At 45.7% G+C, this 72,089-nt stretch overlaps 1 protein-coding gene across 1 annotated transcript; it reads right to left on the bottom strand.

Moving 5' to 3' along the window:
• Nucleotides 1-20,298: 20,298 nt before the first annotated feature.
• Nucleotides 20,299-69,329, bottom strand: METTL16 (methyltransferase 16, RNA N6-adenosine; the record flags this gene model as incomplete). Its single annotated transcript, XM_080712912.1, has 9 exons — nt 20,299-20,922; nt 21,052-21,225; nt 37,419-37,508; nt 40,237-40,306; nt 47,845-47,987; nt 49,397-49,512; nt 52,174-52,314; nt 59,510-59,709; nt 69,202-69,329. 9 exons carry the CDS (start codon nt 69,327-69,329, stop codon nt 20,299-20,301), a joined length of 1,686 nt encoding a protein of 561 aa, XP_080569038.1.
• Between the last annotated feature and the right edge of the window lie 2,760 nt (nt 69,330-72,089).

The raw sequence follows: 72,089 nt of genomic DNA, 5'->3' as shown, positions 1-72,089 counted from the left end.
GCCTCGGAGGCCCCAACACTGGTAATGCCTCACGGCAGGCTCCGATGCCGGCCTCACTGGCCCCAGCACCGGCCTAACCCCTTGACAGGCTCTTATCCTGGCCTCAGAGGTCCCAGTACCGGCCTTGCCTCACGGCAGACTCCGATGCCGGCCTCGCTGGCCCCAGCAGCGGCCTAACCCCTCGGCAGGCTCCGATCCCGGCCTCGGAGGCCCCAGCACTGGTCATGCCTCAAGGCAGGCTCCGATGCCGGCCTCGCTGGCCCCAGCACCGGCCTAGCCCCTTGGCAGGCTCTTATCCTGGCCTCAGTGGCCCCAGTACCGGCCTTGCCTCACAGCAGGCTCCGATGCCGGCCTCGCTGGCCCCAGCACCGGCCTAACCCCTCGGCATGCTCCGATTCCGGCCTCGGAGGCCCCAGCACTGGTCATGCCTCACGGCAGGCTCCGCTGCCGGCCTCGTTGGCCCCAGCACCGGCCTAACCTCTCGGCAAGCTCTTATCCTGGCCTCGGAGGCCCCAGTACCGGCCTTGCCTCACGGCAGGCTCCGATGCCGGCCTCACTGGCCCCAGCAGCGGCCTAACCCCTCGGCAGGCTCCGATCCCAGCCTCAGAGGCCCCAGTACCGGCCTTGCCTCAAGGCAGGCTCCGATGCCGGCCTCGCTGGCCCCAGCAGCGGCCTAACCCCTTGGCAGGCTCTTATCCTGGCCTCGGAGGCCCCAGTACTGGCCTTGCCTCACGGCAGGCTCCGATGCCGGCCTCGCTGGCCCCAGCACCGGCCTAACCCCTCGGCATGCTCCGATCCCGGCCTCGGAGGCCCCAGCACTGGTCATGCCTCACGGCAGGCTCCGCTGCCGGCCTCGTTGGCCCCAGCACCGGCCTAACCCCTCGGCAAGCTCTTATCCTGGCCTCGGAGGCCCCAGTACCGGCCTTGCCTCACGGCAGGCTCCGATGCCGGCCTCGCTGGCCCCAGCACCGGCCTAACCCCTCGGCAGGCTCTTGTCCTGGCCTCGGAGGACCCAGTACCGGCCTTGCCTCACGGCAGGCACCGATGCTGGCCTCGCTGGCCCCAGCACCGGCCTAACCCCTCGGCAGGCTCCGATCCCGGCCTCGGAGGCCCCAGCACTGGTCATGCCTCAAGGCAGGCTCCGATGCCGGCCTCGCTGGCCCCAGCACCGGCCTAACCCCTTGGCAGGCTCTTATCCTGGCCTCGGAGGCCCCAGCACTGGTCATGCCTCGTGGCAGGCTCCGCTGCCGGCCTCGTTGGCCCCAGCACCGGCCTAACCCCTCGGCAAGCTCTTATCCTGGCCTCGGAGGCCCCAGTACAGGCCTTGCCTCACGGCAGGCTCCGATGGTGGCCTCGCTGGCCCCAGCACCGGCCTAACCCCTCGGCAGGCTCTTATCCTGGCCTAGAGGCCCCAGTACCGGCCTTGCCTCAAGGCAGGCTCCGATGCCGGCCTCACTGGCCCCAGCACTGGCCTAACCCCTCGGCAGGCTCTTATCCTGGCCTCGGAGGCCCCAGTACCGGCCTTGCCTCACGGCAGGCTCCGATGCCGGCCTCACTGGCCCCAGCACTGGCCTAACCCCTCGGCAGGCTCTTATCCTGGCCTCGGAGGCCCCAGTACCGGCCTTGCCTCACGGCAGGCTCCGATGCCGGCCTCACTGGCCCCAGCAGCGGCCTAACCCCTCGGCAGGCTCCGATCCCGGCCTCAGAGGCCCCAGTACCGGCCTTGCCTCACGGCAGGCTCCGATGCCGGCCTCGCTGGCCCCAGCAGCGGCCTAACCCCTCGGCAGGCTCCGATCCCAGCATCGGAGGCCCCAGCACTGGTCATGCCTCAAGGCAGGCTCCGATGCCGGCCTCGCTGGCCCCAGCACCGGCCTAGCCCCTTGGCAGGCTCTTATCCTGGCCTCGGAGGCCCCAGTACCGGCCTTGCCTCACGGCAGGCTCCGATGCCGGCCTCGCTGGCCCCAGCACCGGCCTAACCCCTCGGCATGCTCCGATCCCGGCCTCGGAGGCCCCAGCACTGGTCATGCCTCACGGCAGGCTCCGCTGCCGGCCTCGTTGGCCCCAGCACCGGCCTAACCCCTCGGCAAGCTCTTATCCTGGCCTCGGAGGCCCCAGTACCGGCCTTGCCTCACGGCAGGCTCTGATGCCGGCCTCACTGGCCCCAGCAGCGGCCTAACCCCTCGGCAGGCTCCGATCCCGGCCTCAGAGGCCCCAGTACCAGCCTTGCCTCACGGCAGGCTCCGATGCCGGCCTCGCTGGCCCCAGCACCGGCCTAACCCCTCGGCAGGCTCCGATCCCGGCCTCGGAGGCCCCAGCACTGGTCATGCCTCAAGGCAGGCTCCGATGGCGGCCTCGCTGGCCCCAGCACCGGCCTAACCCCTTGGCAGGCTCTTATCCTGGCCTCGGAGGCCCCAGTACTGGCCTTGCCTCACGGCAGGCTCCGCTGCCGGCCTCGCTGTCCCCAGCACCGGCCTAACCCCTCGGCAGGCTCTTATCCTGGCCTAGAGGCCCCAGTACCGGCCTTGCCTCAAGGCAGGCTCCGATGCCGGCCTCACTGGCCCCAGCACTGGCCTAACCCCTCGGCAGGCTCTTATCCTGGCCTCGGAGGCCCCAGTACCGGCCTTGCCTCACGGCAGGCTCCGATGCCGGCCTCGCTGGCCCCAGCAGCGGCCTAACCCCTCGGCAGGCTCCGATCCCAGCCTCGGAGGCCCCAGCACTGGTCATGCCTCAAGGCAGGCTCCGATGCCGGCCTCGCTGGCCCCAGCACCGGCCTAGCCCCTTGGCAGGCTCTTATCCTGGCCTCGGAGGCCCCAGTACCGGCCTTGCCTCACGGCAGGCTCCGATGCCGGCCTCGCTGGCCCCAGCACTGGCCTAACCCCTCGGCATGCTCCGATCCCGGCCTCGGAGGCCCCAGCACTGGTCATGCCTCACGGCAGGCTCCGCTGCCGGCCTCGTTGGCCCCAGCACCGGCCTAACCCCTCGGCAAGCTCTTATCCTGGCCTCGGAGGCCCCAGTACCGGCCTTGCCTCACGGCAGGCTCCGATGCCGGCCTCGCTGGCCCCAGCACCGGCCTAACCCCTCGGCAGGCTCCGATCCCGGCCTCGGAGGCCCCAGCACTGGTCATGCCTCAAGGCAGGCTCCGATGGTGGCCTCGCTGGCCCCAGCACCGGCCTAACCCCTTGGCAGGCTCTTATCCTGGCCTCGGAGGCCCCAGTACTGGCCTTGCCTCACGGCAGGCTCCGCTGCCGGCCTCGCTGTCCCCAGCACCGGCCTAACCCCTCGGCAGGCTCTTATCCTGGCCTAGAGGCCCCAGTACCGGCCTTGCCTCACGGCAGGCTCCGATGCCGGCCTCACTGGCCCCAGCACTGGCCTAACCCCTCGGCAGGCTCTTATCCTGGCCTCGGAGGCCCCAGTACCGGCCTTGCCTCACGGCAGGCTCCGATGCCGGCCTCGCTGGCCCCAGCAGCGGCCTAACCCCTCGGCAGGCTCCGATCCCAGCCTCGTAGGCCCCAGCACTGGTCATGCCTCAAGGCAGGCTCCGATGCCGGCCTCGCTGGCCCCAGCACCGGCCTAGCCCCTTGGCAGGCTCTTATCCTGGCCTCGGAGGCCCCAGTACCGGCCTTGCCTCACGGCAGGCTCCGATGCCGGCCTCGCTGGCCCCAGCACCGGCCTAACCCCTCGGCATGCTCCGATCCCGGCCTCGGAGGCCCCAGCACTGGTCATGCCTCACGGCAGGCTCCGCTGCCGGCCTCGTTGACCCCAGCACCGGCCTAACCCCTCGGCAAGCTCTTATCCTGGCCTCGGAGGCCCCAGTACCGGCCTTGCCTCACGGCAGGCTCCGATGCCGGCCTCACTGGCCCCAGCAGCGGCCTAACCCCTCGGCAGGCTCCGATCCCGGCCTCAGAGGCCCCAGTACCGGCCTTGCCTCACGGCAGGCTCCAATGCCGGCCTCGCTGGCCCCAGCACCGGCCTAACCCCTCGGCAGGCTCCGATCCCGGCCTCGGAGGCCCCAGCACTGGTCATGCCTCAAGGCAGGCTCCGATGCCGGCCTCGCTGGCCCCAGCACCGGCCTAGCCCCTTGGCAGGCTCTTATCCTGGCCTCGGAGGCCCCAGTACCGGCCTTGCCTCACGGCAGGCTCCGATGCCGGCCTCGCTGGCCCCAGCAGCGGCCTAACCCCTTGGCATGCTCCGATCCCGGCCTCGGAGGCCCCAGCACTGGTCATGCCTCACGGCAGGCTCCGCTGCCGGCCTCGTTGGCCCCAGCACCGGCCTATCCCCTCGGCAAGCTCTTATCCTGGCCTCGGAGGCCCCAGTACAGGCCTTGCCTCACGGCAGGCTCCGATGCCGGCCTCGCTGGCCCCAGCACTGGCCTAACCCCTCGGCAGGCTCTTATCCTGGCCTCGAGGCCCCAGTACCGGCCTTGCCTCAAGGCAGGCTCCGATGCCGGCCTCGCTGGCCCCAGCACCGGCCTAACCCCTCAGCAGGCTCTTATCCTGGCCTCGGAGGCCCCAGTACCGGCCTTGCCTCACGGCAGGCTCCGATGCCGGCCTCACTGGCCCCAGCAGCGGCCTAACCCCTCGGCAGGCTCCGATCCAGGCCTCAGAGGCCCCAGTACCGGCCTTGCCTCAAGGCAGGCTCCGATGCCGGCCTCGCTGGCCCCAGCAGCGGCCTAACCCCTCGGCAGGCTCCGATCCCGGCCTCGGAGGCCCCAGCACTGGTCATGCCTCAAGGCAGGCTCCGATGGCGGCCTCGCTGGCCCCAGCACCGGCCTAACCCCTCGGCAGGCTCTTGTCCTGGCCTCGGAGGCCCCAGTACCGGCCTTGCCTCAAGGCAGGCTCCGATGCCGGCCTCGCTGGCCCCAGCACCGGCCTAACCCCTCAGCAGGCTCTTATTCTGCCCTGGAGGCCCCAGCACTGGCCTAACCCCTCGGCAGGCTCTTATCCTGGCCTCGGAGGCCCAAGTACCGGCCTTGCCTCATGGCAGGCTCTGATGCCAGCCTCGCTGGCCCCAGCACCGGCCTAACCCCTCAGCAGGCTCCGGTCCCATCCTCGGGGGCCCCAACACTGGCCTTGCCTCACGGCAGGCTCCGATGCCGGCCTCGCTGACCCCAGCACCGGCCTAACCCCTCAGCAAGTTCCGGATCCGACCTCGGAGGCCCTAGCACAAGCCTTGCATCATGGCAGGCTCCAATGCCGGCCTCGCTGGCCCCAGCATCGGTCTAACCCCTCTGCAGGTTCCAATCCCGGCCACGGAGGCCTCAGTAGTGGCCCTGCCTCACAGCAAGCTCCGATGTCGGCCACTGGCCCCGGCGCCCGCCTAACCCCTCAGCAGGTTCCGATCACAGTCTCTGTGGTTAGTATTTCAAAGGTTCCAGTTGTAATGTATCAGATCTCTGCCTCCCCCGAATATTGGCCACTGGCATTGCCACTGCCTCCACCATTTCAAATCCTTCCCAGGCTCTTTTTCCACTCTGGATGTTGTCCAGTGTTCCTAAGCATGCGTGATGGTAGCATTCGACATTTGGTGTAATTTCTCCAAAAAAATAAAGTTGGTAAGATCCGGTTTCTGCTTCTCCTGAATACAAGTCTCTACCACCATCGCGAAGAACTCTTTCAGCACCGCATTTCTCCTTGGTCTCCGCTAAACTCTCTCCTTATATGTGATGTCTGAGATTCTTAACAATATAGAGAAATAGCAGTCCTCTTTCACGGCGAATTTTTCCATAAGTTCCAGTGCATTTAGATAAGTTTTGTCTGCATCTCCAGTGTCCTGGCGTCCATAACGGCTTTCTTACCACCTCTCCGATATTTTTCTTTATCTTTTTCTGTTCTGGGCCCGGTTTCTCCAGGGGTCTGGCGTGCTACTCGCAGTTCTGCCTGGGGCCCAGAGTCCCGCAACCCGGGCCCCATCTGGCGTGCCCAGCCCGCGACCCCTGCCCAGAACCCAGCGTCTTACTGGGTCTGGTTTCTCCAGGGGTCTGGCGTGCTACGCGCAGTTCGGCAGGGGCCCAGAGTCCCGCGACCCGGGCCCCATCTGGCGTGCCCAGCCTGCGACCCCCGCCCAGAACCCAGCGTCTTACTGGGTCTGGTTTCTCCAGGGGTCTGGCATGCTACGCGCAGTTCGGCAGGGGCTCAGAGTCCCGCGACCCGGGCCCCATTAGGCGTGCCCCGCCCACGACCCCCGCCCAGAACCCAGCGTCTTACTGGGCCTGGTTTCTCCAGGGGTCTGGCGTGCTACGCGCAGTTCGGCCCGGGGCCCAGGGTCCCGCGACCCAGGCCCCGGCTTTTGTGCGCCGCGCGCGACCCCTGCCCAGAACCCAGCGTCTTACTGGGCCTGGTTTCTCCAGGGATCTGGCGTGCTACTCGCAGTTCTGCCTGGGGCCCAGAGTCCCGCGACCCGGGCCCCATCTGGCGTGCCCAGCCCGCGACCCCTGCCCAGAACCCAGCGTCTTACTTGGCCTGGTTTCTCCAGGGGTCTGGCGTGCTATGCGCAGTTCGGTCTGGGGCCCAGAGTCCCGCGACCCGGGCCCCATCTGGCGTGCCCAGCCCGCGACCCCCGCCCAGAACCCAGCGTCTTACTGGGTCTGTGAGATCCTATTTCAAAAATAAAATATTAGGAGCTGGGAGTGGAGGTGCATACTTGTAATCCCAGCATTTGGAAGGCTGAGACAGGAGGATTGTGGTTCTTATCTCCTGTACCACAATAAATAAATAAATAAATAAATAAATAAATATAAATAAATATAGGTCTGAGGGTGTAGCTCCGAGGTAGAATGCCTTTGGGTTTAACCTCCAATAATTTTCCCAAAGAAAGTAAAAAGATTTTTTTTGGTGGTACTGGGGGTGAAACCTAGGGACTTTTCTACCTCTGGGCTATACTCCCAGACCTATTTTATACTTTATTTGGAAACAGTTGCTGAGAGCCTCACTAAGAGCTGAGGCTGGCTTCGAACCTGTGCGATCCTCCTGTCTCAGCCTCCCAAGCGCTGGGATTACAAGCGTGCACCACCATGCCCGGCTAGAAAGTAAATTAAAAAAAAAATGAAGTTGTTGATAGAGGTTGGCCTGTACTTTGTTGGGAAAGGCAAACCATTCTTTGAGAGCTCATGGTGCTTAATTTCAACTCCACCTGTGTCTGAGGCTCTATTTCCTTTCATACTATTCCTTCTGAAAACTTTCCCACCCTAAGATATTTTTCTGTGTGTGTGCATGTGTGTGTGTTACTGGGGATTGAACCCTGGGACATCATTCTGTACCCCCAGTTCTCCCTTTTTGTGGTACTGGGGATGGAGCCCAGGGGCATTCTACCTCCAAGCAATACCCCAGTCTGATTTTATTTGGAAAAAGGGTCTAAGTTGCAGAGGAGCTCATCAAGTTGCTGAGGCTGGCTGTGAACCTGTAATCCTCCTGTATCAAGACTCTCAAGTACTAGGATTACAAGTGTGCACCACCACACCCCCTCCCCCTTTTTAATGTTCAAACAGGGTCTTGCTAAGTTACTTTGTGCTGGCCTTGAACCTGTGATCCTCCTGTCTCAGCCTCTCAAGTACTAGGATGACAGGTCTGGCACTGCCCTTGATTCCCCAAGATATCTATGTCTGCGCTTTCTGCTGCCTTACTCCGAAGCTCTTCAGAAACCAAGGATTTGCTTATGCTGAATTCTTTGTACTAAGTGTAAAGGAGAGAGAAGAGCAGTGATTTTTTTATTTTTTATTTTTGCGGGTCTGGGGATGAAACCCAGGGGCATTTGGCCTCCAAACTACACCCCCTGCCCTGTTGTTTTTTCCTTCCTTCCTTCCTTCCTTCCTTCCTTCCTTCCTTCCTTCCTTCCTTCTTTCGTGGTACTGGGTTTCCTGGAAACACTTCTACCTCCGGGCTCCACTCCCAGACCTATTTTTATACTTATTAATTTGGAAACCGGGTCTCTTAAGCCAGTGCGGCTGGCTTCAAACCTGCGAGATCCTCCCGTCTCTGTCTCCCAAGCGGGGTGTGTGTGGGGGTGATGATTATTCTTTATTTTGAAACAGTCTCACTGAGTTGCAGAGGGCTTCTCTAAGTAGCTGAGGCTGTCTGCGAACTGCGATTCTCTGGTCTCAGCCTCCCAAGTGCTGGGATTACAAGTGTGCGCCACCACGCCCAGCTCCAAGAGCAGTGATTTCTAATCTGGACAGCTGGGTGAATGGTGGTGTGAGTATAGTAGAGGTGCAGACAATAAATTGTTAGACACACCCATGGTCCTAGGGAAGTGTACAAAAGACAGTTGGGTATGTAAGTGTTGGTAACTTAAGACAGGTTTGAACTTGTACAGATGGTGAATAGTAGACAGAAGTGGGAGAAAAATGCAAACAAGTTTCATGGATAGAATCTTTGGGATTTTCTCATTAGGGGGGTAGATAAAGCCAGGCCTGGTCGTGCATACCTGTACTTCCAGTACTTGGGAAACTGAGACAAAAGGATTGCAGCAGGTTCATGGGCAGCCTCAGCAACTTAGGGAGGCCCTAAACAATTTAGTGAGACCCTGTTTCAAAAGAAAAAAAAATCCAGGCAGGTGGCGCACACTTGTAATCCCGGTACTTGGGAGGCTGAGACAGGAGGGTCACAAGTTCACAGCCAGCTTCAGCTACTTATCAAGGCCCTCTGCAACTTAGTGAGACTCTGTTTCAAAAATAAAGAATGAAAATGCTGGGCATGGTGGTGCACATTTGTAATCCCAACATTTGGGAGGCTGAGATGGGAGGATGGCAGTTTGCAGACCGCCTCAGCTACTCAGTGAGACCCTGTTTCAAAATAAACAACAACAACAACAACAAAATAGGGCTGGGATATAGCTCAGAGGTAGAAATGCCACCGGGTTCCATCGCTAGTACCACACACACACACACACACACACACACACACACACACACACACACACAAAGCTCCTCTCTCTTTTGGTTAGGACATATGTGGTTCACTTTGTGTGTGTCTGTTACCAGGGACTGAACCCAGGAGCATTCTGCCTCTGAGGCACACCTCTAGCCCTATTTTATTTGTGGTACTGGGGGTGGAACCCAGGGGCATTTCTACCTCCAGGCTATACTCCCAGAACTATTTTATACTTTATTTGCAAACAGGGTCTCACTAAATTGCTGAGAGCCTAAGTAGATGAGGCTGGCTTCGAACCTGTGCGATCATCCTGTCGCAGCCTCTCAAGTGCTGGGATTACAAGCCTGTGCCACCACGCCCAGCTAGCCCTATTTTATTTTGAAGCAGGGTCTATTTGCTGAGGCTGTCCTCAAACCTGTGGTCCTCCTGTCTCAGCCTCCCAAGTACTGAGATTACAGGCATGCACCACCATGCCCCGCTGCTCTTTACCTTCTTGCCAGGTTCCTGGTGTAGATACAGCCGTCTCCCTTCATGAATGAAAAAGTCTGTATTTGTGAGGATCTAGAGTTTACAGAAATCCTGGCCAATGTCTGTCCCATAAAGCCCTATGACTATACCCACATTTGGCCCTGAAGGCATAAATTCTTGGACAACTGTTTGAAATGGGAATTCTATGTGTGTGTGTGTGTGTGTGTGTGTGTGTGTGTGCGCTGAGGATGTTCATTAACTGCAATGCCAGTCTCAACCTCCCAAATGCTGGGATTAAGAGCGCACCACCACGCCCAGCTTGACCCTCACTGTTCTAAAAAAGAAAAAGAATAAAAAAAAAATAGGAGCCGGGCGTGGTGGCGCACGCTTGTAATCCCTGCGCTTGGGAGGCTGAGACAGGAGGATCACACAGGTTCAAAGCCAGCCTCAGCTACTTAGTGAGGCTCTCAGCAACTTAGTGAGACCCTGTTTCCAAATAAAATACAAAAAAGGTCTGGGAGTACAGCCTGGAGGTAGAAAGCCTCTGGGTTCCACCCCCAGTACCACAAAAAAAAAAAAAAAAACAACAAAAAACCAGAAAAAAATAGGGCTGGGGGTATAGCTCACAGGTAGAATGAACCAGGCATGGTGGTGCACGCTAGATCCAGCCAATTCCCCCAGCTGGGAATCTCCTGGCCCTTCTTCTAGACTCCTGGCCACTCGCCCCAAGAGGTCCGCCAGATGGCAGGCGGTGGCCTTTGCTTCTCCCAGCCAACAGTCATGGTGGCTTTCTCACAGAGCTGACTCCTTCTGCAGGCTCAAGGGGCCTCTGCTTTGCGTCATTTTGCAAGTGAACTATTTGGAGCTGCCTTCTTGAAAAATTAATTAGACCTCTCTTCCATTGTCATACAACTATGTATTGTCAGAGTCATTACATAATTTTCAGTTATTCCACATTGATTCTGGTGCTTTCCCTAGACATTTTGTTTTGTGGTTTCATTAACCACGTTATCATCTACACTGCAGCCAAATACAAGATTCTGTGATGATCTGGTGGCATAAGTTAAGAATTATAAGTAAGCTGGGTGTGGTGGTGGACACTGTAATCCCAGCACTTGGGAGGCTGAGACAGGAGGATCCAGGTTTGTGGCCAGCCTCAGCTACTTAGTGAGGTCCTTTGCAACTCAGTGAGACCCTGTTTCAAAATAAAGAATAAAAAATAGGGCTGGGAGTGTAGCTTGGAGATAGACTGCCCCTGGGTTCCATCCCCAGGACCACACACACACACACACAAACGAATAAGTAATTTCACTTACTAAATCTCATTCATGGGTCAAAAGCTGCAACAGAGTCTGCTTTGAAGTGCTAAGCTGTGAAGGGCATGCTCCTTCTCTCTTCCCCATGTCATCTAATCGCAGCCTCCTTCCTCAGAGGTAGGTCACATGCAACCGGAAGCATATTTTCATCTTATATGCGACATGTCACCAAATTTTGAGATTTGGCCCAGGATCCTATATTGGACCTTCTCGTTTCCATTTGTCCTGGAATCATGACTTGTGAGGCAAGTCACGTAAGCCATCTGAGCTTCCAGTCCCAGAGACACCACAGTGGTTACAGGGTTACTGACACCTGTGTTGGAGAGGGCCGATTGTTAGCTCTCAGTTTCTCCCTCCATAGCATGAAGTCTTGGCCAGCAGGTAGTACTCAACACCTGCAGTTATAACTTGAGGTCTCAGCCTTCCCACTTTACTATTGGTAGATATTCTGACCAGATATTGAAAACTTCAACCAGAATAAGGAGAAACAGACAAGAGACGCTCATCCTGTATTTACGCACTTGCGCTCCCCCAGGTTTTTCTTTTCTTGTGGTACTGGGGATGGAACCCGGGGCCATTTTTACCTCTGAGCTACACCCCGAGCCCTATTTTGTATTCTTTATTTTGAAACAGGGTCTCACTGAGTTGCAAAGGGCCTAAGTAGTAGCCGAGGCTGTTCTTGAATCCTGCTCCTCCTGTCTTAGCCCCCAAAATGCTGGGATTACAATTGTGTGCCACCCCAGCCAGCTAGGTCGTCCTCTTACTCAAGCCATGCTATCAGGCTGAGGTGCAAGTAGTTTTAGAAATCAAGGCTAATCAGGTGACATGCCCCGCTGAGGGGAGCTGCAGCACTGGCCCAGGTCTGAGGGCCTCCCAAGTCGTGCTCTCCGGTTTTGTTCCCTTCGGGTAGCTGGAAAGCACCATGGACGTGCACGGCCTTTGCCCTCTTCAGAACACCTCATCCAATTTCTGGCCAAGACATATGCAACTGTGTATTTGTCCTCGTGCTCAGTCCCCTCATTCCTAATGAGCACTGTGGCCCCCACTTTCCAGAGGGGTCTAGAAGCTCTGATGTTTCTGCTTAGATGGAGACAGGCCACAGAGCTGCAGCATCTCCTCTCAGGCACAGCACACTTCCTGGAGTAGAAGCACAACCCTGAATGGCAGCATTAGCTTTCCAACTGCGATTACAAAACAAACTGCTGTTTTAGTCATTTGGGTGAGTCACAGCAGAGGAGCTGGATGTCTTCGTAGAGCAGAGCAGGAACTCTGGGTGTGTGAGGCCTGTTGCTGAAGGGAGAGCCCAAGGGGGGCTCTCTAATACTGCACAGGTGCTTGCACCGAGAGGCACATACTGGGGATTACTCTAAAAGCCAAAACCCATCAAAGTCCTGCTCCTAGTGGCAAAGCCAATTCATTCTATTCTGTGTGTATGTGGTACTGGGGGTTGAACTTCAGGGCATTCTACCTCCAAGCTATAAGCCAATCTTTTTTTTTTTGTTTTGAAAGGTCTCACTAGCTTGCTAAGTCTTACTATGTTGCTGAGGCTAGTCTCAAACCTTTGATCCTCCTGTCTCAGCCTCCCAAGTACTGGGATTACAGGTGTGCACTGCTATGCACAGCAGGTGATAAAATTTATTGTAACGATTGTGTGCATAAAGCGACCACTGGGGATTTAGCCCAGGGGCATTCTACCTCCAAGCTGCACACCCCTAGCCCTTACATTTTTTATTTGTAAACAGGGTTTCGCTAAGTTGCAGAGGCTGGTGTTGAACTTCAATCCTGTCTCAGCCTCCCAAGTACTGGGATTACAAGCATGGGCCACCACACCTGGCTTCCTTATAAAGATTTTAATGTATTTGTTTACATAAAAATACTTAGCTGGTAGCAAATGGATATTTCAGAAGATACCAGGGGCACAATTTATTCCATTCCCAGGGAGGGTAACGTGCTTGATAACAAAACCAACAGTGCCACCCTGTGGCTACAGTGGGAACTGCTAAAGGATAAGTTAGGGAAGGCACTAGCAGCCAATCAAGAATTCATGAACACTCTTCCTTTTTTTTTTTTGGTACTGGGGATCGAATCCAGGAGCATCCTACCTCTGACCTACACCTCCAGCCCTTTTAATTTTTATTTTGAAACAGGGTCTTGCTAAGTTGAACTTCCCTCTTTGAAAGCCCTTGGATGTTCCCAGGCCTTGGCAGTTTTTTTTTTTTTTTTTTTTTGGGCGGGTCTGGGGATGGAACCCAGAGACATTTGCCTTCTGAGCTACACCTCCTGCCCAATTTTTTATTCTTTAATTTTGAAACAGGGTCTCACTGAGTTGCAGAGGGCCTCACTAAGTAGCTGAGGCTGTCCGTGAACTGTGATCCTTTGGTCTCAGCCTCCCAAGTACTGGGATTCCAAGCTTGTGGCACCATACCAGCTCCTTGGCAGCTTCAACACACCTTTCGGTTTTATTTCTACCAGAGCTTAGAAGGTGGTAGTTAGATTTCCATACAGGAAAGAGGAATTCTGTGTATTTTGAAATGTCCTAAAATAATCAACCTGGACACTTCAGACTGGCTAATAACCCATCATGGAGCCACCAGTCCTGCGAGGACATGCGGCAGATCTCTGGTTTGGAAACAATCTGCAAGATGGGGGTTGAAGAAACCAAACTGATGGAACCAAAGTGCAGAACCATGAACAAAAGCATTTCATGGTTTTAGTTCACCTCAGAAAACAAGCTCAAGCTTCTGTTCCCATTTTAGCTATTGAGAGATCAGAAGCCAATTCCAGAGACCAGAATAGAATTTAAGATAACATCAGAAAGATTTAATTTCATACCAACCTACCAACTCCAACATGAATCTGATCTCCTAACTTAGGAAGAGTGTCATTTAACACTTGACATGTGGTCAGCAACATGTTTTTTTTTTTTTTTTAAGAAAATTACTTTTTCCTCCAGTTTGAGGTGTATGCTATCACTTATCACATGATTATAAAGCATATGCACAGCAAAAACAATTCTTAGATGCCCTTTTGTTTTCAGTGTCTTCTCAATAGTTAAGAAATAAGCTTTCAGGTATGGTGGTACACGCTTGTAATTCAAGTACTTGGAAGACTGACACAGGAGGACACAGCTTTCCAGCCAGCTTGAGGTTTTTTTTTTGTTTGTTTGTTTTTGTACCAGGGATGTTTCCAGGGGCATTCTGCCTCCAAGCTATGCCTCCAGCCCTTTTTTTTTTTTTTTTTGGTGGTACTGGGGGTGGAACCCAGAGGCTTTCTACCTCCGGGCTATACTTCCAGACATATTTTATACTTTATTTGGAAACAGGGTTTCACTATGCTGCTGAGAGCCTTGCTCAGTAGCTGAGGCTGGCTTTGAATCTGCGTGATCCTCCTGTCTCAGCCTCCCAAGCGCTGGGATTACAAGCGTGCGCCACCACGCCCGGCCTTTTATTCTTTATTTTAAACAGGGTCTCACTCAGTTGCAAAGGGCCTCACTAAGGAGCTGGGGCTGTCTGTGAACCTTTATCCCCTCGCAGCCTCAGCCTCCCGAATGCTGGGATTACAGCATGCGCCACCACTCAGCCAGCTTCGGCTCTTATAATGAAACAAACGATAAACACTCGAGTCCTTATTGAATGAAGAATTGACAATTAACTCAAATATCCTAAAGTTCCATCAAAAAACTAGGTTTGGACACTGGTCGTGGTGGCACACACTTGTAATCCCCCCAGCCTTGATGGTTTAAGAGATCCTATTTCAAATAAAAATATAAAAATGGGTCTGGGAGTGTAGCTCGGAGGTAGAAGGGTTTCTAGGAAACGCAGTACCACCAAAAATTAAAATAAATAAATAAATAAATAAAAGCCTGGCATGGTGGCGCATACTAGTAATCCCAGTGCTTGGGAGGCTGACAGGAGGATTGTGCAGGAAAACCTTTATTATTAGATGAGGGTCGGGGGACCCAAAGCTCTGGACTGAATCCTGGCTCTGTGTGAACCTGAGCACTGGTTCCTTCATCCCATCAAATGAGTGGTGTGACTGCAATGGTAATTATTTATCCTTAGTGGGCTGGATTACTGACTCCTCTTCCTGTAACACAGTCTCTCAAAAAAATCCAAACAAAAAACACCAAACCAAACCAAAAAAAACCACATATGCTCAGAGAGCTCTAAGAGTCAATTCCAAGGGGTTAATGAATTTCTCTAGAGACTCATGGACCAGGTCAAAAACACTGGCTAAAAGGTTCTTCTCCAGAGGCTGAGACAAGAGGATCCAGGTTCACAGCTAGCCTCAGCAAATTAGTGAGGCTCTCTGCAAGTTAGTGAGACCCTGTGTCAAAAAAATCAGGCTGGGGTGTAGCTCGGAGGTAGAATGCCTCTGGGTTCAATTCCTAGTACTGAAAACAAAAACCAAAAAAACAAAAAAACACGTTTCCATTTGTGTATGGTGGTGGTGCTTGTATTCCCAGTACTTGGGAAGCTGAGACGGGAGGATTGCAGGATCACAGCCAGTCTCAGCAATTTTTTTTTTTTTTTTTTTTGCGGGTCTGGGGATGGAACCCAGGGGCATTTGACCTCCGAGCTACAGCCCCTGCCCTATTTTTTATTCTTTATTTTGAAACCGGGTCTCACTGAGTTGCAGAGGGCCTCACTAAGTAGCTGAGGCTGTCTGCGAACAGCGATCCTCCGGATCTCAGCCTCCCGAATGCTGGGATTACAAGCGTGCGCCACCACGCCCGGCTGAGTCTCAGCAATTTAATGAGGCCCAACACAACTTAGTGAGGCCCTATTACAAATAAAATCGGGCTAGGGGTAGAGCTCAGAGGTAGGCTGCCCCTGGGTTCCATCCCAATACTAAACACACACACACACACACACACACACACACACACACACACACACACAACCAAAAAACAAAAACAAAAAAAACCCCAAAAAAGCAAAAACCAAAAAACCCCTGTGTGTGGTGGTACATGCTTGTAAATCCAATACTTGGAAGGCTGATACAGGAGATCAGGCAGGTTCAAAGCCAGCCTCAGCTACAAAACAAAAACAAAGCACATCTCTTTTCTCAGTTGAGCATTTTGCCTAGAATCCCAGATACTCAAGAGACTGGCAGGAAGATCACAACTTGATGAGACCCTGTTGCAAAATAAAATAAAACAAAACAGAATGCTATAAAGGGCTGGGGATGTAGTCCAGTGGCAGAATGCTAGCTTCACATGCACAAGCCCTGGGGTTAACCCCCACTATAGCTCTCCCGGCATCGCCCCCACCCCCAAAGTGGGGCAAACCATTTTCTTCCTTTTATACTTCTACTAAGGGCCTGTTTGAGCTACCACCAGAATATGCCAAGGCCACAAGCTTTCTGCCCTAACCAACTGCCACTTCTCAAAGATTTTAATCTAAATAGAACTTGGGCCGGGCGTGGTGGCGCACCCTTGTAATCCCCGTGCTTGGGAGGCTGAGACAGGAGGATCGCACAGGTTCGAAGCCAGCCTCAGCTACTTAGTGAGGCTCTCAGCAATTTAGTGAGACCCTGTTTCCAAATAAAATATAAAAAAGGTCTGGGAGTATAGCCCGGAGGTAGAAAGCCTCTGGGTTCCATCCCCAGTACCACCAAAACAGGGTCTAAGTTCCAGAGGGGCCTCACTAAGTAGCAAGGCTGTCCACTAACTGCAATCCTCCAGTTTCAGCCTCCCTAATGCTGGGATTACAAGCCTGTGTCACCATGCCTGGCTTATTCTTTATTTTGAAACAAGGACTCGCTGAGTTGCAAAGGGCTTTAAGTAGTTGAGGATGTTCTCGAACCATGATCCTCTGTCTCAGCCTTCAAAATACTGTGATTACAAGTGTGTACCACAAGGCCTGGCTGCTAAGATTTTTTTTTTTTTTTTTTGGTGGTACTGGAGACTGAACCCACCTCTGAGCTACACCCCAGCTCTATTTTTTGTACTAGGAGTTGAGCCCAGGGACATTTTGCCACCAAACTACACCCCCTGTCCTAATTTTTTATTCTTTATTTTAAAACAGGGTCTAAGTTGCGGAAGCTGTCCTCAAACTTGGGATCCTACTGTCTCAGCCTCTTAAGTACTGGGATCACAGGTGTGCACCACCATGCTCAGCTCTAAATACTTTTTTCTTTTTGTGGTATTTGAGGTAGAACCTAGGGGCATTCTACCTGTAATATACATCCCCAGCCCTATTTTATTCTTTTAATTTTAAAGTGTCTAAGTTGCAGAAGACCTCACTAAGTTCCTGAGGCTGACGGTGAACCTGTGATTCTCCTGTCTCAGCCTCCCAAGTACTGGGATTACAAGCTTGTGCCACCATGCCCAGCCTTAAATACCCTTTTTCTTTTTATTTTTGCGGGTCTGGGGATGGAATCCAGAGACATTTGACCTCTGAGCTACACCCCCAGCCCTATTTTTTATTCTTTATTTTGAAACAGGGTCTCACTGAGTTACAAAGGGCCACACTAAGTAGCTGAGGCTGTCCACAAACCATGGTCCTCTGTCTCAGGCTCCCAATTGATGGGAATACAAATGTGTGCCACCACGCCCAGCCCTTTTTTGGTGGTATTGGAGGTTGAACCCAGGGGCTTTTCTCTGAGCTATACTCCCAGACCTATATTTTTTATACTTTATTTGGAAACAGGATCTCACTAAGTTGCTGAGAGCCTCATTAAGTAGCTGAGGCTGGCTTCGAACCTGTGTGATCCTCCTGTCCCTCTGTCAAGCGCTGGGATTATAAGCGTGCGCCACCACGCCCCAGCTCCTATTTTTTATTTTGCAGTACTGGGGATGGAACCCAGCTGTATTCTACCTCTGAGCTATACCCTAGGCCTATTTTTTATTCTTTATTTTGAAACAGGGTCTCACTGAGTTGCAAAGGGCCTCACTAAGTAGTAGCTAAGGCTGTCCTCGAACCATGATCCTCCTGTCTCAGCCTCTCAAATGCTGGGATTACAAGAGTGTGCCACCACGCCCAGCTTTCTATTTTTTATTTTTGAAACAGGGTCTCATTAAGTTGCAGAAGACTCACCAAGTTGCTGAAGCTGAACTTGAACCTGTGTTCCTCCTGTCTCAGCCTCCCAAGTACTGGGATTATAAACCTGTGCCACCACACCTGCTCTTAAATAGTCTTATAATAAAAATAAAGCCAGCTCTACTTTACACGTTGAAACAAAAGTTAAACAGCAGTAAAACTGATACAAAATGATACTTTGAACATGTTGGAGGAGGGGAATATATATAGGCCACTGCTGTATCTCAGCCAGGATAGTTTTACTCACACCTTTTTTGGTGTTTGTGTGGTACTAGGGATGGAACTCACAGGCGTTCTACTACTGAGCTACACCCAGCCCTATCTGGTTTTGAAAAAGAGTCTCACTAAGTTTCTGAGGCTGGCCTTGACTCTCTTGTCTCAGTCTCCCAAGTACTGAGGTTACTGGGCATATGCCACCACACCAAGCTTGCTTACCTAATTCTGCTTCTGAAATAAGCATTATCAAAACAGGCATAAGTCAAGAATGTGCCATTTCCCATATCAATCCTCCTTCCTGGCCTAAGGTTTTTCTCCTTCACTTGCCCATACCTACCACTGGGCCAAGTCCTTTCTGGGGACTGGAACACAGTTAATGGATATGTACACTGACAGAAGGGCTCAGCCTTTTTTTTTTTTTTTTTTTTTTTGCGGGTCTGGGGATGGAACCCAGGGGCATTCTACCTCCAAGCTTCAACCCCTGCCCAATTTTTTATTATTTATTTTGAATCAGGGTCTCACTGAGTTGCAGAGGGCCTAAGTAGCTGAGGCTGTCTGCGAACTGCGATCCTCCGGTCTCAGCCTCCCAAATGCTGGGATTACAAGCGTGCGCCACCACGCCCGGCTGGGTTCAGTCTTGAAGGGACTCAAGAAGAGGGTGTCTGAGCCTCTCTGTCCTGCTGTACTGCCTCCCATGGGGGATGAATGAACCACAGCTATGCATTAAGCAACACTGAGGGACCGAGACTCTGATGCTCTGCGTATTGTTGACCTAGACCAGATGCCACAAATAGACCCTTTAGCTTCAGAGATTCAGTCAACCTTGATGTGACTGGCTTGAATCAGTTTAAATCCCTCTGGATTTAACTGTTATCTTTTTGCTGTTGTTGATAACCACAATCCTTCCTCCTGAACCACTGTACTCCAATTCCCTGTAACTTTCAAAAGAGGGAGGTAGGCCGCGTGTGGTGGCGCACGCTTGTAATCTCAACATTTGGGAGGCTGAGACAGGAGAATCGCAGTTCGTGGACAGCTTCAGCTACTTAGTGAAGCCCTTTGCAACTCAGTGACACCCTGTTTCAAAATAAAAAATAGGGCTGGGGGTGTAGCTCCGAAGCAGAATGCCCCTGGGTTCCATCTCCAGTTCTGAAAAAAAAAAAAAAAAAATACAAAAAACAACAAAAAAAAGAAAAGTAAAAACATTTTACACACACACACACACACACACACACACACACACACACACACACACTCTTTTGCCAGGCATGCTGGTGCTCATTTTTAGTAATCTCAGTACTTGGGAGGCTGAAAGAGGAGGATCACACGTTCGTGGCCAGTCTCAGCTACTTAGGCTCTCTGCAACTTAGTGAGACCCTATTTCAAAATAGTCTGGAAGCTGGGCATGGAAGCTGGGCATGGGGGCACATGTTTGTAATGCCAGCATTTGGGAGGCTGAGACAGGAAGATGGTGGTTCGCAGACAGCCTCAGCTACTTAGTGAGGCCCTCTGCAACTCAGTGAGAACCTGTTTCAAAATAAAGAATAAAAAATAGGGCTGGGGGGTGTAGCTCAGAGGTAAGATGCCCCTGGGTTCCATCCCAGTACCAAAAAAAAAGGGGGGGGGAGTAGGTAGGGGGTTAAAATCGATTACATAAATTCTCCTTTTTAAGACAATTCTGCACAATATTACTAATGGGCTGGCAGTAAAATTTCTCTTGACACCCCATTGGCTTCTCCAAAGCAAGTTGTTTTATAGATTTGTGTCTTTTTGGAGGAGTTGCTGGGGTAGAACCCAGGGCTAAGCACACATTCCACCACTGAGCTCCACCTCAATCCCCATACTCTTTTCCTTCCTTCCTTCCTTCCTTCCTTCCTCCTTTCCTTTCCTTTTTTTTTTTTTTTTTTTTTTTTTTTTTTTTAATGGTACTGGGATAAAACCCAGCTGCTTTCTACCTCAGGCTACACTCCCAGACCTATTTTTTTTTTTTTTTCCTTGCGGGTCTGGGGATGGAACCCAGGGGCACTTGACCTCCGAGCTACACCCCCTGCCCTATTTTTTTATTCTTTATTTTGAAACCGGGTCTCACTGAGTTGCAGAGGGCCTCACTAAGTAGCTGAGGCTGTCTGCGAACCACGATCCTCCAGGTCTCAGCCTCCCAAATGCTGGGATTACAAGCGTGCGCCACCACGCCCGGCTTCCCAGACCTATTAATTTAATTTAATTTTATTTTATTTGGAAACAGTGTCTTACTAAGTTGCAGAGGGCCTCACCAAGTAACTGAGGCTGGTTTTGAACTGACACAATCCTTCTGTCTCAGCCTCCCAAGTACTGGGATTACAAGCGTGCGCCACCACACCTGGTTCCCATACACTTTTCTAACAGTGCAAGAAGTTAACTAGCAATGAGCCTAAAAATTTGGTTACGTATATAGGTACAAAGTTGGTTCATCAGATCCCTGTTCTGGCCCTCGACCCAATGCATTTCAACTAAGGCATCGTCCACCTCCTTCTTAACATTGATCAGACACTTAAACAGGTACTGTCCGGCAGGTTCTTGGAGCTGCTTCCCCTGGTCAGCCACTGGGCTGCTGAGCTGCTCACGGGCCTCTTGGTCTTGGGCTCCACTGCTAGAACCTTTACAGCTTCCCCCAACCCCCAGCCCTCCCCTCTCCTCACTCCTTTCATCCTCCATGGGTTCTGAGGTGTCCTCTTGGGACACTGGTGCATGGGTTGGGCAGTGGCCCCTGACAGTGGGGGACTCGCCTTCCGGCAGAGTAGGCCCATGCGGGACATTCTCCTGGGGGGTTGGGGCCACATCTTGGCCACTGCCGGGCTCTTTGGGGGTGGCTTTCTTCTCCTCCAAGGCCTGGATGACGTCCTCAGGAGCTCGAGGCACTTCCCGCAGCTGCCTCACTCGCTCTCTTTTCTTCCTCCTTAAGTGAATCCAGGAATTTTCTATGGCTGTCAGGAAAAGGCTAACTTCCTCTTTTCCGCAAGGAACTCGTTTATGCTGGACCTAAGTGGAAGAAAAGGATGCTTTTACAAGAAATAGCTTTTCAGAAAGAAAAGAAAAAGAAAGGAGAAAGGGAAAGGGCCTAAAGATGCCTTTATGATGAGTACTTTGTCAATGTACTTAACCAGGTACCTTCAGATCAGTAAGGATTTTCTCTATCCATGTTGTCACCACTGCGATGCCTTCCACCGTCTCAGAGCCCAGAGATGATGCTTTGAGGGCTAACTCCTTCATCACAGACTTCAACACTACAAACGTAATGGGTTTCCTTGGCTTCTCTAATTTTCTTCGCTTACTTGGTGGTGACTAAAAGAAAAACAAAATATGTAAGAAAAGAAAGTTATCTAAGTAATTAAATCCTGTACATAATAACAGATTTTACTAGGGGAAATTCCCACAGAGCACTAACCAACACAAAGGACTCTGTATGTGTTAGCTCTATTACACAAAACAACCAAGCAAGATAGTTCTACCACCTCTCCATTTTACAAAAGGGAAAACTAAGACACAGAGAGGAATATAATCACAGCCAATGGTAGAGTTAGGATTTGAGCCCTAAGCACAGGTTCTTTCCAATAGCACTACCCTGATTCTGTTTTCAGGAGAGAACTCCTCCCACAAGTGAAGGTCCTTATCTATCTTCACTGTCCAAAGCAGGTTGACACAATTACATATATCATGGTTACTCAGTGAAATATATAATTCTTTGGTCTTTTCTATAAGACCAACTTGTTTTGAATTTACACTTGCTGAGGCTTGAAACAAAGCAGATGACAAAGCCACAGCTGGTGAGATCACAGGCTAGAAATGGCCAGTGCCACTGAGATCACATGGGCAGAAAAAGACGACATCTGAATCTCGGCTGAGGTGAGGACTAGACCCGCAGTTAGCTGAGACTGCCAGTACCCACGAGAGCACTAAATTTGAAAACCAGTGTCATGAACATCTGATTGCTTATGGTCCTTTCTAGCTCAAACTTGGAAGATGAATTACATCCCACCCACTAGAGGGACTCAAGCTCCACTTTAAAAACCAAATGCCCCCAGGCATGGTGGTGCACACTTGCAATCCCAGTACTTGGGAGGCAGAGACAAGAGGTTTGCAGATTTGTGGCCAGACTCAGCTATTTAGTGAAGCCCTGTGCAACTCAGTGAGACCCTGTTTCAAAATAAAGAATAAAAAAGTAGGTCTGGAGCCGGGCATGGTGGCACACGGCTGTAATCCCAGCATTCAGGAGGCTGAGACTGGAGGATCACGGTTCACGACCAGATTCAGCTACTTGGTGGAGACCCTTTGCAACTCAGTGAGACCCAACAACTCAGTTTCAAAATAAAGAACAAAAAATAGGGATGGAGCCGGGCGTGGTGGCGCACCCTTGCAATCCCCATGCTTGGGAGGCGGAGACAGGAGGATTGCGCTGATTCGGGGCCAGCCTTGCTGGCTTAAGAGACCCTGTTTAAAAAAAAAAAAAAAAATATATATATATATATATATATTAGGTCTGGGAGTGTAGCCCAGAGGTAGAAGGGCTTCCAGGAACCCCAGTACCACCAAAAAAAAAAAAAAAAAAAAAAAAAGGGATGGGGGTGTAGTTTAGTAGTTTAGAGGTATAATGCTCTTGGGTTCCAACTCCAGTATCGAAAAAAAAAAAAAAAAAAAAAGAATAGGGCTGGAGGTATAGCTCAGAAGTGGAATGCCCCTGCGTTCAATCTCCAGCACCAAAAAATAAAATGCCACCACTATACTTAAAATTTATTTATTTATTTATTTATTTATTTATTTATGGGTCTGGGGATGGAACCCAGAGGCATTTGACCTTCGAGCTACACCCCCTGCCCAATTTTTTATTCTTTATTTTGAAACCGGGTCTCACTGAGTTGCAGAGGGCCTCACTAAGTAGCTGAGGCTGTCCGCGAACCGCGATCCTCCGGTCTCAGTCTCCTAAATGCTGGGATTACAAGTGTGCGCCACCAAGCCCGGCTCTTAAAATTTATTTTTAAATATTTATTTTTTACTGTACTGGGGATGGAACCTAGGGGCATTCTACCTCTGAGCTACATCCCCAGACCCATTTTTTATTCTTTATTTTGAAACAGGGTCTCACCAAGTTGCAAAGTTTCACTAAATAGCTGAGGCTGTCCACAAACCACAATCCTCCTGTTTCAGCCTCCCAAAATGCTGGGATTACAAGCATGCGCCACCATGCCTGGAAATTTATTTTTTTAATCTGGGCATGGAGGTACCCCATTTATAATCCCAGTACCTGGAAGATTGAGACAAGAAGATCACAGGCTCAAAGCCATACTCAGCCATGTAGTAAGACTCTTAGCAACCTAGCAGAAGCCTATTTCAAAACAAAAAGTTAAAGTCTGGGTGTGCTGGGTATGGTGGCGCATGCTTGTAATCCCCGCGTTTGGGAGGCAGAGACAGGAGGATCGCGCAGGTTTGAAGCCAGCCGTGATGGCTTAAGAGACCCTGTTTCCAAATAAAAATATAAAAAATAGTTGTCTGGGAGCGTAACCCGGAGGTAGAAGGGTTTCCAGGAACCCCAGTACCACAAAAAAAAAAAAAAAAAAAAAATTTCGGGCGTGGTGACATATGCTTGTAACCCAGCATTTGTGAGGCTGAGGCAGGAGGATCACGGTTAGGTTAGCGGACAGTCTTAGCTACTTAGTGATGCCCTTTACAACTCAGTGAGACCTTGTTTCAAAATAAAGAATAAACAAGTAAGGTGAGTGCCCTCTTTGGGTTCCATCCCCATTACCCCACACACACACACAATGGCTGGGGTAGCCAAGAGTGGTGGCTTGTAATCCCAGTACTTGGGAGACTGAGACAGGAGGATCAAAGGTTTGTGGGTACCCTCAGCTATTTAGTGAGGCCCTGGGTTCCATCTCCAGTACTCCCCACCCCCCACACAAAAAGGGATAGGGCTATAACTCAGAGGTAGAATGCTCCCGGGATCAGTTCTTAAACCTTTGATCCTCCTGTCTCAGGTTCCCAAGTACTAGGGTTATAAGCATATGCCACCATACCCAGCTTCAAAAGGAAACTTTTAAAGTAGTATGTAAGTAAGTAAGTAAGTAAATAAAGTATCAGAAACAATTATTCTAAAAAACAACCTATTTATTTATTTTTTCTTTTTATTTTGGGGGTGCTAGGGATTGAAGCCAAAGCCTTATGCATGCTGGGCCAGCACTCTACCACTGAGTTACAGCCTGAGCCCTATATTTTGGGTATAATTTGGAGGAAGAATGCCTCTGGGTTCAACCCCTAGTAGTAAAGGGGAAAAAAAAAAAAAAAAACAGAGAAGAAAAGTAATTCCAGTATTTGGAGGCTGAGACAGACAGGAGGATCACAGGTTTGAGGTCAGCCTGTGCAACTTAGTGAAACCCTGTTTCGAAATAAAGAATAAAAAATAGGACTAAGGGGGTAGCTCAGAAGTAGAATGTCCCTGGGTTCCATTCCTAGTACTGCAAATAAATAAATAAATAAATAAATAAATAAATAAATAAATAAATAAAATAAATAAATAAAATATCCTAAATCATTCCTAAGATATATGCAAGAATGGCCAGAAATTTATAAAGGGGAAGAAAAAGTTATACAGAATGCTAACTATGAAAAAATAGTTATAACTATATATACATTTAATAATAATAATAATAATAATAATAATAATGATAATAAAAAAACAGGGTTGGGGTCGTAGCTCAGTAGTAGAATGCTTGTCTAGAATGCATAGTAAAGGCACTGGGTTAAATCCTCAACACTGCAAAACAAGAACAAAAACAGAATAAGCCAGGCACAGTGGTACAATTTTGCAATCCCAGTACTTGGGAGGTTGAGACAGGAGGACTGTGGGTTCGAGGCCAGCCTCAGCTACTTAGTGAGGCCCTCTACAACTTAGTGAGATCTTGTTTAAAAATAAATAATGCCGGGCATAGTGGCGCACGCTTGTAATCCCCTCACTTGGGAGGTGGAGACGGGAGACCCTGTTTCCAAATAAAAATATAAAAATGGGTCTGGGAGTGTAGACTGGAGGTAGAAGGGTTTCCAGAAACCCCAGTACCACCAAACAAACAAACAAAAAAATAATAGCTGGGCATGGTGGTACATACTTGTAATCCCAGCGCTTGGGAGGCTGAGACAGGAGGATCGCACAGGTTCAAAGCCAGCCTCAGCTACTGAGCGAGGCTCTCAGCAACTTAGTGAGACCCTGTTTCCAAATAAAGTATAAACTAAGTCTGGGAGTATAGCCCGGAGGTAGATAAGCCCTTGGGTTCCACCTCCAGCACACCAATAAATAAATAAAGATAAATAAATAATAGAGCTAGCATTTGGGAGGCTGAGACAGGAGGATACTGGTTCAAAGACAGCCTCAGGTACTTCTTAGTGAGGCGCTTTGCAACTGTTTCAAAATAAAGAATAGAAAAAAAAAAAAAAAAAAACAGGGCTGGGCTGGAGGTAGATTACCCCTGGATTTCATCCTCAGTACTGGGAAAAAAAAAAAAAAGAATAGAAAATAAAATAAGACTGGGGGTACAGCTTGGAGGTTGAATGCCCCTGGGCTCAACTGCCAGCACTAAAAAAAAACCACCAACAACAAAACAACAAAAAAACAAACAAAAAAAACTCACACAAAAAACAAAAAACCCACAATAATGAAAGGGTTAGAGATAGAAAAGAGACAAAAATTTTGAATCTTTATATATGTATTTATCTGAGTTTGAAACTATGTAATTACTTTTTTTTTTTTTTGGTGGTACTGGGAATGGAACCCTTCTACCTCCGGGCTACACCCCCAGACCTATTTTTTATATTTTTATTTGAAAACAGAGTCTCTTAAGCCAGCGAGGGGCTCCAAATCTGCGCGATCCTCCTGCCTCCGTCTCCCAAGCACGGGGATTACAAGCGTGCGCCACCACGCCCGGCTGTAATTACTTTTTATAAATATCCTACAAAAACTGAATAACAACAAAAGGCATTCCCTAAGAATCTAAAATAAGTCAGGATACTGAGAGAACAGGTAGCTGAGAATGAGCATTAGAGTACAGCAATCCTCCTACCTCAGTAGTTGGGATTACAGGCATGTATTAACAAGTCTGGCTAAGATTTACACTTAAAAGCCGGGCGTGGTGGCGCACGCTTGGAATCCCGGCGCTTGGGAGGCAGAGACAGGAGGATCGTGCAGGTTCGAAGCCAGCTGTGCGCGCTGGCTTAGGAGACCCTGTTTCCAAATAAAAATGTAAAAATAGGTCTGGGAGTGTAGCCCGGAGGTAGAAGGGCTTCTAGGAACCCCAGTACCATCAAAAAAAAAAAAAAAAAAAAAAATTTACACTTAGAGCAAATAGGCTCTCTGTTATATTTCAAGTTATTTTTGAAAATTGTTTTTTGTTGTTTTTGTTGCAGTACTGGGGAGGGAACTCAGGGACATTCTTCCTCGAAGCTATACCCCCAGCCCTATTTTTTATTCTTTATTTTGAAACAGAGTCTTACTGAGTTGCAAAGGGCCTCACTACATAGCTGAGGCTGGCTGCAAACCAGAATCCTCCTGTTTCAGTCTCTGAAATGCTGGGATTACAAGCCTGCACCGCCATGCCCAGCTATGGATTTCAACTTTTATTTTATTTGGTGGTACTGGAGTTCCTGGAAACCCTTCTACCTCCGGGCTAAACTCCCAGACCTATTTTATATTTTTATTTGGAAACAGGGTCTCTTTGAACCTACGCTATCCTCCTGTCTCTGCCTCCCAAGTGCAGGGATTACAAGCATGTGCCCCATGCTCGGCTATGCACTTCAATTTTTAAAAGTTTCTAAAAATATAACAGAATGGAAACAAAATGAAATATTGAAGTAGTAGCACACATCTGTAATCCCAGTACTTGGGGAGCTGAGACAACAGGACTCGGATTAGAGGCCAATCTCCACAATTTAGTGAGACCCTATTTCAAATTAAAAAAATTAGCCAGGTGTGGTGGTACATATTCATAATCTAAGTACTTGGGAGGTTGCGACAGGAGGATCGTGGGTCCGAGGCCAGTCTCAGCTACTTAGTGAGGTCTCAATAATGGTTCCTATCAACGTAACTTAATGAGACCCTGTTTCAACATAAAGAAAAAAAAAGTATGTATGTATGTGTGTGTGTGTGTGTGTGTGTGTGTGTGTGTGTGTGTGTATATATATATATATATATAGATAGATAGATAGATAGATATAGATATAGATATAGTATTGGGATTGAACCCAAGGGCATTTTAACTCCAAGCTATGCACCCAGCTCTTTTCATTTTTTTTGTTGGGAAACAGAGCCTTACTAACTTGCTGAGAATATTCTCCAATCTGTGGTTCTCCTCTCTCAGCCTCCCAAGAATTAGTTTTACAGGCACTCCTTACCATGCCTGGCTTAGAATACTTTATTTGTGTGCATGGTACTGGGGATGAATCCAGGGTCTGTCTACCTCTGAGCTACACCCCCAGCCATATTTTATCTTTTTAGTTTAACGAAGTCTCACTAAGTTGCTGAGGCTGGCTACCAACCTGCAATCCTCCTGTTTCAGCCTCCCAAGTACTGGGATTACAGGTGTGTGCCTTCTGCAACTTAGTGAGACCCTGTTTCAAAATAAAAGAATAACGCCAGACATGGTGGCAGACACTTGTAATTCCAGCATTTGGGAGGCTGAGACAGGAGGACTGCGGTTCACGGACAGCCTCAGCTAACCCTTTGCAACCCAATAAGACCTTGTTTCAAAATAAAGAATAAAAAATAGGGCTGGGAAGCCGGGCGTGGTGGCGCACACTTGTAATCCCCGCGCTTGGGAGGCTGAGACAGGAGGAGCGCACAGGTTTGAAGCCATCCTCAGCTACTTAGTGAGGCTCTCAGCAACTTAGTGAGACCCTGTTTCCAAATAAAATATAAAAAAGGTCTGGGAGTATAGCCCGGAGGTAGAAAGCCTCTGGGTTCCACCCCCAGTATCACCAAAAAAAAAAAAAAACAAACAAACAAAAAAAATAGGGCTGGGAGTGTAGCTCAGAGCTAGAATTCCCCTGGGTTCCACCCCCAGTATCACCAAAGTTAAAAAAATAAATACCCCCATGCCAGGCTTGGAATATGGTTTTAGGGTTTTTTTTCTCTCTCATTATTGGCAATGGGGATAGAGTCCAAGAAACCAATGGGCATTCTACCTCCAAGCTACACCCCCAGCCCTATATTTTATTCTTTATTTTGAAACAAGGTCTAAGTTGTGAAGGGCCTCATTAAGTAGCTGAGGCTGTCCATGAATCTCATTCCTCCTGTCTCAAGTACTAGTCTCCCAAGTACTAGGATTACAAGCGTGCATATCAAGCCTCATTTATTCTTTTGTTTTTGGTACTGGGGATGAAACCCAGGAGCAAACTTCCACTAAACTACACCCCCAGCCCTATTTATTTATTCATTCCTTTATTTTGATACAGAGGATTGAACCCAGGGGCATTCGACTTCTGAGCAATGCCCCCAGCCCTATATTTTATTCTTTATTTAGAAACAGGGTCTCACGGAGGGCCTCAGTAAGTAGCTGATGCTGGCCAGGAACCCGTGATCCTCCTGTCTCACCCATCCAAGTACTAAGATTACAAAGCATGTTCCACCAAGTCCAGCTATATTTTTATTTATTTTTATTTTTTGGTGATATTGGGGATGGAACCCAGGGACATTCTAACTCCGAGCTACACCCCCAGCCCTATTTTTTATTCTTTAATTTGAAACAAGGTCTAACTAGGTTGCAAAGGGCTTAAGTAGCTGAGGCTGTCCACGAACCAGGATCCTCCTGTCTCAGCCTCCCAAATGCTGGAATTACAAGTGTCTGCCACCATGTCTGGCTTTATTCTTTTATTTTGAAACTGGGTCTCACTAAGTTGCAGAAGGCCTCACTAATTTGCTGACGCTGTCCAGTAAAATACGTATTTATTAATTTATTTATTGTAGTACTGGGGTTTGAATTCAGGGGCAGTCTATCTTCAAGCTACACCCCAGCTCCTTCCTTTCCCCTCCCCTCCCCCCCTCTCTTTGTGGTACTGGGGTTCCTGGAAACCCTTCTACCTCCGGTCTACACTCCCAGACCCATTTTTATATTTTTGTTTGGAAACAGGGTCTCTTAAGCCAGCGAGGCTGGCTTTGAACCTGCGCGATCCTCCTGTCTCCACCTCCCAAGCGAGGGGATAACAAGTGTCCGCCACCACACCCGGCTCTATTTTTATTTTTATTTTTAATATTTTGCAGTATTGGGGATTGAACCCACGGGCATTTTACCTCCGAGCAATGCTCCTAGCCTAATTTTTATTCTTTATTTCAAAACAAGGTCTCACTAAATTGCAGAGGGCCTCACTAAGTAGCTGAGACTGTTCCAAGAACCAGCAATCCGTCTCAGCCTCCCAAATACTAGGATTAAAAGTTCGCACCACTGCATCTGGCTCTTATTTATATTTATTTATTTATTGGGGTCTGGTGACGGAACCCAGAGGCATTCGACCTTGGAGCTATACCTCCTGCTCTATTTTTTATTCTTTGAAAGAGGGTCTCACGAAGTTGCAGAGGCCTCACTAAATAGCTGAGGCTGGCCATGAACTGCAATTCTCTGGTCTCAGTCTCCCTAATACAGGGATTACAAGTGTGCGCTACCACGCCTGGGTTATTTTTATTTTTGCAACAGGGTCTTTCTAGCTTGATTAGAGTTTCATTACTTGTTGAAGCTGTATTCAAACCTGTCATCTTCCTGCCTCAGCCTCCCAAATAATGGAATTATAGGCATGTGCCACCACGCCAGGCTTGAATTGGTTGATTATTTATTTAGTGGTACATGGGATTGAACCCAGAGGCAATCTACCTCCGAGCTACACAGTCATTTATTTATTTATTTGGTGGTACTGGGGTTCCTGGAAACCCTTCTACCTCCAAGCTACACTCCCAGAGTGTATACTTTTTTATTTGGAAACAGGGTCTGTCTCCACCTCCCAACCACAAGGATTATAAGTGTGCACCACCACCCATGGCTTATATTTATTTTTTATTTCGAAACAGTATCACTAAATTGCAGAAGGCCTAAGTAGCTGAGGCTGGTTGCAAATCTGTAATCCTGTTGAAGCTGCCCAAGTACTGGGATTACAAATATGCATCATGACACCTGTCTTAGAATGCCTTTTTTTTTTTTTTTTGGTACTGGGGATGGAACTAGGGGCATTCTACTTCCAAACCACACCCTCAGCCCCATTTTTTATTCTTTATTTTGAAACAGGTTCTCACTGAGTTGTAAAGACCCTCACTAGGTACTAGCTGAGGCTGTCCTTGAACTGTGATCCTCCGTCTCAGCTTCCCAAATGCTGGGATTACAAGTGTGCCACCACCATGCCCAACTTGGAATAATTTATTATTATTATTATTATTATTATTAGGGATGAAACCCAGGGTCATTCGACTTCTGAACTACAACCCCTGCCCTGTTTTTTATTCTTTATTTTGGAACAGGGTCTCACTAAGTTGCAGAGGGCCTTACTAAGTAGCTGAGGCTGCCCCCGAATGCTGGGATTACAAGCGTAAGGCACCACGGCCAGCTCCCCCGCCCAATTTTTTATTCTTTGTTTTGTTTTGTTTTTTGGTGGTACTGGGGTTCCTGGAAGCCCTTCTACCTCCGGGATACACTCCAAGACCTATTTTATATTTTTGAAACTGGGTCTCTTACACCAGCATGGCTGGCTTCGAACATGTGCGATCCTCCTGTCTCTGCCTCCCAAGCGCGGGGATTACAAGCGTGCGCCACCACACCCGGCTTAGTCTTTATTTTGAAACAGGGTCTCACTAAGTTACAGAGGTCCCCACTAAGTAGCTGAGGCTGTCCACAAACCTTGATCCTCCGGTCTCAGCCTTCCAAATGCTGGGTTTACAAGTGTGCACCACCACGCCCAACCAGCAACCAGAATACTTTTGTGTGTGTGTGTGTGTGCGGGTCTGGTGATGGAACCTCCCCATTCTACCTCCGAGCTACATCCCCTGCCCTATTTTTTATTCTTTGTTTTGAAACCGGATCTCACTGCGTTGCAGAGGGCCTCACTAAGTAGCTGAGGCTGTCCGTGAACCGCGATCCTCCAGGTCTCAGTCTCCCGAATGCTGGGATTACAAGCTGCGCCAATATGCCCGGCTCAGAATACGTTTTTAAACCAGAGTTTCTGGGTAACTCTCAGACCAAGAGTGCACAAGAGCTACATCCTGTGCCCTCTTTTTCTTCTTAACAAATATTAAATTTCCTTAAAGAAACAAAATCAGCTGGGCATGGTAATCTCAGCATTGGGGAGGCTGAGACAAAAGGATCATGGTTCGCCGACAGCCTCAGCTACTTAGTGAGGCCCTTTGCAACTCAGTGAGACCCTGTTTCAAAATAAAGAATAAAAAATAGGTCTAGGGGTGTAGCTCTGAGGCAGAATGCCCCTGGGTTTCATCCCCAGTACTGGGGAAAAAAAAAAAAAAAACCCACAAAAAAAACAAAAGCAAAAACAAAAATAAAAAAACCAGAGATAAAATAGCCCCTAGAGCAATTAGAGAAGGGGACAAAGAGGCTTTCTGAGTGGCTTGCAGAATCCTGTAAAGAAGGGTCCTCACAATAAACTTCCTTATATTCATCACCAGTCAGAAATGATGATACAAAAACTCTATCACTAGGACCATCTTTCTGTTATTAAAACAAGTGCAGACAATAGCAATAGGCTTAGTGTAGGCACTTGAATCACCAGTGAATTAGAATTTTCTGAGATAAGTGAAAACAGAAGTTGCCATAGTAACTTACACATTTACCCTAATGTGGCAAGAGTGGGGGTGGGGGAAGTAGGTCAATATTTCTGCTTAACTAGCTCTAGTCCTTGGCTTCCTTTTTGTCAAAAACAGCATCCTCCTCCTTCCCCACCCAGAGAACTTTTAAAAAATGCAGGGCACGGGGAGAAATCTAGTAGAAGGGAGGAAAACCAAAATCAAGGCCAAAGCAAAAGCTCAGGAGTAACCTGGGAATATCCCCAGGGAAACCAGTTGCTGATCAAGGGCAGCAGTGCTAAGAAACTGTTGCTGGGTTACTACAAATCAGAAATTGCCATTTTCTCCTAGCAGTTTAAGTGCACCTAATGGAACACTTGGGAATGTATTATTAACAGCTTGAGGGTAGCAGCAGTGATGTGGAGGGAGGAATGCTCTAGCATTGGAGAAATAAAGCCCTTAGCCAGAGGTATTCTTGTTTTTTTTTTTTTTTGCGGTACCGGGAATAGAACCCAGGGGCATTCTACCTCTGAGCTACACCCCCAGCCCTATTTTTTATTCTTTATTTTAGAAAAGGGTCTGAGTTGCAAAGGGCCTCATTAAGTAGATAAGGCTGGCCAAGAACTGTGATCCTCCTGTCCCAGCTTCCTGAATGCTGGGATTACAAGCGTGCTCTGCCACACCTGGCTTCTATTATTTATTTATGTTTATTTATTTACTGCGGTACCGGGGATGGAACACCCAGCCCTACATTTTTATTCTTCATTTCGAAACAGGGTCTCACTGAGTTGCAAAGAGCCTAAGTAGGTGAGGCTGTCCTCGAACCGCGATCCTCCTGTCTCAGCCTCCCAAATGCTGGGATTACAAATGTGCGCCACCACACCCTGCTCTATTATTTATTTTTAAACAAGATCTCACTAAGTTGTGGAGGGCCTCACTAAGTAGCTGAGGCTGGCCTTGAACCCCTAGTCTCCTGTCTCAGCCTCCCAAATTCTGGGATTACAAACATGCACCACTATGCCTGGCTAGCTGATTTTACTCACCTAGAATCATAATGACTTTTGCCACTGGGATCTAAGAAGAAGGATGGATGGTCTCTGAGCCTGCTCAGGAGTGACTTAGGGTGTCAGTAATGACACTAACATCTGGTGCAGAGGTCCTGGTATTCCAAGAGACAAACGAATGCATGATCCTTCGGCGTGGTCAAAAGAGCAGAAATCATCTTTTTGCAGTAACTATTTCACACTAATCTCTAGGTGTCATACTATACTGTCCAGGAACAAGTCTACCAATCTTTCACAAAAAGGTCAAACTACGGAACACAAGCTGGGCGTGGTAGTGCACGCTTGTAATCCCAGCATTCGGGAGGCTGCGACCTGAGGATCGTGGTTTGCGGACAACCTCAGCTACTTGGTGAGGCCCTCTGCAACTCAGTGACACCCAGTTTCAAAATAAAGAATAAAAAATAGGGCAAGGGGTGTAGCTCGGAGGTCAAATGCCCCTGGGTTCCATCCCCAGACCTGCAAAACAACAACATCAAAACAAACAAAAAAACAAAACAAATGCCGGGCGTGGTGGCGCATGCTTGTAAACCCCGTGCTTGGGAGGCGGAGACAGGAGGATCGCGCAGGTTCGAAGCCAGCCATGCTGGCTTAAGAGACCCTGTTTCCAAATAAAAATATAAAAAATAGGTCTGGGAGTGTAGGAACCCCAGTACCACAAAACAAAACAAAAAAACAAAAAACTGTGGAACACATTTCTTTCTTTCTTTTTTGGTAGTACTAGGGGTGGAACCCAGGGGCTTTCTACCTCCGGGCTATACTCCCAGACCTATTTTATATTTCATTTGGAAACAGGGTCTCACTAAGTTGCTGAGAGCCTCACTCAGTAGCTGAGGCTGGCTTCAAACCTGTGCGATCCTCCTGTCTCAGCCTCCCAAGTGCGGGGATGACAAATGTGCGCCACCACGCCTGGCTGTGGAACACATTTCAAATTCAGCAGTGCTTAGTTGCAAAGTACAGGAAAGACAGGCTCAGTCTTAAATTTGGGCTTGGGCTTCCAGAAACAAAGTAGCATCTGTAAAGTCCCTATCGCTTCTGTGGATCTCTCCTTCTATCCCCTATAGGACCAGCAATAAAATTCAAATATGGCAACAACTAAGATGGCTTAGAGACCAAGAATGGGGAAGACATGGGGAGGGAGTTTAGACCAAGACTGCTGAATGACTGAGGGTAGAGACCTGCAGGAACAGGTTCTACAGCTCCGTGAATCCTGTGGGAGGGAGGGACACATGCTATACATAGTCTAAGGTGTGCGGCTCTGGGCAACAAGAAGCCACCTGCTCTTGGAAGGAAGGAAGTGGGAGAAGAGCAGATGCTGTTGGGTTGCTGTCTTGGTTGGATATGATGCGCCCTCCAAGACGTGTGTTGTGGGTTGGTCCCGATGCAGTGGTGTTCACAGGTGGGGCTTTTGGGAAGCGGCTGAAGCATGAAGGCTCCAACCGCAACCTCATACTTGGGAACAGTAGGAGGCGGGGCCTGGTTGAAGGAAGTCGGTCACTGAGGTGTGCTTGGGGGACGGTATCTTATCCCCAGTCCTTTCTTCCCTCTCGCTGCTTTCCAGCTGCCATGAAGTGAGTAGCCTTTCTCTGCCCATCCCTTCCACCATAATGTTTCTGTCTCACCTCAGACCACAGGACCTGAGACAGCAGGCAAAGGCCTGAAACCAGGGCCAGAGAAATCTTCCCTCCTTTAAACTGTTAAGTCAGGTGTGGAAGGTGACACAAATAAAATGCTTACTAACACCATTGTCAGCTCCAGCACAGCCCAGAAATCAACTCAGTAGGCCAGCTCAGAACCTTTTTTTCTTTACATACATCAGTATAGAGGACAGAAAGACACTTGAAAAAAAAATATTTTTAAAACTTTTTATTCCAAAGAATGACAATGTATACAGAATACAGAGATTTTAGGATAAAGGCCTGTGTGTGTGTGTGCATGCACATGTTTTACTGGGGATTGAACCCAGAGGCATTTTTATTTTGAAGCAGAGTCTCACAAGCTGGGCATGGGTGGTACTCACTTGTAATCACAGTACTTGGGAAACTGAGACAGGAGGATCACAGGTTTATGGCCAGCCTCAGCTGGCCATACTTTTCTTAGTGAGGCTCTCTGCAACTTAGTGAGACCCTATTTCAAAACAAAGACTAAAAAACAGGGCTGGAGGTATAATTCAGAGGAAGAATGCCTCTGGGTTCAATCCCCAGTACTGTAAAAACTAACTAACTAAATAAATAAGCCGGCATGGTGAAACATGCTTGTAATCCCAGTACTTGAGAGACGGAGACAAGAGGATCACAGGCTCATGGCCAGCCTCAGATACATAGCAGGTCCTTTGACTCAGTGAGATGTTGTTTCATTATAAGTAAAGAATAAAAAATAGCGCTGGGGTGTAGCTCAGAGGTAGAATGCCCTTGAGTTCAATCCCTAGTATTAAAAAAAAGGAAAAAAAAGAAAAGAAACAGGGTCTCACTAGGTTGATGAGAGTCTTACTACTTGCTGAGTCTATCTTTGTGTGTGTGTGTGTGTGTGTGTGTGTGTGTGTGTGTGTGTGTGTGTGGTGCTGGGGATTGAACCCAGGGGCATTCTACCTCTGAGCTACATCCCCAGACTGATTCTTATTCATGTATTTTTATTATTTTTTGCAGGACTAGGAATGAAACCCAGGGGCATTGTACCTCTGAGCTATACCTCTAGTCCTGTATTTTATCTTCCTTCCTTCCTTCCTTCCTTCCTTCCTTCCTTCCTTCCTTCCTCCCTCCCTCCCTCCCTCCCTCCCTCCCTCCCTCCCTTCCTTACTTCGCAGGTCTGGGGCTGGAACCCAGAAGCATTTGACTTCCGAGCAACACCACCCTGTCCAATTTTTTATTCTTTATTTTGAAACAGGGTCTCACTTAAGTTGCAGAGGGCCTCACTAAGTAACTGAGGCTGTCTGAGAACCGCGATCCTCCGATCCTCCAGTCTCAGCCTCCCAAATGTTGGAATTACAAGCATGTGTGCCACCATACCCGGCCTTTTTTCTTTATTTTGAAACAGGGTCTCACTGAGTTGAAAAGGGCCTCACTAAGTAGCTGAGGCTGTCTGTGATCCTCTGCCAGGTTTAGGAAGTAAACTATAATAACTGCTATGATCTGGGCTAACCTTAAAAACATTATGCTAAACTGGGTGTGGTGGCGCATGCTTGTAATCCCAGTATGTAGGAGGCTCACAGATAACCTCAGTTACTTAGTGAGGCTCTTTTCAACTCAGTGAGACCCGTTTCAAAATAACAAATAAAAAATAGGGCTGGGGTGTAGCTCAGGTAGAATGGGGTGTAGCTCAGGTAGAATGACCCTGGGTTTCACCCCCAGTACCAAAAAAAAAATCCTCAAATAACTTTTTTTTTTTTTTTTTTGGCGGTGCTGGGGATTGAACCCAGGGGATTGTAAGCATGTAGCATCACACCCTTCTAAACAACTTATTTTTTGATGGCAGTGGAGGGGGGTAAGATTGAACCTAGGGGTATTCTACCTTAGAACTACAACCCCAGCCCTATTTTTATGTTTTTATTTTGAAACAGAATCTCACTAATTGTGGAGGGCCTAGGTAAGTTGCTGGGGCTGGTCAAGAGCCTGGGATCGTGTCTCAGCCCTCCAAGTATACCACCATGTTCAGCTGCCTTTTCATTTTGTTGAGACAGGGTTACATAAGTTGCATAGACTGGCCTCAAATTTGTGATTCTCCTGTTTCATCCTCCTGAGAAGCTAGGACTACACGCTTGTACCACAATGCCCTACTTCAAAACAGAAAACATTTAAATTCAGCCAAGTGTGGTGGCACAGGCTTGTAAACCCAGCGCTTGGGAGACTGAGACAGGAGGACCACACAGGTTCAAAGCCAGCCTCAGCTACTTAGTGAGGCTCTCTGCAATTTAGGGATATCCTGTTTCCAAATAAAGTATAAAAAGGTCTGGAAGTATAGCTCGGAGGTAGAAAAACCCCTAGGTTCCACCCCCAGTACCACCAAAAGAGAAAAAAAAAAAAAAAAAAAAAAAAAAGAAAAAATGGTGGAAAACATTTAAATTCATTAGGAGCCCTAGGAAAGCAGTAGTGGGAAAGAAAGAGAGATTTGAATTAAATTTCAATTCCCAAAGAATGTCTACCTGAATAGTTACATCCATAAAATGTTCCTACAGGCCACATTACCTGAACTTCTAATTCCTAAAACATATATTTTGTCTGCTGAACAAGAATTGCTATGTTGCCGGGAATGATGGTGCACACTTGTAATCCCAGTACTTGGGAGGCAGAGACAGGAGGATCACAGGTTTGTAGCCAGCCTCAGCTACTTAGTGAGGACCTGTTTCAAAATAAATATAAAATAGAGAGGGTGGTGTAGCTCAGCAGTATAATGCCCCTGGCCTCAACCCCCAGCACCTCAAAATAAATGAATAAATGAATAAATAAATAAAATAAAATAATCGCTATGTTACACAAACCCTCAGAGGAAGGCTCCACAGCCACCAAAGTCAGCCTTCCAGCCTCTTTTACAATCATTTTCCATTCTGCCAAAAGCATCTGGGGACAAACTTCAGGGAAAAAGACAGCACAGATTTAGTTCATTCTGTGACCTACTAAATCCTACACTGTGCTGGCATTTGAAGAAGCTCAAGAAAAGTCTCTACTTACTGGTACTGTGACATCATCATAAAAACTCCAAGCTAAGGCCCATCTCATGGTCCGACCTTGACAGAACTCAGTGAAGGTAACTTTGGGAACCTGAAACCACAAAAACAGCATCTTGTCAAACTAAATAAATCTATCAATGTTTCTGGCTGCTACCCCCAGTTAAATTATCTATTGGTACTTAAAAAAAAAATAGTTAACATACATTATCAAAAAAATAGTTATACATAGCTGCCTAATAATCAGTGACTATATTACATCTTTTTCTGAGGGGGGTATTGGAGGATGAAACCTAAAGCATATACCAAGCTATACCACCATCTCCATCTAATTTTTATTTTATTTATTGTTGTGGTAACAGGGATTGAACCCAGGGGAATTCTACCTCCAAGCTACACCTCCAGCCCCATTTTTAATTCTTTACTTTGAAACAGGGCCTCACTAAGTAGCTGAGGCTGGCCCTGATTCTGTGATCCTCCTGTCTCAGCCTCCCAAGTACTGGGATTATAAGCATGTGCCACCATGCCCAGCTAATTTTTATTTTTTGTGGTACTGGGGGTGGAACCCGGGGGCTTTTCTACCTCTGGGCTATACCCCCAGACCTATTTTACACTTTACTTGGAATCAGGGTCTCACTATGTTGTCGAGAGCCTAACTACCTGAGGTTGTCTTTGAACTTGTGCAATCCTCCTGTCTCAGCCTCCTCAGCACTGAGATTACAAGCCACCATACAGGGCTTGCTAATTTTTATTTTAAAACAGATCTAAGTTGCTGAGGGCTTCAGTGAATTGCTAAGGCTAGCCTTGAACATATACTCCTCCTATCTCAGGCTCAAAAGTACTAGGCATTTGGCCTAAAGCTAGTTACAAGTATGCGCCACCGCACCTTGCTAAACAGTACCTTAATAAAGGTTTGTTTTTCTCCCACAAAACATTAGAGAGACTTTAAAGATCTAGCTCAAAGGTCCAAACAAAAGAAATACCTAAAACAGCTTTTTGGAAAATCATTTGTACAAGTTTATTTAATTAATTAATTTATTTTTCGCGCTACTGGAGATGGAATCCAGGGGCATTCTACCTCCAAGCTATATCCCCAGCCCTATTTTTTAGTCTTAATATACCTCCAGCCCTATTTTTTATTCTTTATTTTGAAACAGATTCTCACTGAGCTGCAAAGGGCCTAAGTAGCTGAGGCTGTCCTCGAACCTCAATCCTCCTGTTTCTGCCTCCCAAATGCTGGGATTGCAAGTGTGGGCCACCATGCCCTGCTTGTTAATTATTTTTTTTTCCGGGTCTGGGGATGAAACCCAGGGGAATTCGACCACTGAGCTACAACCCCTGCCCTATTTTTTATTCTTTATTTTGAAACAGGGTCTCACTCAGTTGTGGAGGGCCTCACTAAGTAGCTGAGGCTGTCTGTGAACTGTAATCCTCTGGTCTCAGCCTCCCAAATGCTGGGATTACAAGTGTGCTCCACCAATCCTGGCTTGTTGTGTTTATTTAAATAAAGACTGCCAACCTAAGCCTGGTTATCCATAGCTATTTACATAATTTCTCCTACCGATCAGATTTCAGGACTAAGAAACAGTGCTGTGCAGAAAACAGAATGAGTAAATTGTCAGAGAGAAAACAGAGATCATAAATTTGGTTTCAGGATAGGGGTCCAGCTCAGTGGTCTGGAAGCAGGCAGCGCTGGGAAGCGCCCTCCTCCCAGACTGGCGACAGTCCTTAGCGTCAGTGCCACCATCCTCCCGGCTCAGCTTGCGGAGAGTGTCCACCGCCATGGAGCCCGGGGACTGATGGTGCTCTTCCAGGGAGGGGCGTTAGCCCTCCACACTCGGTGGCTTTTTATCAAGAACCAAGGGCAGCCAGGTCCGGCTGCTCTCTGCCAGCATCTTCACGTTTTGCCTTTCTCGTGGGAGCAGCCTGCACGGAGGTCCTGCGGAGGGACACGAGGCGCCGGTTGAAGCGTTGTGCGTCGGCCGTGTTCTCTAGAGTGCCGGCCATGTGTGCAGGTGTTCGAGTGTGTATATACAGTAGCTTTCGAGTGCGGGGCAGGTCTGGCCTGCTGTCCTCAGAGCAGGCTCTCCATCTGCCCAGTTCCACCGTGTCAGAGGTAGGAGCTGTCCTGCTATATGCCTTAAGCCCGTATTTACTCATCAGGCCATCCTTTTACAATGGCCATGGAATAAACCATTTTTATGAAAGCAAAAACAAAACTACACACACAAAAAAGCGAGATGTTTACATAATTTCTCCTACCGATCAGATTTCAGGAGACCCTGTTTCCAAACAAAATATAAGTCTGAGCGTGTAGCCCAGAGGTAGAAGGCCTCTGGGTTCCATCCCCAGTACCCCCCCCCAACACACACACAAAGGCTGGGTGTGGTGGCACACAAGAGGTTCACGGGTTCAAAGCCAGCCTCAGCTACTTTTTCTTACTCTTTATTTGAAACAGGATCTGACTAAGTTGAGGAGGGCTTCAATAATTAGCTGAAGTTGTCCACAAACCTGGGATCCTCCTGTCTCAACCTCCCAAGTATTGGGATTACAAGTTTGTGCCACCACACCCGGCAGTCTCAGCTAGTAAGAGAGGCCCTCTGCAACTTAGTGAGACCCTGTTTAAAAATAAAGGAGAGGGAAAAAAAATAGGGCTGGGTTTGTAGCTTGGAGGTAGAATGCCCCTGGGTTCAATCTCCAGCACTGAAAAAAAAAAAAAAAAAAAAGTAATAAAAATAAAACAAAATACATTTGAAGTTTTGGGGTATTACTCAAATTATTACCAAAGTAGACACACAACAAGGGTGGTGACAAAGCCTCACCCCTTGGACGCGAAGCTCTTCCTTCAGTGGAGCCAGACTGCATTTCTTTCCCAGCATACAGCTGTACCACCTGGGAAACAGTCAGACAAATGAGCACTATCTGTGTCCTGATAGCTTAAGACTAAACATTACCCAAGCAAACAAGATAGAATAGCAGCAAGTATTAAGTTAAATTACAAGTGACAATAATAAGTATACGTAACCTATTTTTTTTCCAGTACTGAGGATAGGACCCAGGGGCATTCTACCTCAGAGCTATACCCCAGCCCTATTTTTTATTCTTTATTATTATTATTATATTATTATTATTTTGTGGTACTGGGGATGGAACCCTCCCACCTCCAGGCTACACTCCCATCCCTATTTTATATTTTATTTGGAAACAGGGTCTCTTAAGCCAGAAAGGCTGGGTTTGAACCTGCACAATCTTCCTGTCTCCGCCTCCTAAACCACAGGGATTACAAGCATGCGCCACCATGCCCGGCTTTTATTCTTTATTTTGAAACAGGGTCTTACTGAGTTGCAAAGGGCCTCACTAAGTAGCTGAGGCTGTCCGTGAACAGTGATCCTCCTGTCTCAGCCTCTCAAATGCTGAGATTACAAGCATGCACCATCATACCCAGCTGTAAAACCCTATTTCAAACATAAAAATAAAAAGGACTGGAGTGTAGCCTGGAAGTAGAATGTCCCTGAATTCAATCCCCAGTACCTATCCCCCACCCCCACCCCCACCCCCACACTTCCTGTTTTCACCCTTTTTTTTTTTTTTTTTTTGCAGTACTGGGGATGGAACTCAGGGTCATTCTACCTCTGAGCTACACCCCGAGTCCTATTTTTTACTCTTTATTTAATTTTTTTTTTCCGGTCTGGAAATGGAACAAAGGGGCATTCAACCTGCATGCTACACCCGCTGCCCTATTTTTTATTCTTTATTTTAAAATTTTTCATTTTATTTTTTGTGGTATTAGGGTGGAACCCTGGGGCTTTTCTACCTCCAGGCATCTCCCAGACCTATTTTATACTTTATTTTATACTTTATTTGGAAACAGGGTCTCACTAAGTTGCTGAGAGCCTCTCTAAGTAGCCAACCTATGTGATCCTCCTGCTTCAGCCTCTGAAGTGCTGGGATTACAAGTGTGCGCCACCACGCCCAGCTCTTTTTTCTTTATTTTGAAACAGGATCTCACTAAGTTGCGGAGGGACTCACTAAGTTCTGTGAACCGTGATCCTCCGGTCTCAGCCTCCCGAATGCTGGGATAACAAGTGTGTGCCACCATGCCTGGCTTATTTTTTGTTTTTTTGAAACAGGGTCTCATGAGTTGCAAAGGGCTTTACTAAGTAGTTGAGGCTGTCCACAAACTTGGATTCTCCCGTCTCAGCCTCCCAAATGCAGGGCATACAAGTGTGAGTCACCATGCCCGGTTTAGCTTTTTTATTTAAAAGTTCCAGCTGAGCTGAGCATGAGGCAGGATTGCAGGTTCAAAGCCAGCACTAGTGAGGCAGAGTAGAGGACCCGGGACTAGGAAGAAGTAAAACAGCCATCTGCACTCCCTTTTTGTGAGGTTGGGTGGGTAAGCAGGAAGGTGAGACTGCTGGGCACCAGAGAATCAGGCCCTGATCAGCCCACAGATAATCATTTTTTGGGGGGGATAGTACTGGGGATGGAACCCAGAGGCTTTCTACCTCTGGGCTATACTCCCAGACTTTTTTTTAATATTTTATTTGGAAACAGGGTCTCACTAAGTTGCTGAGAGCCTCACTAAGTAGCTGAGGCTGGCTTTGAACCCATGCAATCCTCCTGTCTCAGCCTCCCAAGCACAGGGATTATAAGTGTGTGCCACTACGCCCAGCTATAGATAATCATTTAAGGATTGAAACTGCAAAAATCATTTGTCCCAAAGCCCAATTTTATTTTATTTTTTGGTACTGGGGATGGAACCCAGAGGCCTTCTACCTAATCCCCGGACCTATTTTATCTGGAAATAGAGTTTATCTGGAAATAGTGAGAGTCTCACTAAGTAGCTGAGGCTTGCTTCGAACCTGTGATCCTCCTGACTCAGCCTCCCAAGTACTAGGATTATAGGTGTGTACCACCATGTCCAACTCTTTTTTCTTTCAATTTCTGTCCATACCTGCCTGAGTCCTAGCAGTATACACTTGAACCCTGTATTAATTAGTTAACTAATTAATTAATCTATTTTTGGTACTGGGAATTGAACTCAGGGGCATTCTACAGCCAAGCAACATACCTAGCCCTTTATTTACTTTATTTTTTTGTGGGTCTGGGGATGGAACCCAGGGGAATTCAACCTCTGAGACCCTACCCTATTTTTTATTCTTTAATTTGAAACAGGGTCTCACTAAGTTGTGGAGGGTCTCATTAAGTAGCTGAGGCTGTCCGTGAACCTTGATCCTCAGGTCTCAGCCTCCCGAAAGCTGGGATTACTAGTGTGTGCCACAATGCCCGGCTCCTAGCCCTTTATTTTTATTTTGAAACAGGATTTCCTTAAATTCCTGAGCTGGTCTCAGATTTACAATTCTCCTGTCTCAGCCTCCCAAATATTGGGGTTATAAGCATGTGATTACCATGCTCAGCTATAACTGGTAATGTTTTCCCTGAATGATACAAGTTTGCAAACATCAACTATCCACAGCAACTATGGGCACTTGATTTATCCTTGCTAGCAAAAGTAAACATTTTATCCAATTTGAGGCTACTATAGTTCCCAGATCCATGGGTCCTTGAATCATTTAGTATCTCCCCCCCCCCCAAACTGGGGATGGAACCTAGAGGTATTTGACCTCCGAGCTACACCCCCTGCCCTTTTTTTTTTTTTTTTTTGGTGGTACTGGGGTTCCTGGAAGCCCTTCTACCTCTGGGCTACACTCCCAGACCTATTTTTACATTTTTTTTTAATTTGGAAACAGGGTCTCCTAAGCCAGCGCACGCGTCTGGCTTCGAACCTGCGCGATCCTCCTGTTTCTGCCTCCCAAGCGCGGGGATTACAAGCGTGCGCCACCACGCCCGGCTCCCCTGCCCTATTTTTTATTCTTTATTTTGAAACAGGATCTCACTGAGTTGCAAAGGGCCTCACTAAGTAGCTGAGGTTGTCCGCAAACCGTGATGCTCCGGTCTCAGCCTCCCGAATGCTGGGATTACAAGCGTGTGCCATCACGCCCGGCTGAATCATTTAGTATTGAACTCAGTGGTTTTCTACCTCAGATTCAAGCTACATCCTCAGCCCTTTTTTTTAAATTTTTATTTTGAAAGAGTCTCACTGTTGCTGAGGGCCCTGAAAAATTGCTAAAACTGGCCTCTGACCTGTGATACTCCTGCCTCAGCCTCCCAAGTACTGAGCTTACTCTGCCTTCCTTATTTTACTTACTTTTCTCAGTGCTTGGTATGTCTTATTTTTTCAACATTTCAACATACATATGTTTTGTTTTGTGATATGGGGAATGAAAGCAAGAGTATTCTACCTCTGAGTCACACACTGAACTATTCTTTGTTTTGAAACGAATTCTCACTAAGTAGGGAGGGCCTCACTAAGTTGCTAACGGTGGCCAAGAACCAGCGATTCTCCTGTCTCAGTCTCCCAAGAACTGAGATTACAAGTGCGCGCCACCACGCCTGGCTTCTACTGTGCCTTTGAAGAAATCAATTAAAGTGAAAATTATACTAAACTTTTGCTTCAGCAATGTGTAACTTCTTTTTCTCTTTTTTTTGTGGCACTGGGGGTGGAACCCAGGGGCTTTTCTACCGCCGGGCTATACTCCCAGACCTATTTTATACTTTATTTGGAAACAGGGTCTCACTAAGTTGCTGAGAGCCTCACTAAGTAGCAGAGGCTGGCTTTGAACCTGTGCGATCCTCCTGTCTCAGCCTCCCTAGCACTGGGATTACAAGCATGCCCCAAGACGCCTGGCTAATGTGTAACTTTTCTAAGGCAGACCATCTGATAACCAAGTTGCTTTCCACAAACATTTAAATTGTACTGAAAAATCCAGATATTTGTTTATTTTAGAATTGGGCTTTTAGTAAAATAAGCAAATATGAACACCTAAATTTCCAGCAGAAGAGCTGGGAGTGGTGGTGCACACGCTTGTAATCCTGGCACTTGGGAGGCTGAAACAGGAGGATCACATAGGTTTGAAGCCAGCCTCAGCTACTCAGTGAGGTTTTCAGCAACTTAGTGAGACCCAGTTTGCAAAGAAAGTATAAAGCAGGTCTAGGAGTACAGCCCGGAGGTAGTAAAGCCCCTGGGTTCCACCCCCAGTACCAAAAAAAAAAAAAAAAAAAAAAAAAAAAAAAAAAAAAAAAAAAAAAAACCAACCAACCAACAAACAAAAAACCAACAGAAAAGGAAAAAAGATTCTTCCCTATTGAGCAATTATATCTAGGGTCCTAAGGGATATTTATACAACCACGTTCACACATCCTTGTACAGAAGAACAAAGGGTAGGAACAACTTTTAGTGTCAATTAATGAATAAAGATATGTGGTAGACACCATGAAAAATTAATATTACCTTAAAAAGGAAGCAAATAATAATAATAATAATAATAATAATAATTATTATTATTATTATTATTTTGTAGTATTGGGGATGGAACCCAGGGGGATTCTAACTCCAAGTTAAACCCCTAGCCCTGTTTTTTTTATTCTTTATTTGGAAATAGGGTCTCACTGAGTTGCAAAGGGCCTCACTAAGCAGCTAAGGCTGTCTGTGAACCTCCACTGTGAACCGGAATCTCAGCCTCCCAAATACTGGCATTACAAGCATGTACCTCCATGCCCAGCTTAGGAAGCAAATTATAATAAATGCTATAATATGGCAAACTTTGAAAACATTATGCTAATCCAGGCATGGTGGCCTAGGCTTGTAATCTCATCATTTAGGAGGCCGAGACAGGAGATTTTGGTTTGCAGACAGCCTCAGCTACATAGCAAGGCCCTTTGCAACTCAGTGAGACCCTGTTTCAAAATAAAGAATAAAAAATGAGGCTGGGGGTATAGCTCAGGAGGTAGAATGCCCCTGAGTTCCATCCCCAGTACCGCAAAAATAAATAAGTAAATAAATAAATTATGCTAATTGAAATAAGTAAATCATAAAAGGACAAATACTGTATGCTTCCACTTACATTAGGTACCTAGAATAGTCAAATTCATACAGACAAAACACAGCAATGACAGAGGCCAGAGGAAGGGAGGAATGGTGAGTTGTTCAACACATATATAGTTAGCCAGGTGAGTTAGGGCATGCTTATAATACCAGCATTTGGGAGGCTGAGACAGGAGGACTGTAGTTCAAGGTCAGCCTCAGCTAGTACTTAGTGAGACCCTTTGCAATTCAGTGAGACCCTGTTTCAAAATAAAGAATAAAAAATAGGGCTGGGGTGTAGCTTGAAGGTAGAATGCCCTGGGTTCCATCCAGTACCACAAAAACAAAACAAAACAAGAGTTATAGTATTGGAAAGTAAAGGGGCTAGGGATTGGCCGCACAACATCGTGAATGTAGTTAGCAATAATGAGTTATCCACTTACAAAACAGCGACGACAACAACAACAACAACCTATTAAGGCAGTAGATTTTAGCTGGCGTGGTGGCTCACGCTTGTAATCCCAGCATTTGGGAGGCTGAGAGTTCGTGGCCAGCCTCAGCTACTACTTAGGCCCTTTGTAACTCAGTGAGACTCTGCTTCAAAATAAATAAGCTGGGCGTGGTGGCGAACGCTTGTAATCCCAGCATTCGCGAGGCTGAGACCAGAGGATCGCAGTTCCTGGACAGCCCTAGCTACTTAGTGAGGCCCTCCACAAATTAGTAAAACCCTGTTTCAAAATAAAGAATAAAAAATAGGGCAGCGGATGCAGCTTGGTGAATGCCCCTGGGTTCCATCCCTAGGACCAAAATTTCTTTTCTTTTCTTTTTTTTTTTTTGCACTGGTCTGGGGCAATCTTCGAGCTACTCCCCCAGCCCTACTTTTTATTCTTTATTTTGAAATAGGGTCTCACTGAGTTGCAAATGGTCTCACTAAGTAGCTGAAGCTGTCTGTGAAACATGATCCTACTGTCTCAGCCTCCTAAATGCTGGGATTACAAGTGTGCACCATCACACCTGGCTTATTTATTTTAAAACAGAATCTTACTAAGTTGCAGATGGTCTCACTAAGTAGCCGAAGCTGACCACAAAATTGCGATCCTCCTGTCTCAACCTCCCAACCACTGGGGTTATAAGAGTGAGCCACCACGCCTGGCTATGATGGTAGGTTTTATTACATGCATTTGCCACACAAAAATAAATTCTTCCCCTCTTCCCTATGTCTAAAAGCTACATGCTAGTATTGAGAGCTTTCTAGCTTTGGATCACATTATCCATCTCATTAACAACATTTGGCAGGTGTGCAGTACAGTGAGAAAACTGCTCTTATCAAGTATGTTACACTGCTTAATGACAGGTGTGTTGCCCAAAATAATTAGGTTTTAAAAAGTTTTATCTGAGCCGGGCGTGGTGGCACACACTTGTAATCCCAGCATTCGGGAGGCTGAGACCGGGGGATCGCGATTCGCAGACAGCCTCAGCTACTTAGTGAGGCCCTCTGCAACTCAGTGAGACCCTGTTTCAAAATAAAGAATAACAAAATAGGGCAGGGGGTGTAGCTCAGGGGTTGAATGCCCCCCTGGGTTCCATCCCCAGACCCGAAGGAAAAAAAAATGTTTTATCTGGCCATCGTGTTGCACATTTGTAATCCCAGTACTTGGAAGGCTGAAACAGGGGGACTGAAAGTTTGAGGACAACCTCAGCAAGTACTGAGACTCTCATCAACCTAGGGAGACCCTGTTTCAAAATACAAATTAAAAACTGGGCGTGGTGACTCACACTTGTAATCCCCGCACTTGGGAGGGAGGCTGAGACAGGAGGATCACACAGGTTCGAAGCCAGCCTCAGCTACTTAGTGAGGCTCTCAGCAACTTAGTGAGACCCTGTTTCCAAATAAAATATAAAAATAGGTCTGGGAGTATAGCTTGGAGGTAGAAAGCCTCTGGTGGGTTCCACCCCCCCCCCAAAAAAAAAAAAGCCTCTTGGTTTTCATCCCAAGTACCTAAAAAGGGGAATAGCCTTAAGACTTAACCCTTCTCTAGAGCTGGTTACTGACCTGGGTTTCCCTCCGTTAAGGTGTTGACAGCTTAATGTCCTCACATCTATCACTGTTTTGGGAGATTGATTCCCAAAATATAAACTGCTTCAAGGACTAGGCAACAAATTTGTTATGGTTCATGGGACAGATCTGAACTCATCTGTTTTCTAATCAAAAGCCATATTTGAGTCTGTTTTATTCCATCACAGGACCATACTAAGGGGAGAAATATAATCATATGGTATTTTCCTCCTTTCCATCTGTGTAGCATAGATGATTACAAGAAACACACATTAATTACAGGCAGGCACACATCCTCAGAAACAGATCTTTGCAGAGTGCAGGATCCACTACCTTTTCAAACCGTCCGTCCTTATTCTTCAGATTTCTGATTACATTTCCTCTGAGTCATAAGGTTCTTTCAGAAATTATACAGTGGGCAAATATCCTGGGCTGTAATAAACAACTTACCTTAGCCTTTTTTTAAGTTGAAAACTGTCGTGGATGATCCTTTTAACAAATTCTAACTCGCCTCCTTCTGCCATAATTTCTGTGATGCCTCCTGTATTTACAGAACTAGGTGGAGGTCTTCGAGGGTTTCGAGAGTTTACTCCCTGAACAACAACAAAAACCCTGGTGAGACATTTTCAAACCTTAAAAACAGTCTTTTTTTTTGTGTGTGTGTGGACTGAACCAAGGGGTAACCTAACTCCGAAGCTACATGACCAGCAATATTTTATTTTTTATTTTGAAAGGGGGCCTTGCTAAGTTACCATGACTCGCCTGAAACCTGTTACCAGCTCCCTACCTTCACCTCCAGTCACAGCTGCCCAAGTACTGGGATTACAGATGTATACCACCGTGCCCAGCAAGAACCAAGTTTCTTAATATAATCTAGCACACAGTCAAAGGGCATGGTGATGCACATCTCTAATTCCTGTACATAGGAGACTGTGACAAGAGGATTATAAGAGGAAAGTTGGTCTCAGCAATTAAGCAATATCCTATCTCAAAATAAAGGCTAAGCAGGGCGTGGTGGCACTCTCTTGTAATCCCAGCATTTGAGAGGCTGAGACTGGAGGATCACGGGCTCACAGACAGACTCAGCTACTACTTAGGCCCTTTGCAACTCAGTGAGTCCCTGTTTTAAAATAAAGAATATTTATTTATTTATTTATTTATGGTGGTACTGAGGTTCCTGGAAGCCCTTCTACCTCCAGGCTACACTCCCAGACCTATTTTATGCTTTTATTTGTAAACAGGGTCTCTTAAGCCAGCACGGCTGGCTTCGAACCTGTGTGATCCTCCTGTCTCCGCCTCCCAAGAGCAGGGATTACAAGCGTGCGCCACCACACCCGGCCTTAATTAATTAATTTTTGTGGCACTGGGACTTGAACCCAGGGGTATTTTATCTCTGAGCTACACTCTAGCCCTACTTTATTTTTATTTCTATTTTTCTTTTTTTATTTTCGGGTCTGGAGATGGAACCCAAGGGCATTCTACCTCTACCTGTTTTTTGTTCTTTATTTTGAAGCAGGACCTCACTGAGTTGCAGAGGGCCTCACTAAGTAGCTGAGGCTGTCCGTGAACCGCGATCCCCTGGTCTCAGCCGGAGGCTGATTAAAGTCTCACTATTTGCTTAGTGTCTTCAAATCTGCAGTCCTCCTGTCTCAGCCTTCCAAGTACTAGAATTAGAAGCATGTGCCCCCACATCTGGCTTACACTGGGATTTTTAAATACTTAAAACCAAAACATACTAACATAGCTTTGAAAATAAAAGCTGCCCTTTATTGGGAGGAGGGGTATGGTGGCACATGCTTGTAATCCAAGTACTTGGCCCTAGCCCTATTTTATTTTTTATTTAGAAACAGGGTCTTATTAAGTTCTGGAAAGCCTCACTAAGTTGCTGAGGCTGGTCTCAAAGCTATGATCTTCCTGTTTCATTCTCTCAAGTATTAGGATTACAATGTGTGCCACCATACCCTGCTAATATTCAATTACTCTAAAGCAAAAGATATTTTACCTTGGCTTCCAACTGGTTGGCAAAAAAGGGAGGGTTGCACATGCAAAAATCATAGATTATTTCAGATTCTTCTTTGAGAGCATCCATCAGGAGTGTCTTCTGCGGCACTTTTACCACTAGGAGACAAATAGAAACCATCAACTACTATCAATGCTGCAGTGGTTTTAAAATATAAACACACTCACCGGACGTGGTGCGCACACTTGCAATCCCAGTGCTTGGGAGGCTGCGACAGGAGGATCGCACAGGTTCAGAGCCAGCCTCAGCAGCTTAGTGAGGCTCTCAGCAACTTAGTGAGACCCTGTTTCCAAATAAAATATAAAAATAGGTTTGGGAATGTAGCCTGGAGGTAGAAGGCCCCTGGGTTCTACCCCCAGGAACCCCCCCCCAAAAAAGTGTGTGTGTGTGTGTGTGTGTGTATTTCTCCCTTCAAGATGTGGAATTTAATTTTCCTCCCTTTGAGTGTAGGGTGTATTTAAATCACTCAATTGTATAAAACAGAATTTGATGGAAATGACTGGGCAAATCATAAGGAGCAGTAGGAACTTCCTCCTTGTACTTTTCTTGAATACTTGCTCTAGGAGAGGCCAGCTGAAATGCTGTAAAGATACCTAGCCCCATAGAGATCCAGGTGGCAATGAGCTAGTTTCTTTCCAGGGGCCATGTGAGAGAGCCATTTTGGAAGCACACTTCTGTCAGCAGTCAATATTTTCAGTGACTAGCACAGCCAATGACTAGAATACAACCTCATTAAAGACAGAGTGAGTCATCCAACTAAGACATGCTCACTGCTCAAAGCTGCTGGACTCTGAATTAATCAGTTAAAAAAAAAACAGAATTAGCTGGGCGTGGTGGTGCAAGTTTGTAATCCCAGCACTTGGGAGGCTGAGACAGGAGGATTGCACAGGTTCAAAGCCAGCCTCAGCTACTTAGTGAGGCCTTTTGCAACTCAGTGAGACTCTGTTCTAAAATAAAGAATAAAAAAATAGGGTTGGAGTGTTACTCAGAGGTAGAAAATGCCTGGGTTCCATCCCCAGTACTGTTAAAAAACAAACAAACAAACAAACAAACAAAAAACCCCGAAAGCATTAACAATATTATCCCCCTTCCTTCCATCCACCCATCCATCCTTCCTTCCTTTCCCAGGGGCATGATACCTCCAAGCTATACCCCTATCCCTATTTTATTTTTATTCTGAAACAGGTTCTTGATAGATTGATGAGAGTCTCACTTTTTCCTGAGGTTGGCCTTGAACCTGTGATCCTCCAGTAGTCTCCCAACTACTGGGTTTACAAGTATGTGCCCCCATAATAAAATAAGTCAGCATTGTGTTGCATGCTTGTAATCTCAGCATGTGGGAGGCTGAGAAATGAGGGTCAGCCTCAGCTACTCAATGCCCCTGGGTTACATCCCCAGTGCTGCAAATAAATAAATTAATTAATTAATAAAATAGGTGTGGTGGTGTCCACCTGTAACCTCAGCACTTGGGAGGCTGAGACAGGAGGATCACACAGCTTCCAAGCCAGACTCAGCTACTTAGTGAGGCTTTCAGCAACTTAGTGAGACCCTGTTTCCAAACAAAATATAAAATAGGTCCGAAACTGTAGCCTGGATGTAGAAAGTCCCTGGGTTCCATCCCCAGTCTCTCTCACACACAAACACACTATGAACTTTGAGCCAAGTAGAGTGGTGCACATCTGTGATCTCAGTATTTGGAAGGCTGACATAGAAGGACCACAAGTTTGAGGTCAGACTTAGCAACTTAGTGAGACACTTTATTTGGAAACAGGGTCTCACTAGGTTGATAAGAGTCTCACTATTTGTTGAGGCTATCCTTGAACCTTTAATCCTCCTATCTCAGCTACACAAGTACTGGGATTACAAGTGTGTGCCATCACGCCCAGCAGACACTGTTTCAAAATAAGCAATAAAATAGGGCTGGGCAGATAGCGTAGACCTTACATGAACCTCTGGGTTCAATCCCCAGTACCGCATACACACATATAAATAAATAAAAGCCAGGTGTGGTGGTGCACACTTGTAATCCCAGCATTTGGGAGGCTGAGACCGGAGGATCACAGTTCGCAGACAGCCTCAACTAACTAATGAAGCAACTCAGTGAGACCTTGTTTCAAAAATAAAAAGACTAAAAAATAGGGCTTGGGGTGTAGCTCGGAGGTACAATGCCTTTTGGTTGCATCCCCAGTTCTACAAAATAGATAGATAGATAAATAAATAAATAATTTAAAAAGATTTAAAAATAGGGCTGGGGTGTAGGTTGGAGGTAAAGTGCCCCTGGGTTCCATCCCCAGTACTGTTAAAAAAAAAAAAAGAACGAAAGAAGCCGGGTGTGGTGGTGCACACTTATAATCCCAGCATTTAGGAGCTGAGACAGGAGGATCGTAGTTCATGGAAACTTAGTGAGATCCTGTTTCAAAATAAAGAATAATAACACACACACACACACACACACACACACACACACACACACACACACACACACACACCATTAAGGACATACAGCAAATTATAAAAGAAAACTTATTTTAGAAAATCTACTTAAATTTCAGCAAGCAGGTAAATTCACAAATACAGAATCCAGAAATAATGAAGATCATCTGTACTTACTATTTTTTTTGTGAGTTAAGTCTGGTAACAAAAGAGCAAACTCAATTACAATGCGCCAGATCTTTAAAAATTATTAAAGACTGTACATTAAAGCAAAAGAAATGTTAATACACAGAGCTGTAAGGGGATATTTATTTTGTGGAGCTAACCTTTTATGAGATCGGATAAGTTATTTTGTTCCACATTTTTCTTGGCGTAATTGAAACACATATCATCCACTTCTGTTGCAAGGAAATACCATCCATTTAAAGTTGCTCCAAGTAAGGGATAGATGCAGGATGCCCCAGTCCCTAGCAAAATGAAAATTAAAAGACATTCTACATATGTGGGAAAGGTAACATATGTAAGTAACCCTAATAAAAACATCATTCTTCTAAGAATTCTAATGGTGATAACTATTTATTTGCTTATTTATTTCTTTATTATTTCTTTCTTTATTTATTGCAGTATTGGTGATGGAACCCATCTTAGAGGTAGAGGTATCCTACCCTCTGAGATGCACTCTCAGCCCTATTTTTTGTTCTTTATTTTGAAACAGGGTCTCACTGAGTTGCAAAGGGCCTCACTAAGTAGCTGAGGCTGCCTGAGCCTCCCAAATGCTGGGATTAAAAATGTGCACCACGCACCCAGCTGGCTTTAACAATTTAAACCACTTGCTGAAACTGGGTGTGGCAGTGCATGCTTGTAATCTCAGTACTTGGGAGGCTGAGAAAGAAGAAATGAAGATTTGTAGCCAGCCTCAGCTACTTAGTGAGGCCCTCCACAGTTTACTAAGACCCATTTTCAAAAATAAAGAATAAAATATAGGGCTAGGGTTGTAGCTAGAGGTAGAATGTCCCTGGGTTCAATCCCCAGTACTACAAAAACCAAAAACAAAGACAAAACCCCATACCAGTACATACTGTGGAGACTAGATTTTCCAGTCATTGCATGTATGTTAGTCTATCACATAAGTAGAGTAATACTTTTAGACAATAGATTTTGCTGTCTTCCTCTTTGTACATTGTATATAAGATGAATTCCACATAATTGAAGGCCAAGGAACACAAAATCAGCTATGCAAAAATGGTCAAAATGCAAGTAAATTTCCTCTATAAAACGTCTTCATTTTCCGCAGGGCATGGTGGTGCACACTTGCTTGTAGTCCCAGTACTTAGGAAACCGAGACAGGAAAATTGCAAGTTCAGGGCTAGCCTCAGCAACTAGCGAGGCCCTCTGCAACTTAGTCAGACTAATTCAAAACAAAGAATAAAAAATAGGGCCAGGGTTGGAGCTCAGAGGTAGAATGCCCCTTGGTTCAATCCCCAGTACCACACATACACACAAAGTCTTAATTTTAAATTTCATACAAAATTAAATTTTCTTCAATCAAGGCTGCTTGTGAAAATACCATAGTAATATCTTAAAACAGATCAACGTACTTCCCATTCTCTAAAGCAGAAAAAAAGAGGGTATAAAACTTACCTGACAACAAAAGGCCCTATTCCTCACATTTGTAAACTGTCTTTTGAATGAAGAAATGAGAAAACTCATTTTTAGTTGTGGACACATAGAAAGGTATTTTATTAGGATCCAAATCACCAGAGCCATTGGTTAGCCCCACCACAGGCTCAAAGAATGTATTCATACACAAGCACCCCAGGCAAAAAATCATTCTTTGAAAATAGGGTTTGGTCATCAACTTGTATGCAGAACTGAGAGTCCTAGAATGGTCTATATATCAACTACAAATACTTCTTTTACAGTCACCGACTAATCGTGGCCAGTCAGATTCTCGAGATTATACTGGAGAGAAGGAAAGACAGTGTTTCTCCTACAGGCCTACAGCAGTGACTCCAGACCTGCTCTCCTCTAACCATGTCCACACTCCGGTTCCAGTCTAGCCCTTGGGGATTTGGCAGGAAGTGTCTAGAGGGGCTTCTAACCCAAAAGAAATCCAGACTCACCTACTGCATCCTCAGTAAGAATTCTGAGCAGGCTAGGAAAAGACAGGATAACTGATGGCCAAAACATTTTAGCTCTTCAACAGTCACTGGACTGCTGCTCAAATCTCCTGGTCCTGAGCCACTAGACAAACACCTCCTTGTGGATTTGCAGAGAGGGAGGGAAGCCCCTCTTAGAAGTCACATTTATTTACCCAGCTAGCTATCATGGTAAGCCAAATCATTCAGTGTAACAAAATTTTAGTAGCACTTTCAGCTCTATAGGGAACAAATATCCAGAACAGATCTCAAGCCCTTGACCCTCATACCTTTCTTCATACTTCAATTTCATTTCAAAGAAAAAAAGGTAGTAAGTGTAGGTAAAAGACCCATCCCTTGCCCGTCCCAAAGTTTCTCAACTCTCAAGACCAAATAACTTACATTCTAATATTCTAATCCCCTCAGAAAGCCAAATGACACTTTTAAGTAGGTAATGATCTTTATAATGATTAAAATGCAAAATATATTTTAGAATTAGAGCAAACTGATGGAGTCTAGGGGAAAATTTATATAAAACCATAATTAGAAGGAATATGATTTCGGTAAGCACTGCACCTTATGAAGAGCTAAAATCCATTAATTTCCTATATTCCCAAGTGCTATTTTAGAGGTTTGGGGGCATAATTAAAATCGAGTGAATACCAAAATAGGGTGTAGAGCTTGCAAAGCTTTCTAGAACACATCAACCAGTTTTCTGCCTTGAATATAAAAGGGTAAGAGCTTTTAAACTCCACTGGTTTTATTGTGTTTGACTTATATGAAATGCTCATAAATTTGAATGATAAAAAGCAGCAGCCGGGCATGGTGGCACACACTTGTAATCCCAGCATTTGGGAGGCTGAGACTGGAGGATTGAGGAGGTTCAAAGACAGTCTCAGTTACTTAGTGAGGCCCTTTGAAACTCAGTGAGACTCTGCTTCAAGATAAAGTATAAAAAATAGGGCTGAAGGTGTAGCTCAGAGGTAGAATGCCTCTGGGTTCCATCCCCGGTACTGCAAAAAGAAGAAGAAGAAGAAGAAAAAAGAATGAAAAAAGCAGGGTGTGGTGGGCCAAGCTTGTAATCCCAGTACTTGAGAGGATGAGACAGGAATCCGGGTTTATGGCCAACCTCAGCTACGGAGGCATTCTGCAACTTTGTCAGACCATTCTGCAACTTTGTCAGACCCTGTTTCAGAAAAATAAAAACAGGCCGGGTGTGGTGGTGCACGCTTATAATCCCAGCACTTGGGAAGCTGAAGACAGGAGGATCACACACCAGCCTCAGCTACTTAGTGAGGCTCTCAGCAACTTAGAGAGACCCTGTTTCTAAAAAAAGTATAATAAAATAGGTCTGGGAGTATAGCCTGGAGGTAGAAAAGCCCCTGGGTCCCACCCCCAGTACAACAACCACCACCACCAAAAAAAAAAAAAAAAAAAAAAAAAAAAAAAAAAAAAGGGTAACTCAAACTGCAGTTATGGCTCAGCGGCAGAATGCCCCGATTCAATCCCTAGCACAAAAAAAAAAAAAAAAAAAAAAAAAAAAAAAAAAAAAAAAAGCATTTATCCAGCAACATTCAACAAATCATTTGTTGGTTTACCCACTATATGTACTATATGCCAGATTTTTGTTGTTGTTGTTGGTACTGGGGTTCCTGGATACCCTTCTACCTCCGGACTATACTCCCAGACACCTATTTTTTTATTTTCATTTGGAAACAGTCTCTTAAGCCAGTATGGCTGGCTTCGAACCTGCGTGATCCTCCTGTCTCCGCCTCACACGTGCGGGGATTACAAGCGTGTGTCACCATGCCCGGTGTATGCCAGAAATTTTGCTAGGCCGTGAGATACTCTAACAGCCAAAAATTAATAGCCACTGTACTTTTTTAGTTGCAGAAAATAACATGTAAATGTCATGATAAAGAAATAAGGTTTCTGAACACTGCTTATAACCAAACTGACAAAGAAAGCCTTTCTGAGGGAAAAAAAAAAAGGCTGGAATTTAAAAGTATGAAGATGGGGGAAATCCCAGGTCCAGGGAATAACATGTGCAAAGGCCCACGCCATAACACCTTTTATATTATTTTTATATTATTTTTTATTTTTTGCTCTGGATGGAACCCAGGGGCATTCTACCTTAGAGCAATACAACAGGGTCTCACTAAGTTGCTCAGAGACTTGTTAATTTGCTAAGGCTGGCTCTGAACTTGCACTCCTCCTGTCTCAGCCTCTCAAGTCATAATACCTTTTAGAAAAAGTAAAAGACAAGTGCAATCCCAGCACAGTGGCAAATACTTGCAATCCCAATATTTTGGAGGCTGAAAAGGGAAGATCACAGGTTCAAGGCCAATCTCAGCAACTTGATGATATGTTCAGCAGCATGGCCAGATCATTTCAAAACAAACAAAAAAACAGACAGACAGAATCAGGCATGGTGATGCACACTTGTAATCTCAGTTCTTGGGAGGCTGAGATAGGACTATAGGTTCTCAGCCAGTCCCAGCTACTTAGTGAGGCCCTCTGCAACTTAGTGAGACCCTGTTTCCAAATAAAATAAAATAGGGCTGGGAAATTTAGCTCTGAGATAGAATGTCCCTGAATTCAAACCTCAGCACCACAAAGAAAAAGGAAAAAAAAAAAAAGAAGAAGAAAAAGAAATAGATGATTTAAGAAATATTTAAGGGAGCTGGGGGTATGGAATGTGGCTCAGCAGTACAATGGTGGAGAACATGCATAGTATGTGAGAGGCCCTGGGTTCGATCCCCAGTACCACAACAAATGAATGAATGAATAACAAAAAATATAAACAACCAAAAATATTTCAAGGAGTCAAGCATAATAGGGGCACTTGTAGTCCAACTACTAGGAAGGGTGAGGCAATAAGGACCACTATAGCCCAGGAATTTGACCTAGCAGTAAGACACAGTCTCAAAATGGAGGGGAAAAAAATCTACAGAAAACACTGATGAACATTCTCAGTGAGAATGAGAAGTACATATCAAGGATGATAGAGTGCATTGTGATAAGATTCACTGAAATGAGAACAAAAAGGAAGAGAATCAGAATTAAGAGAAAAGACCCGCCGGGCATAGTGGCTCACATGCTTACAATCCCAGTACTTGGAAGGCTAGGACGGCAGTATCACAGGTTTGTGGCCAGCCTCAGCAACTATGAGGCCTTCTGCAACTTAGATTCTGTTTTAAAATAAAGAATAACAAGCTGGGTGTGGTGGTGTATGCTAGTAATCCCAGTGCTTGGAAAGCTGAGACAGGAGGATCTTGCAGGTTTGAAGCCAGCCGCAGCTACTTAGTGAAAAACAAAGAATTAAAAATCGGGCTGGGGTGGAGCTCTGAGTGTCCCTGGGTTCAATTCTGTTATTTTATTATTATTATTATTTTTAATTTTTTTGCAGTACTGGGGATGGAACCCAGAGATATTCTACCTCCGAGCTACACCCCCAGCCCTATTTTTTATTCTTTATTTTTGAAAGTGTCTTACTAAGTTGTGGAGGGCCTCACTAGGTAGCTGATTTTGTCCGCAAACTGCAATCCTCTGATCTCAGTCTCCTGAATGCTGGAATTACAATTGTGTGCCACCACGCTCAGCTTTTTCTTTTCTTTTTTTTTTTTTTTTGCTTTACTGGGGATGGAACCCAGAGGCATTCTACCTCTGAGCTACACCCTCACCCCTATTTTTTATTCTTTATTTTGAAACAGAGTCTCACTGAGTTGCAAAGGGCCTCAATAAGTAGCTGAGGCGGTTTCAAAATAGACCCGCAAAATTAATTAATTAATTAGGCGAGGGATGTAGCTCAGAGGTAGAATTCTACCCCCAGTACTGAAAAAAAGAAAAAAATAATAAAGATAAAAATAAAAATAATAAAAATAGGGCTGGGGATGTAACTTGCAGGTAGAATGACCCTGGGTTCCAGAAAGAAAGAGAGAAAGAAAGGGAAGGAAGGAACCGGAAGGGAAGGGAATAAGACTGGGGGTGTAGCTTGGAGGTAGAATGCCCCTGGGTTCCATTCCCATCACTCAAATCTTTCTCTCTTTTTTCTTTTGGGGGAGGGAGGTGTCAATACCAGGGATGGAACCCAGGGGCATTCTACCTCCGATTTACACCCCCAGCCCGATTTTTTACTCTTTAGAGATAGGGCCTCACTGAGTTGCAAAGGGCCTCACTAAGTACCTGAGGCTGTCCATGAAATGTGATCCTCCTGTCTTAACCTTCCAAATGCTGGGATTACAAGTATGTGCCACCATGCCCGGCTGTCCTACTTTTTACTCTTAATTTTTTTTTTAATTTTTTTTTTTTTTGGTGTGTGTGTGTGGTACTGGGATGGAACCCAGGGGCTTTTAATCTCCATACTACATCTCCAGACCTATTTTATATTTTATTTGGAAACAAGGTCTCACCAAGTTACTGAAAGCCTCACTAATATGCTGAGGCTGGCTTCAAACCTGCAATCCTCCTGTCTCAGCCTCCCAAGTACTGGGATTACAAGTGTGTGCCACCATGCCTGGCCTTTATTCTTAATTTTGAAACAGAGTCTCACTAAATTTTGGAGGGCGTCACTAAGTAGCTGAGGCTATCTGCACTTTCCATCCTCCTCTCTCAGCCTCCGTAGCCCTATATTTTATTTTTGTGTGTGTGTGTGTGTGTGTCTGTGGTACTAGGGATAAACCCAGGGGCCTTCTACCTCTGGGCTATGCTCCCAGACCTATGTTGTACTTTATTTGGAAACAGAGTCTTACTAAGTTGCTGAGAGCCTCTCTAAGTAGCTAAGGCTAGTTTTGAACCTGCACGATCCTCCTGTCCCAGCCTCCCAAGTACGGGGGTTACAAGTGTGTGCCACCATGCCCGGCCTATTTTTTATTCTTTATTTTGAAACAGGGTCTCACTAAATTACAGAAGGCCTAAGTATCTGTGGCCGGTCACAAACCAGTGGTCCCCCTGTCCTAGCCTCCCAAGTACTGGGATTACAAGCCTGCACTGTCCCACCCAGCTTCTTTAATTTTGAATTAAATACCCTATACAAATAATTACTCAAGAGATTCCTGAAGTATTCAGGCCCAATGATCTCTTATTAACTGGTCATTGCTTCAGCTGGGCGTGTGTGGTGACGCACATTTGTAATCCTAGTAATTGGGAGGCTGAGACAGGAGGATTGCACAGGTTTGAAGCCAGCCGCAGCTACTTAGTGAGGCTCTCAGCAACTTAGTGAGGCCTTGTTTTCAAATAAAACAGAAAATAGGTCTGGGAGTATAGCCTGAAGGTAGAACGCCTCTGGGTTTCATCCCCAGCACCACAAAAACAAACAAACAAACAAACAAACAAACAAACCTGGTCAATGCTTCAAAATCTCAGAATGATGTCTTTAACATCAAATGATTCAAAGTAAAGATAATAACCAGACATAACAGCATAACAACATAACTGCAGTACCTTTGGTCAACTTCATTCAAGAATTTGATCTTGCAAAACAAAATGAAACTTTTTAGCTCAAAAAGAATTCAAAATTATATACCTATGTCAATTCCTCTTCGGAGAGTACTTTTGTCAGACTCCTGGTGACCAATCAGATCTTCCACCCAATGAATATAATTGAGTCTTAAAGGAACAGTAGGAATGAGTCTCTCCAATGGAATATCAATAGAAAGCCCAAAATCTTCCTTCAGGAGAGTACAAGTAAGAGCTCGGACCGCTTCAGGATCTTTAAAATTAAGACTGAGAAATGAAAAAAAAAAAGGGAAGAAAAACTGATTAGTAACATTCACTATGATGGACAAGCACTGTGGCAGCCAAGCATTACCAAAGGCTTATTTGAATATCAGAAATCAGATGTAAGTAATTATATACATCATTCAGCAAAGCAGCACGCTCCCAGGGATGTTTAGCTTCCTCAAAGCCTACATAAGGACGTATAATTTTCCACCCCAAACACTACATATTCCATACATAGAGATTAAGCGTGCCTCTATTTCAATTCCTTTCTGACTGTCCCCTTACTTAGCAAAATGGCTTTGGAGAAATTACATATCTCTCTGAGACTGTTTCCTCAGCTATAAAATGAGGGTAGTAGCACCTATATCACAGTGTTTCTGTGTCCTGATCTGTGAAAAGAACTCAACATAACGCTTTTTACGTTTAGTAACTATTTTACAAATGTTGACCTTATTTTACTATTATCATTACCATCATCTGAAATTAAAATTCTTTGAAAATCATAATTAAGAATGGAATAGGCATATGCCTATAGGTCTAGCTATTCAGAGGCTGAAGCAAGAAGATCACAAGTAAAAACAAGCCTGGGGAACCAGAGTGGTGGTTTTTGAGAGGATGAAACAGGAGGATTGCCAGCTTCAGCTACTTAGTGATGTCTTCAGCAACTTAGTGAGAATCTGTTTCAAAATAAAGAATAAAAATTAAGGCTGGGGGTGTAGCTCAGAGGAAGAATGCCCCTGGGCTACATCCTCAGTACCGCAAAATAAATAAATAAACAATAAATAACAAAATAGGGCTGGGGGTGTAGCTTGGAGGTAGGCTACCCCTGGGTTCCATTCCCAGTACTCCAAAAAAAAAAAAAAAAAAAAAAAAAAAAAAAAAAAAAAAAAAAGAAGAAGAAGAAGAAGAAAAAAAGGAAAAGAAAAAACCTTACTTTAACTCAATTTTTTTTTTTCTTTTCTTATGGGGGTACTGGAGATGGAATCCATGGGCATTCTACCACTGAACTACATCCCTAGCCCCCCCTCCCCCTGCCTTTTTGGGTGGCACTGGGGTTCCTGGAAACCTACCTCCGGGCTACACTCCCAGACCTATTTTATATTTTTATTTGGAAACAGGGTCTCTTAAGCCAGCAAGGCTAGCTTCGAACCTGCGCAATCCTCCTGTCTCCGCCTCCCAAGCACGGGGATTACAAGTGTGCATCACCACGCCGGTCTCTAATTTTTTTTTTTTTTTTTTTTGGGTGGTACTGGGGTTCTTGGAAACCTTTCTACCTCCAGGGTACACTCCCGGCCCCTAATTTTTATTCTTTATTTTGAAACAGAGTTTAAGTTGGAGAGAACCTCACTAGGCAGTTGAGAATGCCTTTGAACTGTGCAGAATCAGTCAATCCCCAGTACAGCAAAAATTAAAAGGGGGCGGGGCATATTAAATTGCATAGTTTCAATTTATGCAGTTTGTTTCTTTCTTTGCAGTATTTTGAACTGAACCCAGGGATTCTCTAATAAAACTGAGTTACAGCTAGGTCTAGTGACGAACGCTTGTAATCCAGTACTGGGGAGGATAAGACAGGATGATCACACCTTTATAAGCAGCCTTAGCTACTTAGTGAGGCCCTCCCAATTTAGTGAGACACTATTTGAAAATAAAGAATAAAATATAGGGCTGGGGCTGTAGTTCAGGGGTAGGATGCCCGTGTTCAATCCCCAGTAACTAACACACACACACACACACACACACACACACACACACACACACACAAACAACGAAAGAAAGAAAAGAAAACAGAGAAGGCTGGGGATGTAGATCACTTGCCTGGTATGTAGAGGTCTTGGGTTCAATTGCTAGCACTGCCCAAAATACAAAAGTTGGAAGTCCTTGGTTCAAAGCGTACCTGCTTTCTATGACAGAGAGCCAATTCTGTTGATAACCAAAGCAGGATATTTTCTTTTTTTGGTGGTGGTACTGGGGCTTGAACCCAGGGGCATTCTACCTCTGAGCTATATCCTCAGACCTATTTTATTCTTTTACTTAAAAATAGGGTTCCACTAAGCTGCAAATGGCCTTACTAAGGTGCTGAAGCTGGATGCAAATCTGCGATCCTCCTTTCAGCCTCCCGAGTACTGGGATTACTAGTGTGTGCCACCATGCCTGGCCCAAACCAGGATATTTTCTTCTTTTTTTTTTCTTTTCCAGTATTGGGGATTGAACCTTGGAGCATTCTATCTCCGAGCTATACCCCCAGCCCCATTTTTTTTTTTTTTTTTTTTTTTACTATTTTTATTATTAACTGGGTCTAAGTTGCAGGGGGCCTCACTAAGTAGCTGAGGCTGGCTGCAAACCCAGATCACCTGCCACCCACTCCTGGCCTGAATATTTTCAACTATGACAACAACCACTAAAAAACAGCACTATAGCTTAAGCATTCATCACATAGCTTCATAAAACATCTGGGGCAAGAGAAATAGCAATAAAATTAATTTTTTCATTGGGCCTTCAAACAGTTGTTTATATAAACAATTCCCATTATTCAAAAATATTTATATATAAGCCAGGCATGGTGGTGCATGCTTGTAAAACCAGCATTTGGGAGGCTGAGACAGGAGGATCGCAGTCTGTGGACAGCTTAAACTAACTTAGTGAAGCCCTGTTTCAAAATAGAGAATAAAAATAGCACTGGGATATAGTTCGGAGGTAGAATGCCTCTGGGTTCAAACCCCAGTACTGGGGGGGGGGGGGAATATATATATATATAATTTATACATAGGTATATTAGGGAAGGATACATTCAACCTCTGAGCTACAACCCTATTTTAATTTTGTAGTACTGGAGAATGGAACCCCGGGGCATTCTTTTTTGTTGTTGTTGTTCTTTATTTATTTATTTTATTTTTTTGGTGGTACTAGGGTTCCTGGAAGCCCTTCTACCTCCGGGCTACACTCCCAGACCTATTTTTACATTTTTATTTGGAAACAGGGTCTCCTAAGCCAGCGCGCGTGGCTGGCTTAGGAAACAGGGTCTCCTAAGCCAGCGCGCGTGGCTGGCTTCGAACCTGCGTGATCCTCCTGTCTCTGCCTCCCAAGCACGGGGATTAAAAGTGTGCGCCACCACGCCTGGCTTTGTTCTTTATTTTGAAACAGGGTCTCACTAAGTTGCGGACGGCCTTAATAGGTAGCTGAGGCTGTCCACGAACCACGATCCTCGGGTCTCATCCTCACAAATGCTGGGATCACAAGCGTGCGCCACCTGTCCAGCCCCAGGGGCATTCTACCTCTGAGCTATATCCTCAGCATTACTTTTCACTCTTTACTTTGAAACAGGGTCTTACTTAGTTGTGGAGGGCCTCAGTTAAGTAGTTGAGGTTGGCCAAGAAACTGCAATCCCAAGTACTGGATTATAAACCTGTGCTACCACACCCAGCTTATTTATTTTGAAACAGTGTCTTACTAAGTTGCTGAGGGCCTTGCTAAATTGCTGAGGCTGGCTGTGAACCTGTGATTCTCCAATCTCAGTCTCTTAAGTACTGGAATTACAGATGTATGCCACCATGTCCAGTTTATACATGCTGACTGTGATGAACATAATTTATAAGTGAGTAACTATATCCTCCTCAACACGGAAGACATCAAGCAGAGGCAAGTCTAATCAGTGGAAATCAACTGAAAATTGATGAAAGATAATTCACAGACTTTGTCAGTAAAATGAGTGTTTACTTTTTGCTTCTAAGAACGTGCAGACATTAGTGTATTAGAAATCCTTTTGTAGGACAAAGTCTAGTCTCCCAACTCTGCTAATTAAGTATGTAGGTTATATTAGTACCCTGGGATATTAAAAATCCTGAACACAGGCAAGATCTTTTTTTATTCTAATTTCCAAGACCACAAGGAGGCCTAGGAACTAAATGAGATATGACATGGAAATTAACAATTTATTCATTCCATCAGTCTTTGTTGTTTGTTGAACAGATCCAGTGTCACAAAATAAGCTATTGTTAACCTGTTCATTCCCCCAGAATGACTCCTGCTCTACTACTCCCAGCTTGGGAGGCGGAGACCAGAGGATAAAGGTTCATGGACAGCCTCAGCTACTATTTAGTGAGGCCCTTAGCAACTCAGTGAGCCCCTGTTTCAAAAATAAAAGGACTGAGTCGGGCATGGTGGCGCATGCCTGTAATCCCAGCATTTTGGAGGCTGAGACAGGAGGATCTCAGTTTGAAGACAGCCTCAGCTACTTAGTGAGGCCCTTTGCAACTCAGTGAGACCCTGTTTCAAAATAAAGAATCTAGGCCGGGCGTGGTGGCGCACGCTTGTAATCCCCGCGCTTGGGAGGCAGAGACAGGAGGATCGCGCGGGTTCGAAGCCAGCCGCGCGCGCTGGCTTAGGAGACCCTGTTTCCAAATATAAAAATGTAAAAAGAGGTCTGGGAGTGTAGCCCGGAGGTAGAAGGGCTTCCAGGAACCCCAGTACCACCAAAAAAAAAAAAAAAAAAAAGAATATAAAATAGGGCTGGGGGGGGGTAGCTCAGAGATAGAATGCCCCTGAGTTCCATCCCTAGTACTGCAAAAACAAACAGACAAACAAACAAACAAACAAACAAACAAATAAGACTGGGGGTAGATCTAAGCAGGTTATGGTTGTGCATGCCTGTGATCCCAGTACTTGGGAAACATTACAAGATTGCAGATTCAAAGCCTCTGCAATTTAGTTAGGTCCTCAGAAACTTACCAAGACCCTGTTTCAAAATAAAAAATAAAGCTGGGTGTGGTGGTAGATGCTTGTAATCCCAATATTTGGGAGGCTGAGACAGGAGCAGCATAGATCAAGGCCAGCCTCAGGATTTCAGAGACTGTTTCAAATAAAAAATAAAATCAGTCTACAGCTGGGCGTGGTGACACATGCTTGTAATCCCAGCATTTTGGAGGCAGAGACAAGATGGTGGTGGTTCAAGCACAGCCTCAGCTACTTAGTGAGGCCCTTTGCAATTCAGTGAGACACTGTTTCAAAATTAAGAACAAAAAACAAGGCTGGGGATATAGCTTGTGGTAGAATGCCCCTGGGTTCCATCCCCAGTACCACAAAAAATAAAAATAAAATGGTCTACAGGATTACTCAGAATACCCAAGTTCAATCCCCAGAACCACAAAAAATAAACAAATAAAATGAAAAACAGGGCTGCAAATATAACTCAGAGGTAGAATGCTCCTCAGTTCAATCTCTAGTACCACACACATATACAAAGGCGGCTAGATCTCAGCTGGGTGTGTTGTATACACTTCTTTTTTTTTTCAAATAAATTTTTATTGGTGCACTGTTGTCATACATTTTTTTTTTTTTTGGTGGTACTGGGAATGGAACCCTTCTACCTCCAGGCTACACTCCCAGGCCTATTTTATATTTTTATTCAGAAACAGGGTCTCTTAAGCCAGTGAGGCTGGCTTAGAAACTGCGCGATCCTCCTGTCTCCACCTCCCAAGCGTGGGGATTACAAGCATGTGTCACCATGCCTGGCGTAGTCAAACATCTTAATGGGATAAAAAACTTGTGGAGATATACATGCACACATCACCCAGTCAGCCCTTACCCAATCGCTAACCCCTTCCCTCTCCCTCCCTCCCTCCTATGCTTGGTTTCCTGATTGACTTTGATATATTAGTTTAAGTACATCATGTGCTTTAAAGAGTTCCCCTCTTCCCCCCTCCCATCCCCTCAGACAGGTCACCTCTACAGGATCCCTTCTTCATTTAGAGTTCCTCCTGTTAACCCATTTCTCCCTAGTTTTCGCACATTCTTTTTTTTTTTTTTTTTTTTTTTTTTGCGGGTCTGGGAATGGAACCCGGGGCATTTGACCTCCAAGCTACACCCCCTGCCCTATTTTTTATTCTTTATTTTGAAACAGGGTCTCACTGAGTTGCAGAGGGCCTCACTAAATAGCTGAGGCTGTCCATGAACCGTGATCCTCCAGTCTCAGCCTCCCAAATGCTGGGATTACAAGCGTGCGCCACCACACCCGGCTCCAGTTTTCGCACATTCTAACCGTTGTAACTTAATGAAGCTCTTAGCAACTTAAAAAAAAAAAACTGTTTCCATGCAAAAAAATAAGATAAGGCTAGGGGTATAGTTCAGAGATACAATTCCCTGGGTTCCATCCCCAGCAGCACCAAAAAACAAACAAACAAACAAACAAAAAAAACTAAAAACCTCATGGTAAATGTTTTTGTTTTGTTGTTAGTACTGGGAGTGGAACCCAGGGGACATTCTACCTCCTAGCTATACCTCCAGCTCTATTTTTTATTCTTTGTTTTGAAACTAGGTCTCAAAGAGTTGGAAAGGGCCTCACTAAGTAGATGAAGCTGGCCTTGAACCTGTAATCCTTCAATCTCAACCTCTAAAGTACTGAGATTACAAGAGTCCATTTTTAAGTATGTAGTTCTTTAAAAACATGTTTATGAAAGCAGGGCATGGTGGTGCACACTTGTAATCCCAGCATTTGGGAGGCTGAGACAGGAGGATGGGGTTGGCAGATAGCTTCAACTACTTAGTGAGGCCCTCTGCAACTCAGTGAGACCCTGTTTCAAAATAAAGAATAAAAAAATAGGGGCTGGGGGTGTAGCTCGGAGGTAGAATGCCCCTGGAATCCATCCCCAATACTGTAAAAAAAGAAAAAGAAATTTATGAGCTGAGTGCGATGGGGTACACTGCTAACTAAATCCAGTACTTGGGAGGCTGAGCCAGGAGGATCGCAGTTTGAAGCCAGCCTTGGACACTTAGTAAGGCCTACAGCAATGTAGCAAGATGCTGCTTCAAACTAAAAATAAAAACCAATAAATCCAGTAGCAGTGGCATATGCTTGTAATCCCTGTCTATACTCAGGAGGTAAAACCAGAGGATTGCAGGTTCAAGGACAGCTTCAGCAAGTAGTGAGGCTCTCATTAACCTACTGAATACCCTGTATTTATTTATTTATTTATTTATTGGTGGTACTGGGGATGGAACCCTTCTACACCCCCAGACCTATTTTGTATTTTTATTTAGAAACAGGGTCTCTTGCTGGGCGTGGTGGTGCACACTTGTAATCCCCGTGCTTGGGAGGCGGAGACAGGAGGATTGCACAGGTTCGAAGTCAGCAGCACTGGCTTAAGAGACCCTGTTTCCAAATAAAAGTATAAAAATGGGTCTGGGAGTGTAGCCCAGAGGAAGAAGGGTTTCCAGGAATCTCACTACAAAAAAAAAAAAAAAAAAAAAAAAAAAAAGAAAAAGAAAAGAAACAGATCTCTTAAGCCAGCAAGGCTGGCTTCAAACTTGTGCAATCCTCCTTTCTCGGCCTCCCAAGCACAGGGATTACAAGTGTGAGCCACCACTCCCAGCTTACCCTGTTTTTAAATAAAAATAAAATAGGGCTGGGTATGTAGCTCAGAGGTGGAATGCCCCTATGTTCAATGCTCAGTACTGCAAAAAAAAAAAAAAAAAAAAAGCCAGGTGTAGTAGTGGCGTACACCTATAATCCCAGTGCTTGGGAGGCTGAGACAGAAAAACTACAGGTTTGATCTCCAAATAAAAAATAAAAAAATAGGGCTGAAAGTCGGGCATGGTGGCACATGTCTGTAATCCCAATACTTGGGAGGCTGAGACAGGAGAATCGCAGATTCAAAGCCAGCCTCAGCTACTTAGTGAGGCCCTCCACAACTTAATGAGAACCTGTTTCAAAATAAAGAATAAAAAATAGGGCTGGGGTGTAGCACAGTAAAATGCCCAAGTTCCATCCTGGGTATGATTAAAAAAAAAAATAGGCTTTGGTTGTAGCTTGTACGTAGAATGATCCTGGGTTCAATCCCCAGTACTGGGGGAAAAAAAAAAAAGTATCTTGGCTCCCACATTAAGTCCCACCCTAGGTCCTTTATTTATTTATTTCCTTCCTTCCTTCCTTTTTTTTTTTTTTTTTTTTTTTTTGCAGTATTGGGGATTGACCCCAGAGACATGCTACTTCCCAAATTCTCCATTCCTATTTTAAATTCTTTATTTTGATATAGGGTCTCACCAATTTGCAGAGGGCCTAACTAAGTAGCAGAGGCTGTCCTGGAACCTGAGATACTCCTGTCTCAGCTTCCAAAGTACTGGGATTACAAGCAATTTAGGGCCTCCATTTCTAAAGACAGTGCTAGGAAGAAAGAGGTCATTAAATGCCTCAAGTTCTGTGACAGTAAACTCTTCTTTACCATCTCTCTTCTCAAATCTTGTTCCTTTTCCTCCCCAAAGGTATATCACCACCCCTCTCCAGAAAGGCTTGAAATTTCCATTTCCCTTTATAACTGCCAGAGTTTGGGAACACAGTGAGGTAAGGTTCCATCTCATGATATACACATCAGTCATTCCTATATTATCATAACATTTTCTATATCCTAACGTGCCTATACTTTTTCCTTTAGTGATAGGAATTTTTTTGTTGTTTTCAGTACTAGGGATTAAGCTCATTGCCTCATGAATGCTAGACAAGCAAACACTCTACCACTGAGCCATATCTAGCCATTTTTATTTTGGGACATGGTTTTGCTACATTGCCCAGAATGGCCTTGAACTTGCAATCTTCCTGCTTCAGTCTTGCCAGTAGCTGAGATTACAGGGATGCACCACCATGCCTAGTTGGTTCTGAGGATTGAACCTAGAGACTCACAAACCCTAGGTAAGTGCTCTACAACTGAGTAAACCTCCAGTCCTATTTTTCTTAAATTTTTTTTTAACTTATAGCAAGGACTACTATAATCTTCACTCACCGGTGTAGAGTGGAGTGTTAGCGAAAGCTTGCCCCTCGTGTAGCATATTACCTACATTTGCGAGTTCATTGGCCAACCAGTGGCCTCAACTCTAAGCTCTAACAATGTGCACCTTAATTCTTAAAAAATTAATTTAAATTTAGCAACATCTTAAGTAAAATATCTGTGAAATTAGATTTGATTTTCTGATTTTTCCCTACTTTACATAAAAATAAACAGATTTCTTAGATTAATATCTTTAGATCCTCACCAGTCATTAAGTTTTAGATCACACAAAGCACAATCCTAGTCTCTGAAGTTACTCCAGGATCTCTGAAGGGTAAACAATAATTTGGACATTAAAAGAAGTTTTTTTTTTTGGCACTGGGGATAGAACCCAAGGTCTTTCTACCTCTGGGCTACCCTCCCAGACCTATTTTATACTTTATTTGGAAACGAGATCTCACTAAGTTGCTGAGAGCGTCTCGAAGTAACTGAGACTGGCTTTGAACCTGGGCAACTCTCCCATCTCAGCCTCCCAAGCACGGGGATTACAAGCGTGCGCCACCACGCTTGGCTTAAGAGGATTTTAATGCCAAAAATAAGCGTAAATGCATTTGGTCCACTCATAAAAGATTAAAAAAATGAAATCCCAGGAATGAGATGTTTATCAGTAGTTCCTACTTTCCATTATGTAAAGTCCATTCAAATCTCAGTGATAAAGTGTTAATAATTTTTTGTTACCTACCTTACTCTTCCATTCAGATTAATCTGAACATGCTGCTTAAAATCTGGATATTTGGATGCCAGATATGCAAAGTCAGGAGGTTTATCCTTATATCTATTTCGTGCATGCATTGATTTACTCATAGCCATCTTAAAAAAAAAGGAAAAAAATCAGCACATTTTTAAAAAACAGAGGAAAAGCAGTGTATATCAAGTCAACAGTTACAGCAAACTTATCTTTTCTAGTCAAATCAGAAAGTAGAAATTACAGCTTGTGTGTGTGTGTGTTACTGGGGACTGAACCCAGGAGCAGTCTACCTTTAAGCTACACTCCCAGGCTCTTTTTTTTTTTTTTTTTTTTTTTTGGTGGTACTGGGGGTGAAACCCAGAGGTTTTCTACCTTCAGGCTATACTTCCAGACTATTTTATACTTTATTTGGAAACAGAGTCTCACTAAGTTTCTGAAAGCCTACTGAGGCTGTCCTCAAACCTGCAATCCTCCAGCCTCAACCTCCTAAGCACTAGTATTACAGGCATGAGCCACCATGTCTAGCTGAAATTATAGTGTTTTTTTGAAGATTTACATAAGTTTATTAAAAAGAAATACAGAAGATAGTTACAGCCCCATGGCATTCAGGCATGGGGGGGGGTGGTTCAAATGAATTCACCCAGATATGGTTTGAGATGATATGATTTTGGGGAAACTGTCTCCGAGGACCCCTGTTAGGGTTCCGGACACAATTTCCCTCAAAACACTAAAAAACTCAAAAACAGAAAAAGCACAGGTTCTTGTCCTGAGCTAAGGGCAAATACACATTAGCCCGGACTCTTGCTGAAGTTTTAAAGATGTTTATTAAAAAGAAATACAGAAGATAGTTACAGCCCCATGCCATTCAGGCATGTGGGGGGTGGTTCGAATGAATTCACTCCTGAAATTATAGTTTTTAAATGCCAAAAAAAAAAAAAAAGCACATAAAAAGATGTTCAAGCTGGGCATGGTGCACACGCTTGTAATCCCAGCATTCGGGAGGCTGAGACCAGAGGATCACGGTTCGCGGACAGCCTCAGCTACTTAGTGAGGCCCTCTGCAACTCAGTGAGACCCAGTTTCAAAATAAAGAATAAAAAAGTAGGGCAGAGATGTAGCTCGGAGGTCAAATGCCCCTGGGTTCCATTCCCAGACCCGCAAAAAAAAAAAAAAAAAAAAAAAAAAAAGTCTGGGAGTATAGCCCAGAGGTAGAAAAACCCCTGGGTTCCACCCCCAGTACCACCACCAAAAAAAAAAAAAGATGTTCAACATCATTAATCATTAGAGAAATGCAAATAAAAACCACACTGAGAGCCAGGCATTGTGGCACACGTTTGTAATCCCAGTATTCAGGAGGCTGAGACCAGAGGATCATAGTTTGCAGACAGTCTCAGCTACTTAGTGAGGCCCTTTGCAACTCAGTGAGACACTGCTTCAAATTAAAAAATAAAAAATAGGGATAGGGGTGTAGCTTGAAGGTAGAATGTCCCTGGGTTCCATTGCCAGTACCACAAACAAAAACAAAAACAAAAAACCAATACCAGAATAAATAAATAATAAAATAGGGCTAGGGGTACAGCTCAGAGTTAGAACACCTCTGGGTTCAACATCCTTGTTCAAAAAAACAAGGCTGGAGGTGTAGCTCTCTAACATTAGTGTATATGCAACATGATACTGAATGTATATAAAACAAATACCAACATAAATCACAGATACAAAAAACTTCAGTTCACTTCCTATATTGCATATATATATGCACTGGGGATTGAACCCAGAGACATATTACCTCTAAGCTAAATCCCTAGCCCAATTTTATTTCTTATTTGGGAACAGAGTCTCACTAAATTATGAAGAGCTTTGCTAAATTTCTGGGATTACAAGTGTGTGCCACTATGCCCGGCTTCTGCATTGCTTATTCTGATCAGAACAGATAAATAATGATTCAATAAAGCTATTCCTTTGCTAAATAACCTATTAATTCAGGCACTGGATGTTTAGCTAAACTTACTCTATTCCTCAAAGTTTAGGTCGGTGTCACCTCTAACCTGACATCACCATTGCCACTTCCCATATTTCTCTAACTTTACCTACTTTGCCTGGCTCTTTTGCTCTAGCCACATTTTTCTTCTTGCTGTCTATCAAGTGTGGCACACTCGTGCCTTACTGCTTTTGTATTTGCTGTTCAGTCTGCATGGATTGTTTTCTCCCTTCTCCAAAAATACATATAATGAAGAGATCCTCATCTTGTTCAGGTCTTTGATCAAATGTTGCCTCCTAGCTGGGTGTGGTGCCCCATGCTTGTGATCCCAGCTCTTTGCAACTCAGTGAGACTCTGTTTCAAAATAAAGATAAAAAAAATAGGGCTGGAGGTGTAGCTTGGAGGTAGAATGCCACTGGGTTCCATCCTCAGCGAGACACACACACACACACACACACACACACACACACACACACACACACACACACACAGTTACCTAAGGCCAGGCAGAGTGGCAGGCTTGTAATCCCTGCATTTGGGAGGCTGAGACAGAAGGTTCACAGTTCACAGCCTCAGCGACTACTTAATGAGGTCTCCTTTGCAACTCAGTGAGACTGTTCCAAAATAAAGAATAAAAAATAGGGCTGGGCCTGTAGCTCGGAAGTAGAATGCTCCCGGGTTCCATCACCAGTATCGCAAAAAAAAAAAAAAAAAAAAAAAAAAAAATCTACCCTACCAACAAAATTCATAAGAGAAAATATTATGTTTGTTCATTAAGATATCCCAGCACTTAAAACAAGGTCTGCAGAGTTGGTACTCAAATATTGGTTGGCTAAAAACATGATGGAATGAGTTGGCTGTCCCCATACTTACTCTCAAGAAAAAACTGAACTGGGCGTGGTGAC

This window comes from Muscardinus avellanarius, assembly GCF_963383645.1.
Source record: "Muscardinus avellanarius genome assembly, chromosome: 16".
In the NCBI taxonomy this organism is placed as follows: Eukaryota; Metazoa; Chordata; class Mammalia; order Rodentia; family Gliridae; genus Muscardinus; species Muscardinus avellanarius.
The sequence above is the reverse complement of the archived record's forward strand: the minus strand, read 5'-3'. Positions and strand labels throughout refer to the sequence as shown.